General features: G+C 34.6%; 1 protein-coding gene across 2 annotated transcripts; it reads right to left on the reverse strand.

The window, feature by feature from the left end:
• Positions 1-9,856: 9,856 nt before the first annotated feature.
• LOC149772594 (uncharacterized) lies at positions 9,857-51,509 on the reverse strand. 2 transcript variants are annotated; one of them, XM_089947604.1, is made up of 8 exons: positions 51,253-51,509; positions 34,232-34,841; positions 33,161-33,373; positions 29,275-29,479; positions 27,927-28,115; positions 17,707-17,851; positions 14,207-14,306; positions 9,857-11,710 (listed from the first exon to the last, which is right to left on the reverse strand). In XM_089947604.1, exons 2-8 carry the CDS (start codon positions 34,833-34,835, stop codon positions 11,502-11,504), a joined length of 1,665 nt encoding a protein of 554 aa, XP_089803730.1. In that variant the 5' UTR covers positions 34,836-34,841; positions 51,253-51,509; the 3' UTR covers positions 9,857-11,501. The 2 variants fall into 2 exon arrangements, with proteins under 2 accessions (XP_089803730.1, XP_089803729.1); XM_089947603.1 differs by lacking the exon at positions 51,253-51,509 and adding an exon at positions 39,191-39,325.
• Positions 51,510-72,089: the final 20,580 nt, after the last annotated feature.

Genomic DNA, 72,089 nt, shown 5'->3' on the forward strand with positions numbered 1-72,089 from the left:
TGCTAAAAGTCATACGAAAGCATAATTCACAGGCGAAAGTGGCAACAAAACTTACTCTTTTGGTCGTTGATTTGATGAGAGTCATACGAAAGTGTGTAAGTGCTAATGATGTTTGCTATATCTGCAAAGGTAAATGGGTATTTGTCTCCAAAATACCTGCTTCGTCTAAGAAAGAGAGAAAAAAGTCAAGATACCTAATATCGTTGTCAGGAGAAAGGACACTGGAATTCAGAGTGCCCTACGAGAAAAGAGAAGAAACAAAAACAAGACGAAACAGAGAAGAGGGATTCAGAAGAAGAAGAAATTGAAGATGATGAAGAACTTGCGCCAGTAAAGACATGGAAATGGAAAAATTGACAATGTGAGCCGATGCGTTGGCCCTGATGTGAAATTTCATACTACCTTCTAAAAGAGAATAGACCAGAAAGAAAACGTAAGTGTCTCTTGGTCTTGACATTGTATAATAAGGATGGCGTGTTTTGGTTTTTACTCACACTTTATGAAATTGTGCTCTTTCACCTCTCTCTATCCCTCTGGATCATGTTTTAGTTAGAATTGAAATGGAAGGATGTTTTCCTTCACGCACGCTCTTTAGGCATGCAGGTCCGTAAACAATAGTCAGTCTATTCATCCATCATTTTGTGTCTTGATGTTTCCTAAAGCACACACTGATGCCATAAAATAACGGGTTAAATGGGTTTTGTAGTGTTGGAAGTGGGGGTGGGGTGGGGTGTAGGTGTTTGGCAGAGTTGGTCATTGCAGGTGAGGGCTTAGGTGCTTTCAAAAAACTTTTTCTTCTTCACTCTGTGTTGATGGAATATAATGGGTTATTTTCTTCACTCTCTGTTGATAGTATATATATATAAAGGGTTATTTCTTCCCTCCGTGTGGATAGTGTATAATGGTTTTCTTCTTCCCTCTGTGGTGTGCGTGTGTGCGTGTGTGTGTGTGTGTGTGTTAGCGTAAGTTGTGTAGATCGTATATTTGGTTGTTTTTTTGTTTTTTTCTTCCTCCCGAGTGTGGATAGTATATTTGGGGTTTGTTTTTTCCTCTTCCCTCTGTGTGTGTGTGTGAGTGTGTCTGCGCGCGTATGTTGTGTGTGTGTGTGTGTGTGTGTGTGTGTGTGTGTTGGTCTCTGTTTGTCCCTATAAAACTCACTTTATCCCTATCAGATACACTCTACCTACCTACCTACAGTAGCGCGTATTCAGGTCAGCCACTTGCAACACTGTTGCCATTTATCCCCTAGTGTTCAGTACAGTGACGTCACTGACGCTGGAAATTTTGAGACTATAAATATCGGCTTGGGGATTTCCACATTTTGTAGCTATACATATATACTAGAATTCATAAACAGGAACGTCACTCAAGCTGAGGCTATAAGAAGATAGTGGGATTTTCCAAAGGAAAAACCCACAAGTTGGAGCTATAAATAGATAGTGGGATTTCATAGGAATTTCAGCTGATTATAGATACATAGGTATTTATCCACGATCGTCACAGAAGTTGATATTGTAAGTAGTTACTAATTTTATCCATTTTAGTCTAAACCATTGTAACTTAATTTTCGGGGATATGTTTATTTTCCTTTAAATTCTGGGACAATTTCGTCATTTTAACGTTACTTTTAGTCACATCCATTTTGTCGTTGAGCATTTCCTTGATTATAGCTATTTATAGCATCATTACAATTATGCAAATTTTTGAACACCTCAGCAAGATTTCAGGTCTTGGTAACGCTTTATATATAAATCCCACGCTTGTACTAGTGTTTGTATGTTTCTGTCTCTGTTGTGTTTGACCCTCTACCATCATTGTCCCTAGATAGTCCCACCATGTTCAATTCCCCTTGACGCTATACAGATCCACCATGTTCAATTTCCATATGTTAAATTCCCTTGAGGCTATATCCCCCAGGGGTTTCCGTAATGTTAAATTTCCCATTGTCCCTAGACAGTCCCACGATCTATTCCCCATGTTAAATTTCCCATTGTCCCTAGACAAGCCCAAACTCTATTCCCCCATGTTAAATTCCCCTTGTACGTAGAGTGACCCACAATTTTTCGCCATGTTCAATTCCCCTTGTACGTAGAGTGGCCCAGGGGTCCCTGTAATGCTAATTCCCATTGTACGTAGGGTGGCCCCATTTACTACTATTGTAATCACGCCCTCTATCTCAATTTTGATTTGATATCGCTATGCAACGGTCCAATCAAACTTAGCGGACAATATCCCGCTCGCTGTCTGTCATTTTGGGGACGGATAAGAGCACGTCCCGTTCACCCCTTAGGCTTTAATTTTTAACATAAGTGTGATAACGGCAAGCATTTGTTAAGCGACACGACCGGTCGCCGTTGCCGTCTCAAGTTTCCAGTCCCTGGCTGGTCATGGTAACTTACGTAATAGTTCAACATGAACCCCGCGGCAATCTTTAGATATCAAACACAAGGCCGCGGTAATATTCCCAAGACAGGTAGATTATAACTTATGCATGACTTTAGCTGGATGCTTAGCAAACGTGACTATATATATATATATATATATATATATATATATATATATATATATATATATATATATATATATATATATATATATATATATATATATATATCGAATTAAGCATGCGCATTATTATTATTATTATTATTATTATTATTATTATTATTATTATTTCTGGACGAAACGATATATTGTGATTCTTTAATATATCATTCCAACTCTACAAGAAAGAATGTATGTTGTAAACAAGCAAGGGAATTTGAATTATCATCAGACGTAAGGATCCATACAAATGAAACATAATTACGAGTCATGGAGTCAGTTCTTTAATTTCAATAAAAACTCTCTCTCTCTCTCTCTCTCTCTCTCTCTCTCTCTCTCTGATGGAAGCACAAAGAAATAAAGCACATAAATACATAATTTCCTCCACGTCAAAACAGCACCGTACCCCTATAACTATTATAATCCAGGAAAAAAAATGATACGTGTGTTATATTAATTTGCTTGTTCCGTAAATTGAACGTTTTTAGAAATATGCCCCCAAGAAGAAAGACTGCACGAACAATGAAACCGTCTTTCCGGTGAAAATTCGTACAATGCGTACACATAAACTCACATTTGAGAGTAAACAATTATATTTTTTTCCTTCACATCGTTCCTTATTACTTCGGAAAAATGTAGATTTCCCGTGAAATAAGAGTTTCGGAGAAGTGGAATGGGATTGGGCATTATATAGCGGATTTATGTACTTATCATAAGTTTTTACTGCACTGGACCTAAATAGTAAAGTTTTCTACTGTTAATACTTCATCTTGTAGTATCTTCTTTAAACTTTGCTATGAAACAATTATTTTGTTCCAACCCCATGTTAGTGAGCAATACGTTTCCAAATAGCAGACCAAATAGTTTCAATAAGTTATTTCATTCTTTATTAATTTATTTGAGATGAACAAGTGCGGTAATTAAAAAGAGATTCAACTAACAGCTAATTTATGCAACGATAAACACAAAATACATTTTCTTCAAATTGAGATTGTTCAGCATCTTTGTTATAATGCTTGGCTTTGAGACAATGAGTAGGCATTGTGGATCAAACAAGTCCTAATATTATTCGTAGATGAAGTGACACGTTTCCCGCTATTACGAGCAATGATAATTTGACGTACTGACGAGCTCCGAAGGTTAACGGTCAATCACGATGTCTGTTGAGAAGTAACTCGATATGTACAAGAAAGAAATAGCACAGCTTATAGGTATGTTATGTATGTTATATTAAAGTGTATGCCTGCTGCAAGTCTTGAAAGAGTTCGTGCATTTTAGATTTAAATAATTGTATGTCGGATCTGAATAACCTAAATGAGCTCAACGTTTCTTTACAGAGTTTGACGTCTGAACTTATGCAAAGTGACGTCATTTGTATCTTGCTTTGGAGAAATTTCAATTGTCTAATCTGCTGAAGACAGTATTCTTGTAACTCTGATTAAACGGCAAGGACTTCTGCAAACTTCAAGAATTATCCATCTTGGATTTAAAACAAAAAAAAAAAAGAATTCCCAGATGTGCAATATTAACATTATAGAGTTTTTGTTACACCCGTTGTATCATATAGACCACTATAAAAAGTCAAAATATTGTCAGAAATATCATAAGCAAGAAGACACAAAATCTTACGTTTAGGAAACGTTTTGAGTAATTGAACCACTGTTGTGTACTATTGGACATGTATGAAAATAAACTATTTATATCAACACACCACCACCACCACCCACCACGGAGTAATCTGAGCATGCACATTGAAAGTAGAAGACGTTTAAAACCATCACACTTTGAATTAAAATGTAATCCTGATTGAAACCAAATATAGATAATCATGATTATCGAACGCAAATGTAGAGACTCAGGAGTGTAAGAGTTACCTCCCCCATGATAGCGATCAGTGTGTGTGTGTGTGTGTGTGTGTGTGTGTATGATGGAGAAGGAGGGATCCTCCCTTGCTTTCCAATCGATGTCATTTAAATTAAACTATGCCCATGACGTGATAAAATCAGAGGAGACAGACACCTTCAAAACGTATCCCATATGAGTGGTAGAGTAGAAATCAGCCTCTTAACGGTTAAGATAAATAATGTTGTTTCCACAGTTCGAACTAGGAGATATTTGTTCTTAATATAAGATCTGAAGTAACATTTTGAACGTTCACGCCGACACTCGCATAATAAATTAACCATACATGTATATCGATAAAAAGTCAGGGATTCGTGTTTCTAACTCTAAAACGTTTTCACACCTGGTTATGTTATACTCTCGGAATCGGATTGTTTGAATCTCTTTGGTATCTTCCAATTCCATGTGCATATTTACAATATTACACTCGTAAACATTTTTTATAGCTTTATTCCATTTCTAGGTCTCCTGATAACATTCAGGAAATTCTTTTGATTATTTCACATGTAGAAGGAGTATTCATTTAAAACAAATAAGCATAAAGAAACAAGTAACACTAATACAACGCTCAGAAGGAGGAGTTATTTGTATTGTATTATTTTTCATGAGATGTCACGTTGCTGTCCAGACAATGTATGATCTGTCATTAAATCTGAACCGCGAGACTATTTGCATATGATTATCACTGCGTTCACTCCTGACACAATGAAACATTAATCAATTGTATCTTCATGCTAATAGCGAGTTAGCAATTTTCATTACGATACATTGTAACTTTCGGAATGCGTAAAATCTGACATATTTATTACCATATACCAGGACAATATATACATTGACACCTTCAAGAAATAGCATACCAATTATGACAGAAAATGTCGATTAAAATATAAGTCCCAATTGCCATATAATTTTCCCGCAGTAATTGAATTATCTTCAAACATATTCCGTATGAAAACTTCATCATATCGTCATAAAACATATAGCATATATGTTCAGGTTTTATATTCTCTGATAATTACAATTTTTATAAATGAAACGGATTGTCTGCAATATGATTGGCTGTAAACGGTCACGTTATACTGATCTGGATTTTTTTACACGTCGATAAATTATGGGACTACTTTCGGTTTTTGTACTGTTTGCAATATAAATAAACATTGCAGACACGTCATTGTGAAACGCTTGTTTCACCTTTTCAAATTTTTATTCAGTAAATAAATATAAATTATGCCCTTTGTATACCTTTTCAAATATTCTTTGATTGAAATTGATAGTTTACAATTTGGCGTTCGTCTGCTACATAGTCACGCAAAATGGCCGATTACGGTGATTTTTTCACTGCAATTTTTAGCGGAGTTTTATTGAAGGATCAGATAAAAAGGAGAAAAAAGAAATAATACCAGCGACTGAAGCAGATGAAGGTGGATCTGATGATAATGCGATGGATGTTACAAACGCTGAAAATAAAACAGAACAACAGAGATTGATATTCCCTCACACAGCACCATATGAACTCAGTCACCCTAGCCATACAACAACAACAACAATAATAGCGTGAGAACTGGGCCAGTCATTTTTGAGGCCGCTTAGAGATATAAACCAAGATTCAGGAAATTATCTGAGTCAGATTTAAAAGCTATCGAAATAAATAAATACTGAGGCTACTAAACGAAACACAAAATGGGGCATTTGGCGTTTTCAATGGTATTTTTTGTAACGTTGGTGGCATGGTGAATATGACCACTTACACAAAAATAAAAATAAATATTTATGAGACCAATATTCAAAGACTGAAAAAAGGTTTTAAATGGTAAAACTGCTATCTCCACTAATGTGACTTAACATCCATGACAAATGTATCTAATAATCCATAAAGGTGATTGTTTGCTAATTTAATTTAAATTACTTTGGATGTGTAGTCATTAATTCCTTCCAGCACTCCAGCACTCAACTATGCAACCAAACAAAAGATATGGCCGGTTTTGCGAGCAACTCTACATTTAACAACTGCACATTTAATTTCACATTAGATAACTGAAAGGGTCTTGCTAAGTATTAACGCTGATGAAAAAGATATAAAATGTTATTCCTGTATAGAACATACTAAAATTAAGAAAGAATGCTATTTTGTATATGAAAAGAAATGTGCTGACATCACGGGTAGCCATTGCCCAAGACGTAAAGTATGAAGTTGCGGAATAAACGTAGCTGTTACAGTAGTTATATTTCATTAGACATTATTAGATCATTGAACGGGTCTTCACAAGTATCAACGCTGTTGAGAATGATTTATAATGTTATTCCTGTATACAATTTATTCAATTGTTACCTTTGTGTCATTAAGGGATAGCATCATATTTCCATGCTGTTCATTGATAAAATCCATTATGATTTAAGGTTTGATTGGAAATTTAATCTAGCACACTTGTTTATTCCATCAGCTGTTATTATGTAAGGTCATGGTCATCTGGCGTAGCAGATGGGACTGACTAAAATTGAACAAGAATGTTGTAAATGAACTAAATGTGTTGAAACCATCGGTAGCCATTGCCTAAGATGTAAAGTATGAAGTTTCAGAATAAACGTAACTTTGACAGTAGTCAATATGTTCGTGTGATTCTGTACAGGCTATGCATTAACAAGCTATGTGAAGCAGTAAATGAAAGGAAAGCACGCGCTACTTAATTGGAATGCATTGTTCATGGAATAAGTTGATTTGCCGAAAGAAAGGTCGAAATTGGAATTATAAGGATTAAATGATCATGGTTGGGTATTTATTGATGTGTAAATTTTACCTATTCGGACTTTATTTACTTTGTGAGTGATTAGGTAAAATTTACACATCGATAAGTACCCAACCATGATCATTTAATCCTATATTATATAACTGACTTAGATATAATCTCCATCCTTAATGTGCATGTTGTGATACAAATGAAATCATTATGCATACATTATCATAGAATGCTGTATGCATACATTATCATATAATGCTGTATGCATACATGCATTGGATATGCATGCGCTATAAGGTTTAACTTTACATTTTAGGTAGATATAGCTGAACACACGATAATTGCAATTGTTTTTGTTGGTAAACGAGGATTTCTAATGGTCAGAGACGTAACTGTGTGATCAGGCTCAACTGCATTTATTTCTATAAATAATGTGCAAGGAACCACTTTTACCGTAACTTGGATTCATACGACGAAACGTTTTCAAATATGGATCTACCTATTAAAACAAAACAAAATGAAAATAAAATAAAACATATATTACAAGAATTTAGATAACGCATTCTGTGAGTTAATGTACTGCGTGATTCAGGAACTGTTGGGTTATACCATGAAATGTATCGTTGTTTAAGCTGTCCGCGGACTAATGGTACAGTTTACTAAAATCTCTTTGCGCGATATTTGCTGTGTGGCTCAGCAACTGTAGATTATAGAACGATAAGGGGAGAAGGCACGACATTAAATTGTTAACTGCAGATAAGGTTTTGGTCTGGCATGGCGTGATACACAAACATTATAAAGTGCTTGAGTTAGATATTTACAATGAAAGTTTGAGGCCCTAAGCACGATTTTATATCAGGCTTATGACATAACGAACTGCATAATGGGGCAAACACGTGTTCATTATTTTAAAATTATTTTTATATGTTTGATAGATGACAGAAAATGAAATAAAAATGAAATGGAAGAGAATGTTTCAAAAATTCATACCGCATACACTCACTTATAAGTTGACTCCCACTGCTAGCAACATAGACCCCAATCTGCCGTCGTACAATGTACAGACAGATCAACTTCTATCTTGTATGTTCTAAGATTACTCCTTACAAACAAAATAGACAAATATCTGCCGCTCATGATGCGACGACAGATCTGAGTCTATGCAGATTGCACTTAGACCCGACTTTATAGACAGTAAATAAACAAATTGCATTCTAACAAGTGTTATCATAATGCACATTTTAATTTTGGCAATAATATAAAACGTATTGACTTTACTTTAGCCAAATACATTCTTTAATGAGATTAAGTATACGTTATTGACCACTAGTTATGTCCTATATCAGTAATAAATAGTAAGAAAAGATTTTTAAATATCTGTATTTGTTTAATTACTTTCAGAGCGTGGTCGGTCTAAAATGTCCCTACGAACGCATTATACGTTATTTTATGGACCTATAGCTACTCTGGGGAAAGCAGTACGTTGTATTGCTGTTAGGTGCGTATGAGTGTTCAATCAGAATTAAGAGCTATATTATGATAAACCTTGATGATTGAAGCGGGTCTAATGTAGTATTGAAATATACCGTCTATATTCACTTATAAGTTGAATCCAAATGTTTACACAGATCTGGCAGCACATAATGCGCTGTCATATACTGGTAGGAGTAATGAGTGCAAGAAACAACATCGACACTAATCTGCCAGCGCAGTGTGCGAAGGCAGATTAGAGTCAATGTTGTTCACGGTTGTTGTTGTTTTGTGTTCAACGCCGTCTGTCAGCGCATGATAGGCTATAGGATTACGAGGCGAGCAGATTCCACGCCTTCTCGAATAAGAGAATAGCACACATCCAGCCAAAAGGATAAAACATAGTCCGGTATAGTGGCATGCGTGTTTAGCATGAAAATATATATTTATATCGTGTGATTTTCGTTAGCCCGTCCAAGGATACGTCAGTCTAAGCACAGCAATGTGTCGAAATCATCTGAATAAATAATTAAGCGTTCTTGCCTTTTATCATTTATTTCCTCTCCATATTTTCTCCACATCACATCTTTGTAACACGTGCCGCATTTAAGTCTTACACCGATGGTAAGAGTATTAATCTTTACATGGTATTTAAAATAATTTCAAACGGACTTGATTGTACCCGTATTACCCTATACATTGCATTCCAAATGTCAGGAGGCCTTCATTGTATCCGCATTGCCTTATGCATTGTACTTAAAATAATGTCACGAGTGTATCCGCCTTAACCTTTACTTTGTACTTACAATAATGTCGGGAGGCCTTCATTTTATTGTAACTAATCTTTTTATGGTTTTTAAATAATGTCGGAAGCCGTTGATTGTATCAGTATTAACCTTTACATCGTTTTTAAAATTTATGTCAGAAGCCCTTGATTGTATAAGTAGTAACCTTTTCATGGTACTTTAACTAATGTCAGCAGGCCTTGACTGTATTAGTATTACCCTTTACTTGGTACGTAGAATAATACCAGGTGGCTTTGACTGTAACAGTATTAACCTTTACATGGTTTTTAAAATAATGTCAGAAGCCCTTGATTGTATTAGTAGTAATCTTTTCATGGTACTTTAACTAATGTCAGGAGCCCTTGATCGTATAAGTATTACCCTTTTCTTGGTACGTAGAATAATGTCAGGAAGCCTTGATTGTATCAGTATTACGCTTTATTTGGTACGTAGAATAATGTGGCCTTGATTGTAACAGTATTAACTTTAACTTGGTAAGTAGAATAATGTCAGGTGGCTTTAATTGTAACAGTATTACCCTTTACTTGGTACGTAGAATAATGTATGGAGGACTTGAATGTATCAGTATTACCCTTTATTTGGTACGTAGAATAATGTCAGCAGGTCTTGATTGTCTCAGTATTACACTTTGTTGGTACGTAAAATAATGTCAGGTTGCTTTGACTGTAACATTATTAACCTTTACCTGGTATTTAAAATAATGTCAGGAGGCCTTGATTGTATCATTATTAACATTGCTATGCAAACATCAAATTGGCAGTTTCATTTGCATTATGTATCAGGAAGGACCGTGGCTCATTGGTAAGCATCTAGTTATTGTGACTTAAGTAGGTCGGCCTCTTCTGAAAGCCTAAAAAGAAGAGACATTTGTTTTTTATTGCTGAGGTATGATACAACCTGTCATGTGCTGATCAGTAGTTAAACAAGGATCAACCGATCAGGTAAGCATTTAAAAATAATGGGACTCACATGTGGATAGGCATTTGTATCCTCGACAGCATGTAAGTATGGTCATATAAGTTGGGGTTATATCAAGATGAATTCCAATCGTTTTGTTAAAATTGTTTTTTCCCAGTATTCTATCTACTTACATTTATCTATGAAACATACTTCTATTTTTGTAATATACACGTTAATAATTTTAGTGCCATGGTTAAAAACTATTGTTAGCTCATAGTATTAAATGCTGGTAATCAATACATGAAGTGTGAAAACTAAGTCTGTTCACAAAATGTATCCTAATGAAATATATTTAGTTCATACGCACTGCCAACCGCATTGAACCTCATCGGATGCCGCATAATGCACTGATAGTCAGGGTTCATGTTGCTTGTTATACCGATTAGTCCTATAATTAACTGAATAGACTCAAATCTACCAGCTATGTATGCAAATTATGCGACAGCAGATGTAGGTCTGTGAAATTCTCCTTGGAAATTAATTATAAACTGATACATACAATGGCAGGTTCTATATATATCTGGAGGGGGGGGAATGGGGTGTGTAATAGTGTTAACTTATTTCGAAGTAATAGTTTATTAGACAGTTTTATGATTAGTTGTAACATTACCTTTAATCCGCTAATTCTCCTACTTCCAACCAAATAGCAGACTTTAACTAAAGTTAGTATAAGTCTCTGTCCATGCCGCAGGACATAAACGTCCATAGCTTAAATTAAAAAGGTGAATTAACCCTGTAACTCTTGCTCTCTGTGCCCAAAAGATGCGGTGTGCTAACCAATATATATATATATATATATATATATATATATATATATATATATATATATATATCCTAATTAAGTAAATCAACAAAATTATACAGGAATATGTCGACTGTAGAGTGAACACTTGTGTAATTTCTGCTAAGGCGATGTTAAGATTGACTTGCAAAAACAATGACAAATGAAGGAACTGTACACATGTTATATAGCCTCTAAACAATGCCTTACGGTACAGTAATCTTCGAATATATCATGAAATTGGACAAAACTATGCCAAATATAGAAACCAGATTATCACTGTCTATTACACACTTAAGTAGATCATCTGTAAGGAGACGAAAATACAAGTCCAAACAAAATTAGATTCACACAAGGAAAAATGAGTGATCCACCATTTCCTTTGGATTTAGCTTCCTTCGACGGATAGTCATAATCATAAACATCACCATTGTCGAGATCTTCCTCAGAAGAATTCTTCGTTACCTCATCCCATTTCTCCTTCATCTGTTTCAGGTTATAACGAAGTCCGGCTGAGGAAACAAAGAAAGATTTTTTTCTTGTAAATGTATATTTATGTTCAATTTTATTTGCCGTTTCTTTTTTGTTCTTTTTGTTTATTTATTTATTTATTTATTTATTTATTTATTTATATATTGTTGTTAACTTTAAATGTCTGTGTTGTCTGAGACGAAAATAAATTAATTCTTTACGTGTTTGGCGCTCGAACGTTCCATGCATTTGTTCAACCGGTTCTCTGAGATTCTATTTTGTATTGAAGAAATAAAAAAATGAAAACAGCATCGGGGAATATTTGTTTAATTTGTAATTCCGGGCTAATAACTGGCAAGTGAAATGAAACTTTTTTCCTTATTTGTTGCACTCGAAACATATTGATATTCAATGTTTATAAAATTTTAAGTTTTCTAACACTCTTCATATATCCAAATTCTTTATTATTTTCCATATATTTTGTATTCTGAAAAATTATTAAGAATAATATGTTTCTCGTGCCTTAGCTAGGGGCAGCAAATATTTTAATTTTAACTTTTTCTCGTTCATGTTAGTTTACTATATTAAGATATAATCAATGTAATGTCTTCAATGCACCGGGACAAGACGGTAATGGAAAGGGATGTCTCAAAACCACCAGGACAAGACGATAATGGAAGGGGATGTCTCAAAACCACCGGGACAAGAAGGTAATGAAGTGTAATGTCTCCAAAGTACTGGGACACAAAGGTACGGATTATTATTGTTTCAAAAGCGCCGAGACAAGAACGTAATGAAATGTGATGTCTCTAAAGCACCGGAACAAGAATTTATTATAAGCTCATTTTTTTCCCCGTTAACTTTACATTGTCAGAATCGTTCAGTATTACCGAATACTGAACCTGCGCGCTAATACACATATAGCATTCACGTGCATAAATGAACTACTTTATACTGTAAACAAACAATGGACGCAGATGCCATCACTTTTGATTTCTAAAAAAATCATGTACACTCGCGTAAGAAGTGATTTACGTTGTGGTTGTATAAATTTGTTTCTGAATGAACTAAAACAGATGTTTCGTGGACTGCCACATACCAGCTGCTTTGGCACATTACGCGTTGATACAATGTTTCGGATTTAGGCTAGTTACAGACGCAAGAAAGGGTCCTTACAAATAACATACAAGTGACAAGTCATATACTGCCTTCTTTAGCTGGTGATAAGAATGGCCAAAAAAAAAATATACTTACAGTTTTACATCCTGAATTTCCTCAAAATGTACTTTCTTAGTTCTGCGAATCCGAATTACATTAGCCATGTCAAAGGTTCTCAATCTTGATTACATATTTCGAAATTGTACTGTAATTTCGACTATATTCCAAGTGCAATTACATCCTCCTTACTGCACTCAAAATAAAATAAGCATTACATTCCATAGCGTCTTTTTGATAATTGCAATTGAAAGACTTCATATTTTTCCCACATTATGATTTCAAACATTCAATGACAGAATCAGAAACACATTTGCAGATGTCAACACGCTTCTCCCTAACTTCTTCAATCCCGTGTATTTCATGTGGAATTGTCACATACAAATCCAGTCCATAATCACGAAATTTCGTAGAATAAAAAAATGCCAAAATCTATTCATTCCAGATCAAATGGAAAAGTTGTTGCAATGCACATTCATTCACAATATGACTCCAAATTTCAATTTTAACTAGACACGCCATTTTCTTTTGAAAGTTATGTCGAGCGCGCAACAAAGTTCAAATTTATCTGGGTGTAATTATGTGCACAGTAACAATGTTGTTGTTGTGTAATGATGAATATGCGCTTGTGTATTTAGTTTGGAATAAGGCATGCATTCATCTACGTTGTTTCTTGAAGTGTATTTTGTTTATATGATTAAGCCTTATGTAGAATTAAAACAATGAGCGTATAATAAAAAGGTTACTGCATTTGTATGGAAAAATATGAACTCGTTTTGTCGGATGGATATACTGCACTCCCAAGGTCATGTAGTATTCCATCGAAAACACTCGTTCATATTTTCCATACAAATGCAGTAACCTATAAGTACTGAATTGTAATGCCTAAAACTAACCGGCACAAGAAGGTACTAAAGTGTTATTTCTTAAAGTAACCGGACAAGAAGGTACAAAATTGTAATGCCTCAAAAGCACTGGGACACAAAGGTGCGGATGTGTAATGTCTCAAAAGTACCCAATCAAGAATGTATTGAAGTGAAATGTCTGGAAAGCACCGAGAGAGGAAGGTACTAAAGTGCACTGAGTACTCTGCGCAATATGTATAATATAGTAATTATATGATACGGGTCGTACATCATGAAAGAATATGTCACTAATAATACAAATTTAGACTAAAGTAGTTTTGTATGTCTAAGACTCACGGTAAGCGACTTGGATAAAAATGAATTTGTTTCCAGTTAAGTAATTATTTCACTGGATTGTATGTATGTATGTATGTATGTATGCATGCACGCATGTATGACGAACAAAAATATACGAACTTTTTGGCTGCATTCCTGGTGTAAAGATCCTTAAATTTGACGGCGGATTCGACTCAAATTCTTTGATTACCATGAAATTGCTTCCATCCCGCTTATTGACCTAAAAGGTAGAAAATTAGTGCTACAATGTCTACTTATTTAAATAATATTTTATTACACTTATTGTCTTGTACATCTTCTGTGCCTCAGAGTTTTACCTACCTGAGAAAGGCAATTACAGGAATTTTAGCTTAAAAGCTTCAGTTAAATGCCGTGGAGGATACACATAGCTGTAGATTTAAAATCCCCTGCAGCACAATTTGTGATCTCTAACCACGTGATGTACAAACTGTTTCTTCATCGTTTCATATTCCAAACTGCGAATGGAAGGGAGAAATAGGATCGACCAGATTTGAATAGTTGTCATGTCAACAAATGTGTTTTTGGTTTAATTAAGTTATAGATGTTTGCTAGAGTATACTTCTCTCTCTCTCTCTCTCCTAATATATATATATATATATATATATATATATATATATATATATATATATATATATATATATATATATATATATATATGCGCAGCATTACCTACATATTGGTATACGTTTTTATACTTTTATACCGCAATTTGTACCTTGGTTGTTTCCGTCAGTAAAAATTTCAAAAGATAAAAGAAACATTTTGTTGATTGCATTTTTACTAGTGTATTGTAATGTATTAAATGAATATTTTCCTTTGTAAGACCGAAAATCACCCTAAGATTTTCAGGAGAGCAATTGTTTTCTGTCTGAAATTTACTTGATTTCTCTAATCCGCTAAATATGTTCTGGTTTGTTGAGTCAGTCGGTTTTATGTTTATTGGGTTCTTTCTGATAAACATATTTCACCGAGTGTTAGCAGCCTACTCCAAGTTTCCCTTCCTATTATACCAGTAGTGAAGCTATTTAAGTGTAGGCACACGAAAAATCAGTCCAGCAGCAGCAACACTTAATTTTGGGCACCTTCTTAAGTTGCTTGATGGGAATTCTGGGCTACCTCAGCCACGAACTATTGCTTAGGCAGTGCTACACCACTGCGTCAATGTCAACACTTCTATTTTTTATCAACATGCTCTATAATGTCGGCATAATGTCTTTTACAGTGTGCATGCTGTAGTCAAAGCCTAATCATCCCACTTTAGTTTAAGGTTTAAGATTACAGCGTATCCTACAGTTAACATATACATAGCGATTTCATCTGCTCTAAGCTACTAACCGTTTCATTTTTGGGAAAGGAGGGCTGTAATTTTCCTTTCAGCCGATATACTTTGTTTAATATTATCTCAAGGTGATTTTTAAACAAGATCAAATTATATCAGTTATATAATATGATGTTTCAATGTCAGTTAATTTTTCAGCTATTCGAGAGATAGAGAGAAATATAAAATAAAAAGAATTCCGATGCAATGGCCTGCGATAGTTAGTTTTCGATCCCTAATATACATAACGTATACATAATACGATATATATATATATATATATATATATATATATATATATATATATATATATATATATATATATATATATATATATATACTCGGCTTTTACTAGTAAAAGACATGAAATTACAGTGCTGGTTATACTAAAAGAGCACCGAACTATTGAAATATAATACAATGAAACTTCCCTAATAAGGACACTCAGAAGTCTGGACTCCATTTTAGACTGGGCACATAATTAAGTCCCATAAAGGTCGTTATAATCAAACCCCGGCACACTAGCCATTGCCATAAAAAAAAAAAAAAAATGTTCTCTCCAACAGTACCCTCTTTCGCTAAGTTTCACTATAAACAGATAATTTGATTTTATATGTAATCATATGAACAGGAATATGTTTGAACATCGCTTTCTGTAGAAGTCAAATGATTTTCTTATCTTTTGCATAAAACAGCAACAGTGCAGAAATGACAAATTTTGTAGGAAAAAAAGAGTTACGCTTGAGTACCAAAGACGTGAATTGGGATCATTTTATGTAGTGGTTGCATGCGATTTATGTTTTTGTCATTAACAAAACACGAGATACAGTCTAAAGTATATGATTTAAATGCTGTTGTTGTTTCAATTAGTCTGCAGGAAGTATGCAGTATTTTTACTAATAAAAACACGTGTCTTTCTTAGCATTTAACTCCCACATAGGAAAACGCTAAATCACTTTGCTCCTAATATTCGAAGTTCTAGATATAAACTTGTTGCATTAAGTTCAAACTCTGGCAACTGGAAAAAAAAAGAATACTTTCTTATTATACTTGGAAAAAGTGGCGTCTCTAGGGGTTGCGGCGGGGTGGGTGGGTGCGGAGCGCACCGGCTGACACCATCAGAAGGGATGACACCAAAATGACTGACTGTAAAACAGATTGTGCAGTGCCATTACATTCAGTGATATACGGGAATTACGAATTATGAGTAAATTAGTGAAAAAAAAACATTACTAAGGATTCTATATGGTCTGTTACGGAAGGAGGTCAGTGGGGGTGACACCATGAGTTACCGTACTGGGTGACACCAACACTATTCACGCCACTCCTTGGAAGGTATGGGAATTTGTTCGCGACTTGTGTTTGATCATAAATACTGCTTCATTGATCCTTTGTTATGTTCGTCGTCTTAAGAACCATTCATCATCAGAGAAATTAGCAAAATATTTTAGATAGATCTTTGTTTCTCTACTCGCAAATGTGATACAGAGAGAGAGAGAGAGGGGGTGTGGAGGTGGGGACTAACAAGGTAAATACAGAGATTATAATAGGTAAATTAGGATAAGACCCAAGAATAATGCTCCAAAATGATACAGAATAAAAAGTGCATGGATATAACATATTTAAACCCACCCACCCACCCAACATCTGCTTTACAACTCTCTAATTTAATTATAAGCACAGCGAAGCTTCTACCTCATTTTAAACCCTTAAAACTCTTTCCATAAAAGAGTTTCCTTTCAAAGATAAGCAACGACAACACTCAGCTTTTCTCTACTAATACAATTTCCTTATTAACCACAAGGAAACAAAATGCAATTCCAAACCTATCACGCTTTTAGTTAAGGTCCATTTGCCAAATAACAAATTACAGAATACTGATCTTATAAGATCGGTGACGAATATGGTTACAGTTCGTCAGGTTGATCAAGATACTCATCCCCTATAAATATTTTAGATGTTACTATCAGACAGTTTGTTATATTGTTATCTAAAACTAAATTACACGAAATAACATGTGATCAGTATAAACGCAGTTTGGGTTTATAGTCTGATAACAACGTACAACTTGCGTTATCAAATGTTTAGGTACACTGAGGTGTAAATGTAAACCAGTGGGACCAGCTGAGTGAACGACCTTTGTCAAGGCAAAATTCTCTTGAAATTTGATCTTATTTTATTCCCCCTTTTAGTTGCAATAAAAGCCTCCATATTTGTGTGGATGCTGTGGTTTTCGTGGAGCGCTTTACGTAAAAACGTAACAGATATTGAAAGTCATTACCTGTAAGATAGAGCTCGTGACACTGTCAGTCCAAATCACGTGTTCTCCATATATGGCAATACTTTCTGGTTCGGCAAGGTACTCGCCCTTTCGCAAAAGCCTGTGATCCTTTCCATCATAGGTCACGGAGTGCATGGACTCGGATCTTTTAAAACATAAAAGACATTGTTTTAAAGTTTGAAACAAAGTAAAGAAAAGAAAGCTGAAGAAAATTATTATCGATGAAATACCGAACCTTGTTATAATCGTTTATTTCGTTATGTGTGACATACTGTATAATGAAAGCTATTATTAACACTTTTTCCCCCTGAATTTCGCTGCTGCATTTAAAATATCTGGGCGTTACCGTAGTTGAGATTTTCACACATGACTGTGGATAAAGCACAAGTGTACCGAATTATTTCCATCCATTTGAATCTGCAATTTTGAAATTTCTACTTAAATTATACAGCCTGCATTTCAATGTTTCTTCATTACGGAAGATTTAGACACAATCCTTACTCTCCCTCCACCCGTGATATATATGTTTTCAAACAATAATAATAATAATAATAATAATAATAATAATAATAATAATACTTTATTGTGTTGATGAAAACCTACTGTAAAATAATAGTTTTATGTGACACTTTCAAGAAAGAAAATGACACTCAAAATACATGTAGTGCATACTAACGTGAAAAAAATGTTATCACTGGAACCAAACAGACACTTTTTCTCATTATTCTTTAAGGATAATTAGACTTCCGGCTTCATGAAACCCCTTTCCAAGTTCTTTAGCGTATTTCACGTCTTGGTGCCACGGTATATATAAGAAAACTGTTTTGCCAGCTTTCCCGACATTGATTAATCCTGTATGTCTTGTATCGAGGCTATTAATAACTTCAACAGGTGTTTCTTGCATTCTGTGGTAATCTTAAATCTTTAAGGGCAATAAAAAACATCGAGGCGCCTTTTTGCATTCTCCGTGGAATTTGACATAAAACATGAAGGTGATAGAATGCTTCTTCATAGAATTCTTGTAACAATAAAAGGTAACTAAAGCGATTTTAAGTGTCTTACCTTATCAATATATATATATATATATATATATATATATATATATATATATATATATATATATATATATATATATCATGAGTGCATGAATATACAAATATACCAGTATCAGTAAGTGTATCAATATATAAAATAAGCCCATGAATATAAAAATGTAGCGATATAAATAAGTGTATCAATATATAAAAAAGTGTATCATTATTAAATAAGCGCATCAGTATACAAATGTACCAATATAAAAAAAGTGTATCAATCTATGAAATAAGTGTATGAATATAAAACAAACGTGTCAATTTAAAAACAGGTGTAAAAATCTAAAATAAGTGTACGATGTGCTAATTATTTTACCTTTTATTCACAATTTAAATAATCAACTCTTAAACATTGTGACATACCATGTCAGTGTAAATCGTCCATACATGTGGCCAATGTAGAACTTTAAGTTGGGCATTTTCTTCTTAAAAAGAAGCGCTTTTTTATCGTCGGCAAAGCAGTTACTGTTATACTTGTTTTATTTAGGACTGTTTTTCATTTGCATGACATTGTCATTCTTAACATATTACCGATTTTATACACCTTTACTAATAAAGATAGTCTTCGTTGTTAACACTTGACGGGGAACATATTTATTTTACTAATAGCATCACTTTTTTTGTTAACACATTACCGATAGTTTACTTTACTAATAACGTCAGTCTCTTAGCTAACAAGCCTAAATTGTATATAACCTTCATTCATACCGTCAATCTCCCTGTTAACGCGATGCTGATTGAATGTTTCTTTTACTAAAAATGCATATCTCCCTGCTTACGCGTTGCCGATTGTACATTTCCTTTACTAATAACTTCAATCTCCTTGCTAACACGTCGATTTTACAACTCTTTAACTAATAACGTTTCTCTCCCTGATAACGGATTGCCGATTGTAAATTTCCTTTACTAATAACGTCTGTCTCCCTGCTAATGCATTGCCGATTTTACAACTCCTTTGCTAATGACGTGTGTCTTCTTGCTAACACATTGCCGATTGTAAATTTCCTTTACCAATAACGTCTGTCTCCCTGCTAACACATTGCCCATTATACATCTCCATTACCAATAACGTCTGTCTCCCTGCTAACACGTTTCCGATTGTACGTCGCCTTTACTAATAACGTCTGTCTCCCTTCTAACGCATTGCCGATTGTACAATTCCTTTACTAAAACTTTCATCTCCCTGCTAGCACATTGCATACTGTACAAGTCCTTCATTAAGAGAGTCAATCGCCCTGTTGCCACATTGCTCATTGAGCATCTAAATAACTAGCAAGGTCTGTCTCCCTATTAACACGTTGTCGATTCTGCAAGCCCTTTACTAATAACGTCTGTCTTACTTATCACACATTGTCGATTGTACATCTCCTTTACTAATTACGTCAGTGTCCCTGTTAACACGCTGCTGATTGTAAATTTCCTTTACTGATAACATGTCACCCAGCTAACACTTTGCCCATTGTACCACTCCTTTACTAATAAAGTCTGTATCCCTATTAACACGTTGCCGAGTGTACATCTCCTTGTCTCTGTCCCTATTAACACGTTGCCGAGTGTACATCTCCTTGTCTCTGTCCCTATTAACACGTTGCCGAGTGTACATCTCCTTGTCTCTGTCCCTATTAACACGTTGCCGAGTGTACATCTCCTTGTCTCTGTCCCTATTACATCCTTGTCGATTCTACATCTTCATTAATAACATCAGTCTTCCTGTTTATACATTGTTGATTGTACCACGATGAAGAAACTGAACTATTGACATCCTATTCATTCATTCATTCATTCATTCATTTATTCATTAATTCATTCATTCATTCATTCATTCATTCATTCATTCATTCATTCATTCAAGCCTCCTAAAATGCAAATGTAAAACAAATTAAAGACACCGAATTTGCTTAAACCTACACTATTAGCATTATATAAACTTCCAATTGGAACGAAATAATGATTATAATATGAACTAACATAATTAAAATCTCACTGAGGAGGAATTTTTAATATCGATGCAGAATGTAAACTGAACGAAATTCTTGTCTTTTATACAGGTAATTTAAAGGTAAGCTATTAACTTTTATGTTTTCTGGTCTAAACTTAGCATGCTTTACATAAAATGTGTATACAAAACTTCACCGTAGAAAATTGTGTTTATCAACATCTAGCCTACATACCATTTCAACATGGGATATATCCAGAAAAATCTTGATAAATCGCGATCAAAGATATCCGACCTACATAATTTTATAGAAACAGTTGAAAGTTTGGGGCTTAAATTAATATACTTCTTGGTTTATGTTTAATTATAACATTCATAGTGATGAAAAGATTGAAATGGTATGGCAAAGGAATGTTGATAGTTTGTCAAGTCAGCGATTTTTAACCTTGTTGTGGATAACATCTGCCTGACTTAATAATTTGAGATACCAGAATTACAGATTGGGAATTAAAGTAAAAACAATAAATTGAATGAATATATATATATATATATATATATATATATATATATATATATATATATATATATATATATATGCAACAGCACTCAAACCGAACTTAAACAAGAAACCCAAGTGGGCCTATCGTTCATCTAATGCCATCTACAAAACATATCACAAGTCAACGGAAGATGGCAAAATAATCTAAGATGGTATGATTCTTCCTGTCATTTAAAGCATGTTTTAAAATTATTTAAGCAGTCTTAAAAGATCAGGATGATTTCTACTAACCTAACATATGTCATTCCACTATACTTTTTTTGCGAAAACTGGTCATCTTTCTTTACAGATTGTTGGAGAAAAAGAAATTTAAACATGGTTTTTCTTTTGCCCTTTATAGCCGCAAGGGCAATCTTAAGTTATGCACATACATCATTTGTGCCTTGCAGTTATGTTTTATGTCCCTTCTAATAAACTATATGAGATGATGTAATAACAAGTCATTTTAAATTTTTTCTTATTTTGATAACTCTTGTCAGATTTTTTTTTAAATGCCGCATTATTATTTTGCATATCAGCATCATTTGTAAAATTGAAGAGAAAAAAAAAAACGCTTGTTGACAAAATGATTCTTGCGAATTTGGTAAACGTCTACAAACATAATTTTTAAAAAAAACTTTCGTATTTTCTGTTAAATTAATAATGGCGGCCATATTGGTCAGTGGAACGTGCTTACTCGTATAAGTATGAAAAGTATTCATATCATTTGGTTATGGGGAGCATGTTTAAATAGGTGGTTATGGAGAGCATGTTTAAATATCTGGTTATGGGGAACATGTTTAAATAGGTATCTATATTTAGTAACGATAACCATGTTTGACAGCTGATCCGCGCCATTTGTTAAAAAATTAAACTGAAAACTATTAACGCCAGGTTGTTTTCTGTAATATAAGTCGAATTCTATTTAATAACTTTTGTGACGTACTTTCAATGTGTTTTATCTTTTATTTTCAGTAATGGCGAACAAATTTCATGGCATATAATTAGGCGTATAAGTTTGCACAAGACACGATTATCATTCCTCTTGATCCGATTGACAACCATACATGACGAAAAACACAACGGGGAACCTAAGGCATGCTATGTTACTTCTTTACCTGACAATATAGCTATTATATATTTCGAAAGAAATGGTTGTTATTGTTTAACATACACTTTCCACGAGTATACTCATTGGTGCATGTGACACAGTAAAAAGGATTTACGACCTCACCTTAATAGTTACATCAATAGCAACTCACTCCTCCCAAACAACTAATTCCCGACAAGCTTTCCTCTTAATAAATTCCAGTTCAAATAAACACATCACTTGTTTGGAAAACTGGCTTCAATGAAGATTAAACATTTGCAAATATATATCATTGACATTGTATGTCTGTTTTCAAATTTGTGACTGTGGTATTGCACAATACGAATTAACATTACAAATATTATGTGAGATTCATCACTTCAGTTCCCGATGTTCTACACGCCCAACATTTTACAAATAGACATTTTGAAAATTGGGGAAGAATGTGTAAGTAAATTTTGGTACACGCATACAATGAGGATTAATTATTGGGTTCATTATGACTTGGACTATATTCTGTTGCTATGCGCATATAAAGTACCGGGTACATTTCAGAACGGTCTGGTATGTATGCTCATCTGGGTTTCTAACCAACTTAAATTCGATAACTATTAAACCTTGAGAAAAACAATAGCTTAGATATTTTGAGCAAGTAAACGGTTTCAGTTGGAACGATAATTAATAGCAGACGACGCTAGATGCTGAAATTCCTGTGCAAATCAGACATGTTTCTGCAATTCAAAGTGGGTCATTTTCTCCAAGGTAAAAGGGATCTGACTGGTATTAGGTTGTCACTTAAAAGTCGTTTACACTGATACAGAGGATCAATTAGTAAATATATAACACTGTACCAAGCCAGTTTTACTACATTGCCTTGGAGAAAATTACCAATAATGACTTGCACAAATGGACGATTTATACAGGAATTTTCCGCATCTACCGTTGTCTGCCGTATATTATAATTCTAATTGATATTTACATTCGCTTACCTGAACAGTACAATTAGATTTTATGATGTCTAGGTTTGTAGTTAACATTCTCAGTTCAGTAAAGAATGTAGTTTTTTCTTCAGAAAACTCGACGAGTATACCTACCTATTAGAAAACTCGATGAGTATACCTATTCGACTTTGCGGACACTGACTTTAAACTGTTGTCGTTTGGACGTGCAATATACATAGTGAATTATTAATGTTCTTCCGAAAACAAACGTCGATATTAGATTAGATCGTACATTATTTCCGACAGTGTACACATTGTTAGGTCTATCCAACAATGCCACATGTGCTGATGTTTGATGACCATCTGTAAGGTCTAACAGAGACGGTCTCATTTGTTCTACGTTTAGAGTCATCTGTTACGTTCAAAAACTTGTACAAAGTATAGGGTGTAGCAGACAAGGTCGCTTTTGTTAAGCTTCGATGGCCATCTATAAAACTGAAGAAAGTGTACAAAGAATCGGGTCTAGCAATTTCTCGTGTGTTAACGTTTGAAGGCCATCTGTTCCTGAAAATACACAAAGTAAAAGCTAAGTACAACAATGTCCCATTTGTTAAGGTTTGAGGGACATCTGTTCACGAAAGTATACAAGTTAAGGCCAAACAATGATCCCCACCCTTTGTAAGCTTTCAAGGCAATATGTAGAGTATGCAAAGGAAATCGTGCTCGATCACAACATAACATGTCATGAACTATCCTGACATGCGCACTAGGAACATGTTTTCCAAGCCAATAAGATAGTGGGTAAGGATGAAATGCCATTTTTTCGCAAAGACTGACACACACACACACACACACAGATATATATATATATATATATATATATATATATATATATATATATATATATATATATATATATATATATATATATATATATATTGAAACTTATTTGAAGTAGACAAGTTTCAACATAAAAATAGGTTCATCCAAGATCATACCACGTACTTAACGGCAAATTACCATAGCCAGCGAACACAGACCCCAAAATAAACCTTTATCAGAAACCGTTAGGGATTAAATGCATGGAACATAAAGCTTTTAAATCAAATGTCGGTCGAAGAAAAAGGTTTATAAATAAAGGATCTATTCGAGATAAACCTCTTTTATATAGGGTCTATCCAAGATGTATATCGGACACCTTGAACAGAATTTTACTGTAAAATTTTAATTTCAGAGAGTGTCATTTAAATATATCCAGGGCTACACGAACTTTAATCTCATAATTCTAATGTCAGATTTTCATTCAAAACATTTTAAGCGAACACGAAATTTAATATTACAATTCTAATTTCAGAGAATATCTTTCAAACATTTTCAAAGGTTACATAAAATTTAAACTTTCCTCCATATTTTTTTTTTACATAATATTGATATGATAGAGTTGTATTTCTAAATGCGATCATGGATTTTTTCTAAAGAATTCATCATAGATCACCATGCCGTCAACATCTGGCTGTGTGAGGCAAGTCTAAGAAAATTGCGCTTCCATAAAGAGATGGAAGAAAGTGGAAACCAAACTTAATTTGTACATGGAAGTTGGTTTTGAGAAGTTATTTCAGAGAGTGTACAAAGCAATCACACTTGGAGAAAGGTGCCGTAGTTCGTAAGGTTGAAGCTGTATTACTTACTAAAGAAAATTTAATTCCTTCTTAATAATATCATACAGTTTCCAAACTTATGTACCGAGAACATATTCCGAAGGTTCATAAAGATCCTGAAACAATGATAAGATGGCATATCATCTAAGGTACTTACGCCTAAAGCATTCGGCAGGATATATATATATATATATATATATATATATATATATATATATATATATATATATATATATATATATATATCAGATCGGTTTGTTTTTTATGAGGATTCATACAAGTTCGTACCTGTTAGAAGTGTAAACACACATTACGGCAACTATCAGTGCCAGACTATATAACGTTATGTTTAACTTTGGATATGAATTATCTGAAAAGAGTCTCCGGATCTCCATCACTTGAGTGAAGTTCGTCAAGGAAAAAAGTATATATATATATATATATATATATATATATATATATATATATATATATATATATATATATATATATATATATATAAACACACACACAACATCACGCGCGCACTCACACACAACGCTTTATTGCAATTTAATTTCAGGCAATGTGGAACTTGATGCGGATTTCAGCATACCACCCACCACAAAGCTATACTAAAATCAATTCAAAATACACTAAATTGGTGCAATAAGTATTTCGGAGGTAGGGGTCTTCCTAATAGATGTACACAGCTTTTGCATCGGAATTAGTGAAGATTGCTTTTACCTTTCTGTAGAATATACAGCAATTGTCGTAATTGCATTTTTGTGTCTTTATGGCGGCTACGACATGCACAATGCATCCTAGTGTGATGGAATGCATTATAATACATTCATGGGCTCACTGTACATATATGACTATAAGATCTATATTCTCTTCCACGGGGTCAAAAAGGATACTGGAACTACATGGAACGTGTACAATAGCAGAAAATAGATAGTTCTTTATTTTAGTGAATTGCGTGCAGCCAGCAACTTGGTCATTAGTGGAACTTATTTTCGCACAACGAAAAATATGAATCTTTATGATGAGTATCATTGGATTTAAACACAGAAAATAAACTGACCACGTTTGTAGTAGTCATATGTTTCTAAGATCTTTGCTTGATGTCAGGGTAAATTAACTACTACTTCAAATCATCACCTATCGGAAAATTAGACGACAATCTACATCTATATAGCAAGGATCATTAATAGATCGGTCACTCAGCACTAGAAGAAAATGTACAAAGTACAGTAGTAAATCAGATATTCAGCAACTGTAGGATACGCACAATGTACAGTAGTAGATCAGATATTCAGCAACTGTAGGATAAGTACAAAGTACAGTAGTATATCGGATATTCAGCAACTGTAGAATAAGTACAAAGTATAGTAATAGACTGGATATTCAGCAACTGTAGGATAAGTACAAAGTACAGTAGTAGATCGGATATTCGGCAACTGTAGGATAAGTACAAAGTACAGTAGTAGATCGGATATTCAGCAACTGTAGGATAAGTACAAAGTACAGTAGTAGATAGGATATTCAGCAACTGTAGGATAAGTACAAAGTATAGTAGTATATCGAATATTCAGCAACTGTAGGATACGTATAAAGTACAGTAGTAGATCGGATATTCAGCAACTGTAGGATAAGTACAAAGCACAGTAGTAGACCGGATATTCAGCAACAGTACAAGCGCAATATATAGTCGTATATCGGATATTCAGCAACTGTAGGATACGTACAAAGTATAGTAGTAGACCGGATATTCAGCAACTGTAGGATACGTACAAAGTATAGTAGTAGACCGGATATTCAGCAACTGTAGGATAAGTACAATGTACAATAGTAGACCGGATATTCAGCAACTATATGATACGTACAAAGTATAATAGTAGATCGGATATTGAGCAACTGTAGGATAAATACAAAGTATAGTAGTAGATCGGATATTCAGCAACTGTAGGATAAGTACAATGTACAAAAGTAGACCGGATATTCAGTAACTATAGGATACGTACAAAGTACAGTAGTAACAGGTGTGTGTGTGTGTGTGATTTGGATTTATAACGTAGCTTTAACTATTTTTCAGTCATATCGATGCGATGTTTGCAATCTGACAGGTTTTTTTTTTTCTTCTGATGTCTTGCACTGGGGCATCATGCGGCAGACACGTTGCATGATGTCCCACCCAGTCACACTGTCCTGACACCAAGTCGACCAGTCTTAACACTAACCTTTTAATCTGAGCGCCAAGTGAGGCAGCTGTAAGTACCATTTTTGTAAGTCTTTGGCATGACTCGGCCGGAGATCGAACCCACGACCTCCCGCATCCGAGGCGGACGCCAAAGTACAGTAGTAGATCGGAAACTCAGCAACTGTAGGATAAGTAAAAACGTACAGTAGTAAATCGGATATTCAGCAACTGTAGGATAAGTACAATGTATAGTAGATCGGATATTCAGCAACTGTAGGATAAGTACAAAGTATAGTAGTATATCGGATATTCAGCAACAGTAGGATAAGTATAAAGTACAGGAGTTTCTGGTACGTATTACCTTAAAATACCAGCCATCACGAAGTCTGAGAGATATCGTTAACCGACAATAGTTACACATTGAAACTCATGGAAAAGTACATCTGACGATGATTCACATAAGTGATTAAGAAACATTGTTGGGATAAAATAGAAATTTATCAATATCGTAATAAATTCATACCAGCGTTCATCATGCAGAGCGGTACACTGTGGATCACTAACAAAACCATCTAAAGGGGAGACAGGGCTCCGAAAGGATGTCCTCTGTCTTGTTTACCCTGGTAATAGACATGGTCATGTCACAAGCCACTGAAGGACTGAACTAAACCATCACGTAATGCAGGAAAAGCAACAGCAGCAACATATTGTTATGCATATAAACAATATTTCCGAATGTAAACTTTATCCAGGATAAAATATTTCAGCATAAATATCGTTCTACCTGGCGTCGACCCAATAGACCCTTCTGTCGCTTAAGTCTGCCGCTAGAGCACGTGGCCGTCCACAACCTGAGATAAGCGTCTCTGTAATGTTAAGAAGGAGCTGTCGCTCGCCGGTGAAAAGACTGTAACTTTCCAGTGTGTTCCAAGGACTGGATAAGGCTCCCTTGGCGTCGATCCAAAAGATTTTTCTATAATGTGCAAGAGGAAAAATAGATAGAACCTACCTAGTATAGATTGTAAAGATTTTTTAAATATAGATTGGCGTCGAAAGAAACTTGCACATTTACTTTTGAAATGCATTTCTCTCTCTCTCTCTCTCTCTCTCTCTCACACACACACGCACACACACACACACACACACACACACACACACACAAACACATTTATTTTGTCTAACTTCTGCAATGGTGTGATTAAATCGGGTTTTGGAAATATTAGGACACACACACATGCACTACTTTCAAGGGTAGTCAAATAGCATCACCTGTGGCTGAATGCACACACAATTCCCAAATAATCCATATATCTATCGATCGATTAATTGAATTCGTTTGAGAATTAATACAGGGATGGCTAAATTGTAAACCACATACAATAACACAAGCGTAAGTTTATGTAAGAAGCATTAGTTTTAAATTTAAAAAAATAAATACAGCTTGTGTATTTTTCATTTACTGTTTGTTCCTGGAACTGTGATCGCAAGATAAAATATGAATATGAAAGTTGTGTGGGTACCGATTTTCGTGGTTTTGCAAATAATGATGTTATCGTCGCGTTTAAATGCACGGACATGCCTTGGATATAAGGATGTTGCATTATATAAACATGCTGATACAGTTACGTTACGTCTCAAAATTCGTGGGTTGTGGTCCTTAGAAAGCAAGTAATCTCTGAAAACTGATACTCAACAAATTAAAGTTATATAACCGCATTATCTGATACATCGGGATATTTTTATGCAAAGCAGCTGTTTTGTTTCGATGCATGATACGGAAGACGCGCATTGATTCAATTCTAAAAATTAGGATGTAATGACTGATAAGATGACCTTCAATTAAAATAAAATAGTTTTATTTTTTCAACAATGTTCAGCTTTGTTCAAAACTTCTCGTTTTATCTCATAAAGCCTGTTTTTCTTTAGAGACCAGACAAACTGAATGTGGTTTTCATTCCTTATACACCTTTATTTCTAATACAGCGGTTCCCAAAGTAGAAAAGTTATAATTGAACAAGTTTAATTACAGTGAATGCATTTTCAGTTTTAAAATGTAAGTTCTAATCTAATTTATAAAAAAGCCTAACAATAGATCATGTTCTGTTTTGTCATGTAATATTTATGTTACATACCCTTCTAACGGGTCCACTGCTATAGCTTTAGGATTAACCATATTCTCCGAAACTACGGTTGTGACTCTTTTACCGTCGATAGTCGCAGTACGTATCTGTGGCGGGTAGAGTTCCGTCCAGTACAGAACTTCCAATATCCAATCCACAACGAGGTCTTCAACATTTCCTGGAGTTATGCGGATCAGCTCACGGATCTCGCGAAGTTCTAGAAAGAAATCAACATTTATTGCCATTGATAAAATTGATCCAATAAAAGATAAGTATCAATCACAATCTCGCTTTGAAAAAACTTGATAAATTCGACCATTTCTCGGTAAATTTGATCATTCTCCAAACATATGAAGAATAGAGTTTATCTCTATTAATCACATTTTAGATGATAATTAGTAATTTAACTCTAATAGTATATATTTTCCATAAAGATTTAAAAATGGGCATATTGAAGAAATCATTGAGTTCCGCTTTATATGAGTAGTTACGGTAATTATATTTAAAAGCACCGATAATACAGTAAATAAGTAGGATCGATTTCCTAGCAGACATGCGGTTACTTTTTTTCTATGTAATTTATGCTTCACTCCTCTAGCTCCAGTGTGAATTTGAGAAATATGAATCTTTTTTCTTTCTGGTTTGCATTTAGACGTTTGAAGGAAAACGTGCCGAAGCATTACATGAGTTAGAATCACCACAAAATATAATATCAGATATAGATCCTTATTTAGACTTCTACTTATTGTGAAAGTAAAGTTTTATGAGTAACAAAATCCGATCTTGGAGTCATGTAACAATATCCATTCAGATGCTTGAAGCCGGGTAATAATACCCGTTCAGGTGATTGAAGTCCGGTAACAATACCCATGCAGGTGTTTAAAGCTCTGTAACAATACCAATTCAAGTGTTTGAAGCCCGGTAACAATTCCCGTTCAGGTGATTGAAGTCCGGTAACAATACCCATGCAGGTGTTTAAAGCCATGTAACAATACCAATTCAAGTGTTTGAAGCCCGGTAACAATACCCATTCATGTGTATGAAGCCCGGTAATAATACCCATTCAGGTGTTTGAAGTACTGTAACAATACCAATTCAGGTTTCTGAAGCCCGGTTACAATACCAATTCAAGTGTTTGAAGCCCGGAAACAATACCCGTTCAGGTGACTGAAGCCCGGTAGTAATACCCATGCAGGTGTTTAAAGTCCTGTAACAATACCAGTTCAAGTGATTGAAGCCTGGTAACAATACCCATTCAGGTGTTTGATAATACCCATTCAGGTGTCTGAAGTCCTGTAACAATACGAATTCAGGTTTCTGAAGCCCGGTAACAATACCAATTCATGTGTTTGAAGCCCGGTAACAATACCCATTCAGGTTTTTAAAGTCCTGTAACAATACCAGTTAAGGTGTTTAAAGCCCGGTAACAATACCCAGTCAGGTATTTTAAGTCATGTTACAATACCCATTCAGGTGTTTGACGCCCGGGAACAATACCCATTCAGGTGTTGGAAGCCTAGTAACAATACCTATTCAGGTGTGTGAAGTCCAGTAACAACACCCATTCAGGTGTTTGAAGTCCTTATACAATACCCATTCAATTATTTATCGACCACGACAGCTGTTGACTGGCTAATATTACATTTTCTTAAATCTGAATAGGAAATGATGATTTACCGTCCACACGTTTGCATTTCTCGTGTGGGGGCCCCGAGTGGCCGAGTGGTCTAAAGCGCTCTCCATTACGGATCACTGCCATCTCACCTCTGTCTGCGTGGGTTCAAGTCTAGGATTCGGCCAATGTGGGTATGTGAGAAAGCTTGCCAGTAGCTTCTCGTGGGTAGGTAGTTCGTCACAAGGGTTTCCCGGGTTTCCCGGGTTCTTCCTCCACCATTAATACTGGCCGCCATACATAGCATATCGTGTGCTGAAAAATGGCGTTAAACCCTACAACAACAACAACAACATTTCTCGTGCGAGTGTTAAATTTTGAGTATGCATCGAAGCAGTTTTACAGTTTAAGCGCAGTACGTTAGAGACTCAAAACTGAAAGATCAGTGCTAGCTGGTTGTAGTAGCGTAATTGTATAACAGAAAGGAAACGAAGCGTAGTGCAGGAAGAACTCGTTTGCTCTGCACATTGTTGGACCCGGGTTTATTTCCCGGTTCCATCATATACATAAAGCAACACTTTCTTTCACTACCGCATCACAACACATTAACAAATTAAGCCTAAACTATAAAATATTATATTCTACTCTTTTGATTTTGTTTTGAATAATAACTGAAACGTATGTGCTCATATACAAAACGATCAAATAGGCAGCGCTGTATCGTGTTATTTTTGTGGGTTTTTAAGAAAAAGAGAGAAATATAAATCTGCTCAATTTTTAATCTCAATGTGTTTCATTTTAGGTATATGTTCCAAACGATTTTGACAGTAATACATGACCACAACGTTGAAAACAAAATGTTCTTGTCATCTTGGTTAAAGAAAACACGGATTAGAATTTATTACTTTGAAAATAGTACACACAATTATTCCTGGATTATTTTCAGACGTGATGGAATACAGTGTTTTATCATTCAGACTTCCTGCTTGGTCAGATGTATGGAAAACTATTAACAATAGCAATCAAACAGTACTTATCGCTGATATATACAATATCAAATTGCAACACCTGCAAATAGTTGCAGTTAAACCGTGGAGTTTTTTGTGGCACTTTACGAAATTATAAAATATCAGCAGATGGGTTTGTGCTAAGAAACTCGTTAATGGAAACGAGCGTTCTACGACACTCTGAGAGACACACAAGTCCGGACAATGCTGTACACCCACCAGTATTTGACTTGCTAAAACGTTCACTTAAAATTTTTCACTTTTAACGTACGTGCCACCTAAAAGCCATTAATATGCCTCACCACGTTTATGTTTGTATTACTGTGTATATACAGTACATTAGAAACAGCTTTTATCAGCTAAAAGAAGTGAATTTGTGAATGCAAATGTTATCTATTACTCAGTAACCCCAGTAACAAAAATCAAGGGTTTCAATCTAATCACTGTGGGTGTAAACTTTGGCACTAAAAATAATTTGCATTTTTTCTTTGTTCATTGAGTCCAATGCAAATTATTATTTGCTTTTTCAAAAGTATTATACCCTTGATTAACCACTGGCTGTGCTAAGTTACGAAACCTTGGAATTGCATTGCCATATGACCACGTTATAGATCTAGCACCTCTAGCTCCTTTAATAAGTAAAATGTGTACGTTACACTCCAGTTCTCTCTAACTTAAATCTCATCTTGCGAACATTGTCACAGATTTTGTCTTCTGTAGAAACGAGTTTACTGAACAGAAAATACTTGACCATATCCATCCGATTTTACAATGTTAGAAACGTATTTACTAATGTTAAGATATAGCGTAGAATAGCATGCCTTTGCCAGCCGTGAAAATAATAATAACTAATTCATATTAATTAATTAATTAATTAATTTAATATCTCCTCGCACGAAACAGTGACATTCTAATCCCGAGATATATTACATTAAGTCATACCTGTTTTTGATGAACATAAATAACGAATCTGTATACCAATTTAAAAAGCGTGAATACAAGACCATTGCTGAACGATCATTATACACCCACATTCCAAATGACTCTTCAAGTCTTCTTTGGCTGAAATCTAAAACAGAACACAAAGACCCTCTGAACAATAGGAAACACATATCAGTATAATTTGTTTATTAATGGTCGTCTGACAATATACCTTGCAAACTGTCGCAGCTGCATGAAGCTGATGATTGTCCTCATCGTTCGGATAGAAATTTAAGAATTGATAGAAGCATGAACAAAATGAAGCAGTCAGTTAGATAAAATGTTCTATCGCACTTACTATCAAGCTCCAGCTTTCCTCTGTAAATGTGGCCTTCCAGATTACTGGCCCAAAATATGTAATGTTTGCTGTAATGAAAATCAACCGCAGCCGACATTCTAGCAGCGACACCGGAAAAAGCGTTGATCGTGTCGATTTCTTTGTAGGAAGTGACGTCAAGAATTTGTACCCTATGACCGCTTGTGACAAGGAATAAAATATTAATCGGGTAACCTGAAAAAATAATTAAATAAAAAATGACAATTTCTGATTAATCTTGATTAAACAAAATATCAGTAATAACAAATTATTTTTTAAACAACTCAGAATAAACCATCATCAAATGAGTCACAGTGTCCATATGTGGTCTATGTCTAGCCATGTCAAGTCCGTTAGCGTGAAACAGAGCAGTCTCATAGAAACATGTATATATTTAACATCGAAACATGGTTAGAAAGAAAGACAGACAAAAGAAGTTTAAAAAATACTTCAAAACACAGTCGAATTCCTCTGATGAAAAGCAAGAAACATTAATCTAACGCATGTCATCGTGATAGATTTTACAAGGCTCTCATCACTCGACGAGGTGGGCAAGAAGATGAAAACATCAAGATGCCATGTGTTTTAACTGACAGCAATCTTCTTTGATAAACGGCAAAGATATATTACTTATGAACCATGCTTAAGTAGAGTTCAAGAAGTCCGTGACTGCGTCGAGAACTGAACCATCATCTGTAACCTACAAATTACCACCGCCAACTGTTTATATAGACGCTTTGGAATATATTTATCTATTTAAAGTATGCGTTTGTCAGATAGCAGCAATTATGCGCGCGGCTGGTGGCAAAACAGCGTGAAGAAGTTTGTTAGTAAGAATGGACTTGTTTGAAGCATCATTTACTTGATACTTTTGATTAATTTTTGGAGCGCTTTAAAATGGAGAGATATTCAAATAATTAAAAACAGTTTTGTTAATTAAAAGCTTGAATTAAGTAGTCACACTGAATAATAATAAGCTTGTAGTATCCGACAAACACGCTGTTCATACTGCGTCACAAACAAGCTAATAAATATGTGAAACATCCTGCTTACCCTTCGGAACCTCAACAGGTGTATCACCCTCAAAAGTGTCACTTCGGGTACGGGGAGTTGTTCGCCTTATGAACTTCGTTACAGGCTCAGAAACCACTGGTCCGATATCGGGCGAATATGAGGTTTCACCGCTGTTATCCGACCTTGAACTTTGAATACACAGCCTATCACTGGTGCTGGTTTCCGGAAATCGTTTGCAGTTCAAATTATCCGGCCAAGAAAAGCCAAACTCTTTCATCAAAGGAACGCAGGCAGATGCCACCTGGTCACAAAGATGGCGGCAAGGGGGGATGGCGTAATCTATTGTTGCCGTGCACGGAGGAATATACACAAGGCACAAAAAGTCATCAAGCTGATCGCTACATCCATATGTTATTAAAGGACTAAACTGTGTAAGAATTGCATTAGCTTCGTCTATATTCTCGTTTCCAATCATATTGGGAAAAAGCGTTTCGTTGTATGGCATACTCTGGCAGATGGGGGCTCTGTTAGGAACACAACGTTTCGGATAGTCGTACTGACCATCGTAAAACGTTTCAGACATCACTAGAGATACTATACAGAGTAAAAGCACTGTGCCTAATTCCAATCGCATATATTCCATAGCTGTCTGCAAAGTAATGAAAAGAAATTATATATATATATAGTTACGACTATATAAAATAAGAAATTGGAATGAATGAGAAGTGACCAGCTTAGAAAAATTCAATAATTTACTTTTGCATGTATCTATGCATTTATAATAATTTAAGCATTGTAGTATATATGTATCACTGCATGCATACTAATTCACACATAGTAGCTTACATAAACATGTATCAATGCATGCATACTAATTCACGCATAGTAGCTTACATAAACAGGTATCAATGCATGCATACTAATTCACGCTCAGTAGCTTACATAAACATGTATCAATGCGTGCATACTAATTCACGAATAGTAGCTTATATATACACGAATCAATGTGTGCATGCTAATTAAACATAGTAGCTTACATATGCATGTATCAATGCGTGGACACTAATTCACACATAATGCTTATATATACAGTTATCAATGCGTGGATATTAGTTGAAGCATAGTAGCTTATATATACAAGTTTTAAAAGCGTGCATACTAGTTCAAGCAAACACTCCGGTGGCCTAGTAGTTAGAGCGTCCGCCTTAAATGTGGGAGGTCCTAGGTTCGATCATACCAAAGACTTACAAAATGGGTACTAACAGCTACCTAAGAGGTTAGTGTCAGGACTGATCGGCCTGGTGTCAGGATAATGTGACTGGATGGGATATCATGCTACATGACTACGACATGATGACCCAGTGCTAGGCGTCACTATAAACTGCCATACTGCAGACATCGTAGCGATATGACTGAAAAGTTGTTAAAGCTACTTTAAAAGTCCAAATCACACGCAAATAAATACACACACACACACACACACACACACACACGCACTAGTTCAAGCACAGTAGTTTGCATATACATGTAACAATGCGTGCACACTAATTCAAGCTTACATATACATGTATCAATGCGCGCATACTAATTCAAGCATACAAGCTCACGTCTGTCTATGCGTGTATACTAAAATCATAAATTTATTTGTGAAATGTCTTAATGCATAAATAGGCTTTATAACCGCATATCTTTTCTCATTGCCCCTCACTGAAAGCCTTCAATCTTAAGTCTGAATCAAATTTAGTGGTACTAAAGCCCAATCTCACTATAACGCAAGTGGTATTTTCCAAACGTTTTCCTAACTGTATTTTTCGTACACAATAATATATTGTTTCAAAATGTATGCCCAGCAGATCCACATGAGAGTTTGCGTAGGGTGAAGAGGGCATAAAGAGGCGCTCTTAAAAGTGAGCGCGAAACAACCCGATTGTTTTTTTACTACTCCATGAAAACACTGAAATTGCAGTAGATTCCAGGGGTCTCACCCCACTGATCACAATCAGAGATTCAGTTCTACAAACGCATCGCCTGCTTGCTTACGCTTACTTCAACTAAAAGAAACGTCAAGAACACTATATATATATATATATATATATATATATATATATATATATATATATATATATATATATATATATATATATATATATATTGTAAAGCGTTGGTATAAATCAATTTGATATATCAATACAATTGGTTTATCAAATTGTAATCCGCCCTTGGCGCATTAATACGTTTATGTAAATAATTTTTCAGCATAAGTAAGCTGTTGGCGAATATAGTCTGTAAATCTGTGATGAATGTCCACTGATTAATCATTAGATCTGTAAGTAAATAGTGATACAAATAATAACCCTACTCTTCGAAATGAATTAAGCATCGAAATCCTACCTGCTTCCCCCCCCCCCCTCTTTCTCTCTTTGGATCGTCGTAGTAAGATAACAGTTAAAATCCGTTATAAAACGAGCGTGGCTTATTTTTATCGGCTTCTTGCGACGATGTCATCTGCACCGATGAATGATGAAAGACTAGTTCAACGAAGCAGCGGAAAGGGGATAGTTAGAAACTGAGGATAGAAACAGTTGTATGCTTGGCAGCAATATTAATTAAACTATAATAATGACTTAGATGACTTGTAAATACATTTAAATGTTTGTATTACTTATTTCTGGTTCCTCGTTTCGCTTAATTTATACTAATAACTCATTTAAATATGCTAGCCGGTATGTGAAAACCAGTGCGTTCAATGTTACACTAGACTTTAACCATGTTGTGTTTAAAGTACTCTACTTTATTTAAACCATCTTTCGTTTTTAAATCACAAGTCTATCTGATATTTGTTTCATCACTATGAATGAAAATAGGAGTTCAAAAACTGAAACAAGCTAGCTATCAATTTGCCAAAGAGATTGCAATTTTTCTCATACGTTTAAGAACAACATTTTGCAGCGGACAAACTGGAGACGGCTGTGCAGAGTTCATTACACAATAGCTTGCAGTCAACCTTAACTGCGTTGGAAATACAAGTATGTGTATTGTATGTGATATAAATAAATATATGTATAGAGTATGTTCGCTGTACCTTTGATACGCCATTCGTTGCACACGTTTTTCATTAAAAGTAATATCTGCAAAAAGCCTCGTTTCCTTTAAACAAAAAATGTATTCATCTCGTGGTGTATCAATGCTCTCTACCCCCATATATATATATATATATATATATATATATATATATATATATATATATATATATATATATATATATATATATATTCATACACACCTTATAGAGATACATTTCTCTGTATATATCGTTTCATTTATAACTAAATAACCGCTGATTGTTAAGCCATTCTTAAGTGAATCCAGTTGACAAATATCAAGGACGGGAAGCTGTTTTCTATTACCCTGTGACGGATCATGCCATGTAAAATATGTATGAAATTAAAAAAAAGTATGCTATGCAGCAATTAATAATCTCTCCGAAATCGTAGGCCAAGTTGAGTATGCTGTTCTTTACGGAATATGGTGTGTTTTAATTTAAAATGTAGAAGATACAAATTCCAAACGGTTTACCTAGTAATAGCGTAATACAAACACTTCGACATGATTTATCCGTACGTCATAATTAAGGAGAGGACTAATGTCCCTCAAACCACTTAATTATTACAAAACATGTTCAAATCATGTGTTAAGTCATTATGTAAAATTATTTACAAGGCATCTGCTTTTCAGTTCATGTAATTTGGATAATAACCTGATTGGTTTGAAATCCGGATGTGTCACGCTAAGTTATGCGAACAGTTTATTATCATTCCATCGTATAATATACCTTTCCCATTTACCGGCAAAGATGTGAAACGGTAAAACGTGAATGCCGCAGGTAGTTCTTAAACAACAAAATCCATTGGCTAAATTATAAACATGTTAGCTGTAATAACATTATGATCTCTTGAGCAGTCAAGCGATGGGAGATGAATATACAGACGATTATTGTTAAAAAATATGATTTTTTAACGGACATTGATTTAGACGGACAACTGAAAATAGCGGAATGATTTTCGTATTTGCATATGGACTTAAATCTCGACTGCACTTGCCTTGTTCCGTGGGCATAAGCATCCATTGCTTTGATCTAGTTTGAAAAGCAATGATTTAATGACATAGGCTGTATACACAGTATATTAGCTGGTAATGAAACGCCAATCTCTACTTAAATATCGTGAGACTACGTGCTACCAGTTGCAAAGTTTACTTGCTGAAACTGCTAAAGAAAACATATGTATGTATTCATGCATACATACGTACGTACGTGCATACATACATACATACATACAGACATACATACATAGACACACACACACACAATTTATACACATCCATATCTGTCCCTCATATCTGCCATGTTTTGGTTTGTTTTCTTGTAAATAGATTCGATGCTTAACTACAAATAACGCCTCTTCAAAGGAACATGCGCATCCCTTTTATTGTCTTTAGCCCCCTCCCCCAATTACCTTCCACAAAAACAATGGTATTTTTAATTAGGTGCAATTAAATGTTTTAAAATTATAGGCCTATGCCTGGAATGGAATATTCAATTAAGTTCAATTTAAGTTCTTTAAATGATTTGTGTGGACAAGAGTTCTAGACTCTCGGGATTCATTATTCTTCATTTTTGAGATAAATATTCATTTTCGAGATAAATATTCATTTGTGAGATAAATATATGCTGTTCATAGTGCTAATGTATTTGCGGCAAATCCTGTTATGTACATAGTAATGCAAAGGATCCATCGAATTTCATTTCAAAATATAACTAATATAGAATACTAGCATATTAATGAAAACAGTTAACGTGAGGCAGTGTGTGTGTGTGTGTGTGTGTGTGTGTGTGTGTGTGTGTGTGTGTTGTAGACATGTCCTTAATTTGATATAAAGTCACCAAAACTAACCTGTTCCTTATGACAAAATAAAAATCACATTTGATGGAGAACTTACCTCAGAACTGTCGGCCAAGCGGATACACAATACGTCAGAACTGACAGTCAATCGGATACGCATTACCTTAGGACTGACAGCCAAGTGGATACGCATGTGAACACTTGAATTTATGTCCAGAACTGATATAGGTTGTTATGGAATAGATATCTCTAAAATATCTCAGCCATGGCACAGCGGGTAACCTCGCGTGCCTCGAATGCATAAACAGACAAGCCTTCGATAAATGCAGATATTTTTTTTACTTATGTAGATAGAAAACATGCACAAAAATGTAACATTATATGCTTTAAGTACAATACAGTAATATTCCGATTAATCCACTTGGTCCAGCGTGGGACAATAATATCAAAATTGTAAATTAATCGACTTAGTCCAGCTTTGGACAATTTCGTCGAAATTGTAAATAATAATCGACTTGGCCCAGCGTGGGAAAACTTCATCGAAATTGCAAATTAATCGACTTGGTACAGACTGTGACAATTTCATCGAAGTTGCAAATTAATCGTCTACGAATTTTGTGATCACGTTTGACATATACGTCATTTCCATTGTATGACACGTCAGTATATCTGGCAAATAACCCTGCTTTTGGTAATGACTCATGCCGCCGGCAAATTAATCGATTTGTAGATGACTGATTGTGAATGGTATCCGATTCTTAAACACTGGTGAAATATTTGTAAACATTTTACTTCTCTAATTTGACTTTTATCGATGGATGTCTAAAATTATTTTGCTTGCTGCTTTTGATAGAACCTGTCATGAGATGATGATCATTCTTTGCTGAGGAAGAAAGCATGGTGTCTTGTTGTGATTTAGTCTCAGTTCATGACAAATGTTTTTGATCAACTAATTGTAAAAAAAATATGCATACCCTTTTCATTGCCTATGTCCGTGTGTGTGGGTGTGGGTGTGTGTGTATCTGTTTCCATTTTATGGAGCACCCTTCAAAACAATGTTGTGTTGAAAATTGTTATAAATGTAAATTACACATTGTATTTTAGATAAAGTGAATTTTTATGTCGGTCTGCACACAAATAAATATTGTGTGTACAAGACGTAAATATCACAAACACCAAGAATGGTTACAGATATGATTTTATGGTGACACCGTATGCAAAGGTGACATTTCAAGTCAAATTTAAATACCACTTTTGACATTAAATAAGGAGTCTATAACCCACCAAAACAGTACCTTTGTAAAACGTTTTCTGCTTCTCGCAGCTTAAACATAGAAACAGAGACCGTCCGTCCGTTTCGAAAACGTCTGAACGGATAGATAGGTAGATAGATAGGTAGAAAGATAGTAAAAAAAATATATATATATATATATATATATATATATATATATATATATATATATATATATATATATATATATATATATATATATATATCGTCATAGTGAAATGTCTTGGGAGAAAATCACATGCACCGTCGCACAGAGTAAATATAAAGCAGACAGAGAGAAGACACGGAACTTAGTCGATCGCAGAATCTCCGCAGAAGAGCTGATATGTAACAGAAGCCCCTTGTACAAATACAATATCTGGTTATTTAAATCACTATAACATTTTCCTTTGAGGCTGTAACTACTTAAAATTAATGCTCTGAATTTGTGACCTTTACGGGTGCATTGTCAACAATAATTTTGTGTATAGGTGTGTGCTAGTGTATGGGCGGTTGTTGTGCGCATAATTGATTATATTTTGCATGATATGTGTGTGATTTGGATTTTAAAGTAGCTTTAAAAACATTTTAATCATATCGCTACGATGTCTGCGATGGGACAATTTATAATGATGTCTAGCACTGGCGCATCGCCCAGTAGAAATGTAACATCATGTCCCACCCAGTCGCATTATCCTGACATCAGGTCGACCAGACCTTATTCTATCCTCTTAATGCTGAGTGCCTAGCAAGGCAGCTGCTAGTACCATTGTTTTTAGTCTTTGTTATAACTCGGTCATGATTCGAACCCGCGACCTCCCGCATCAGATGCGGACGCTCTAATCACCAAAGCCACCGAAGTGATCGCCGCTTTATATGTATCAGAGAAAGAATACGATCCAAATGTCTGATTCGCAACAAGATGGGTTAATTAAATTGTGTATTATGCGGACATTTACTCTTGGATATGCCTTCTCATAAACTTGTGTACAGACGCGGATATTTGCCTCCTGGCAGATTTTATGTGTAGAATAGCCAGCTTTCCTTCAATTTACAGAGAGCTGACATTTATCTACTCCACCCACCTACTGAAATTAATTAGTCATTTCAAAGGCTTTCTACATATTAAATATATGGGATAATTTTATATAAGTACTTCATAACAAATAACAAATGTATAAAAAACAGGTTTACTGGAAACTTGTGATATTTTTAATTAATTGACTAACACGGAATTTCAGAATTCAAAACCTAATACAATATCTGACTGCAGGAATCGCATTGCATCCATCTGTTGTAAGAGAGAGAGAGAGAGAGAGAGAGAGAGAGAGAATCCTCCATTTTGTTCATTGTTCATTACTTCCTTCAAACACGTCTTTGTAGAATTGCCAATGAACACTTAAAGTTCCAAAACGTGTAATAATATAATTAACGAATCAGTACTAAATATAACCTTTCTTTCTTTCCTATTTTTTTTCTTCTTCTTCATGTGCCAAAGATGCAGAGCCTATTGCCATCCAATAAAACTAACAGAGGGAAGGAACAATTATCCGCTCTATGAAAATCGTATCGAACAACAAATAATGTACATTAAAGTTATCAGAGACGTCCTCTTTTGAGTAACAATGAACGGTGAAGGTGGATGAGTAAGGGGGTTCTGTAGGTATTTTTTTCGCATTCCTTGAATATTTTGTATTCATTTATTTTCAACCTCTTTGTTTATACCTTTCCTTCATTAACTTGTAAGCGAATTTCCATCCAGTTTATCAATATTCCAATGTGCATTGATCAAAGCAATGTACACATATTTTGTTACAGTCAAACGCATATAAGCGTAGAGAAGCTTGGAGGGTGGTTATTTTCATAAACAGTCGTAATTTGAAACTACTCCTTGTTTTATTACAACAGTCCATAATACAGGTGCATAACATATACTTTACATACTCTGGACATAAGATGTAATTCGAAACACTCGGTATGTAATGTTTAAACAAATAGCACATAAACCCGCAAAAGTTTAGTTTAAATCAGATAAATTTTACAGGCTTTCTGATATAAGATTGGCAACATTACAGTAGATAGTAATTCTATCTCAATATTCGGTCCCCTGTCAGATCTAATGAAAGAGTACCTAGGTACAGTTTCTTGGATTTGGTACCGATCCCATACCCCATGCCAAGATCAAAGCAACTATAAAACTAAATTATGCGCCGGTAGGGGCTCATACGCGAACACAAGAATATACCGGAATTCCGCGTTGATTGTTTTTGCAGACCTGCGCATTTTTTACCCCGGCATCCAAGAGCTGTTTGTTTAATTCGTTGATACCGCCAGAAAATGCGATGAAGCTTATGATAAAAGACAATTATACCACTATCGGTAGAAAGAAGTATACCTTTATATTCATATAATAGTTTCCTTGCTGAAATAAGATAAGTTTTGTTTCTTTGTCATCATGATCGAGTTGGAATACAACAACATATATCTTAGATAACGTATGGATTAGACAGTGTGGATTAATACAGAGTACATATGATTATCAAGGCACACTGCGCATTACTTAATATTTCTTTAGTGAAAATTTCAATTTTGGATGCCTTTTTAATATAATGGGCTTTATGGCCACCACACGTTAATCGATTTTGTTGTATTTACATCTTCGTGTATATTTTATTCACAATAATGTGCATACGTGTCTAAGAAATGACTATGTTACTATGTTAATGAGACGGTGTGATTGATGTATGTCATATACCTTTTTACTTGTGCAGGTATGAATGTGTGTTGCTTTGGTAATGTATATATATATATATATATATATATAGTGGTTAATATCCAATACTTTGAACTTCTTTGAATAAACATCACCCTTTCATTGTGAGCAAGTTAGATAAATTTGGGTTGACTGTTTATGAAAAGATCTCTTCCTTTCTTTAATAACAAAATTTTGCATCATTTTGTACAAAACAAATCAACACTGTGCAACACCTTTAAATACATGTACTTTGACATCTCCATACCTCTGTAATGAACTCCATTTCATTTCATACTACCAGGCTAAATTAAAAGGTCACGAACTGTTTTTATTATTTGACTCCGGATGTGGTGAAGACAAGATAATTGTTAAATTGCCTAAGTTTTTTTTAATCTTGACGACAAAAACAAATGAGCTTAGATATTTCGGAACGAACCTGAATATATACCTTCAAATGGATAGAATAAAGGTCAAACGACAATTAATCACATGTAAATGTAATATACATAATACGTACATGTATTTACCACTCATAGAGATAGAATGAAGAAAAGAGAAATATTGGCACACAGTTGGATAACCTCAATACTTAAGGGATAATTAGTTGTACAGTAAGGTACGGTATATTAAAATCTGTTTTGCAAAAAGAAGCAAGAACAATATACCTTTTGAATATCAAGCATCATATGTGAAAACTGTTTTTCTTCTGACAGTTGCATTTTCAATCAGGAAACAGATATGCTGGACTTTTTATCTTGGGAAAAGGCTTCCACATGGTTGGCGCCTTGTCTAGAGTTAGGCTATACTGCACTTGACGCAATTAGACAAGGATTTCTGACAAATAAGTAGCAGTTACTTTCTCTGCAAGCCAAAACGTTGAACTATAAAGGCAGAGTTATGTTATAAAAAGAACATATCCATTAATAAATGGAAACAAAAACATATTTCTTTAAACTTTAAGGTGGTAATATATATATATATATATATATATATATATATATATATATATATATATATATATATATATATATATATTGTTTGCTTATAGATGGAGAGAAACAATACATATACATCCATCCATCCATCCATCTATTAATCCATGCATGCATACATACATACATACATACATACATACATACATACATACATACATACATACATACATACTTATGGATTAGGAGAAATAAGAGAGAAAAAGCAAATACTTGCACACATACGTACATACATACATACATACATACATACATACATACATAGTTATGCGGTTAGGATGGCGCTAGAAATTACAGTTAGACATAAATATATACAGAAAGCCGTTCTGTTTGTAAATTTATAAATTATTTTAGTGAGGTCGGTTATTGTTTTTTCATACGTATTTAGACACAACCATACTGTATTCCCATGTCTTCTGTACTCGAAAGCGTACAAAATCTTTCAGCACATAATTAGTGGTGCAGGTCTTAAACCCGGCACTAATGCAAAATGACTGATTTATTTGTCATCATAATGAACACGTAACAACCCATTTGGCAAATTATGCAAAAACAGACCCGTCTTAAGGTTGGATTTAGGCGGTTTACACTGCTTTCCACTTGTATTTCGAGTCTTTCTGACTGCTCCATTTCGGTATTTGTACAGGACATCAACACTTGAAGGTTACAGTGTACGAAGGCATGTAGAGCAATGATCCTTGCCCAAGGACCGATGTCAGTTAGTTAAACGCGAAACTTTGCTTTGTACGAGGCACGTGCTTTATAGTCCATGAAATCTATCACGTTGTTTACACCCACCCATCCATACATGCATACAAACGTTATTTTCTTTAGTCCCTGTTGACCTTTCTCCAAGTATGTTAAATGTGTGTATATGTATGTATGTATTAATATATATATATATATATATATATATATATATATATATATATATATATATATATATATATATATATATATATATATATATATATATATATATATATATATTACTTTATTTTATTTTCCTCGCCTTGATTTTAGGAAGAAAAGTAAGGTTCAGTGAAGTTTTGCACCGACGTTTTCATTGAATCATAGAGTGTTTCATCAACAACCCGACTATAGTAATTTATTCTAGCAAAAATACATCAGATGTATCCTACTGATTGATTTCCCTTTCTTCGGGTAAAGAAAAAAAAATCCTGCTGCAAATAACACAATATTCTTCTCGAAAATAGAATGTTTGCGAGTAGGACATAACCTAGAACGTTTCCTGAACACACATACCAAAAATTAACATATCTGAACTATATAATGTTAACTGAAGACAGCTTTTTGACCTGTTTTGAAATGAATCAGTACTTGAATTATATATTAATATACACAGTGACACAGTAGTTCGTCACGTAACTTAGAATATTTGGACATTATACACATTTCTTTGAAATTAATTTCAGAATAATGCTTCAAACATGTCATACTGCATGCATTGATCATGTCTTATTGCATGTGTAGAACATGCCTTATTGCATGTATCAAACATGTCCTATTGCATGTATCAAACTTTTCATATTGCATGTATCAAGCATATCCTATTGCATGTATCAAACATGTCCTATTGCATGTATCAAACATGTCATATTGCATGTATCAAGCATGTCCTATTACATGTATCAAACATGTCCTATTGCATGTATCAAACATGTCATATTGCATGTATCAAACATGTTCTATTACATGTATCAAACATGTCCTATTGCATGTATCAAACTTTTCATATTGCATGTATCAAGCATATCCTATTGCATGTATCAAACTTTTCATATTGCATGTATCAAACATGTCCTATTGCATGTATCAAACTTTTCAAATTGCATGTATCAAGCATATCCTATTGCATGTATCAAACATGTCCTATTGCATGTATCAAACTTTTCATATTGCATGTATCAAGCATATCCTATTGCATGTATCAAACATGTCATATTGCTTGAATCAATCATGTCATATTGCAAGTATCAAACATGTCATGTTGTAAGTATCACACATGTCCTATTGCATGTATCAAACATGTCCTATTGCATTTATCAAACTTTTCATACTGCATGTATCAAGCAAGTCCTATTGCATGTATCAAGCATGTCCTATTGCTTGTATCAAACATGTCGTGTTGTAAGTATCACACATGTCCTATTGCATGTATCAACCATGTCCTATTGTATTTATCAAACATGTCATATTGTATCAAACGAAATAGGTGATGTAAGGATCAGACGTAAGAGTACCTTAGTCCAATTCTATGTCAAGCCTAAAATATTTTCTTCTGTCAAATACCGATATACAAACTTTAACCATATAGTTCAAAGCCCTATGTCTGGCTGATTTAAACATTTGATTTAATCCAACCTTCTATATATCACTGTCTCAGATGTCCATCCTCAAAGGTTTTTTATTTGTTTTAATAAAGCTCAACATTATTGGAAATAAATATTACAATACGAACAATTACAAAATAAGCATCGATCACAAAACCGGTTGAGGATTATAAAATCCTAACACATCATGCCGTCACTTGTAACAATATCAGCTTCTGATTTATTTAAATGAAAGGTGACGTTGTTTGTATTGCTATGGTGAATCTCCAAAAGTGACGAAGATGTCCCGAATGATTACATATAAGGACACCACAGGACATAGTGAATCTCCAAAAGTGACGAAGATGTCCCGAATGATTACATATAAGGACATCACAAGACATATAGACACATACAGTATTTTCCATGATGATCATGTACCCTCATCAGCAAGACGAATAGTATGGACTTCAAAAACTTTCCTTTAACCATTTCGATTTCTTGGTTCAAAACAGATTGGCGAGAGATCACATTACACAGTTGTATCTAAATGTATGTACATATCAGAACCTATAGATACAAAGTACATATGACTAATATATTTGTAAAGTTTTTTTAAAATGAACCATATACCCACGTTGGTCGAGATGAAACATAAACTCACGCCGAAAGAGGTAACGTGTTTGAGTGATCTGTAAAGGCCAGCTCCTTAGATAACTTGGTTACCCGGGGCGTTTACAAGGCCATAGTGTGTGAAAGATTAGAGTGCATGGCTGACAAATATTATCAGGGTTTTTTTAATGTCTCTGTTAAGGCCACTTGATCCAAAGTTATGTTTGTTTTTCTTTAAAGTTCATTTTAAAAAACTTCTCTGCTGCCCTTTGGTAATTTACAAATCCCATGTCTGTCCACTCCTTAATGTTGTCTTCCCACGACTGTTTCTGTTTGCCTCTTCTTCTGCACCCTGCATACACGCCCAGACTTTACAGACATGTTAAAACGACTGGATCGACTGGATACGGACGCAGAACATTGCTCGACACGTTTTATAGCGGGTACCAGTGACATGGCCAAATCCAGCGTCATTTGTACAGATTAGAAAATTGAACGTTTATGCTTTCTAAATGAACAATATATGGAATATACCAGTATATGAATAATATACATGACTGAAGTCATACGCTCTTCAAAAAAATTAATGAACATGATTGCAGTGTTTAAAAAGTCTGTAGAAATAGAATATGTACTTGTAATTGCTGTTTAGGCATTCAAGCTTTTGGTATTTTACAAGTTCCAGTTGCGTTTTGGGTTTCCTTGAAGCAGAAATGCAATATCTGAAATACAGTCTTTGCATTTGTTTTCGATTTTGTTTTCTTTTTTAGTTTTGTTGTTGTTGTTGTTGTTGCCTTTTAGCTACATTAACGCACACTGTATTGTTCCGAATCTTTCACATGTCCGCACTACGTATACCCTATATAATATTTCTTCTTTTCTCTTACGGTGGCACTGTTACCATTATCCTGCTAAACACACAACCATTTTTCTTTCACGTCTTGCAGTTGGTGTACATTCAGTTACAATCGAATTTAATCTTTCATAAAAGGGATCCATAACATTTTTCTGTGTTAAAGGACTCTAATTACAATTTGCACATATAGAAGATATTATATTCGACCAGACTCAGATTTGTATTGGTAAAAGCCGTTATGTCTGTCCCACGTTGCCAACTTATTTCTCAGGTAAACCGGGGCACTGAGTGGCCGAGTGGTCGAACGCGCTCTCCGTTACGGATCATTGCCATCTTACCTCTGTCTACGTGATTTCGAGTCTAGGGCTCGGCCAGTGTGGGTATGTGAGAAATCTTGGCCAGTAGCTTCTCGTGGGTCAGTGGTTCTTCCCGGGTTTTTCCCTGGTTCATCCTCCACCATTTATACTGGCCGCCATGTATATCCTATCATGTGGTGTAAAATGTCGTTAAACCCTACAACAACAACAATTCTCTTGTAAACCAACAGATAAAACCTTTTTAGAGCCTCGCAGTGGCACATTCGGTTATATTCTGCATGTGTTTCGTTTACTGAACTTATGATACGATAAGGGACCAAGCCTTTTCCTGACAGGATTACTTTTGAACGACGTAAGCAGTGTTCTCCCAGCACATTCAAATTGCATTTGAGAATTTCCTAATCACAAAGAGGTTCCATTTGGGGTATACTCCAACCATTTTTCAAATTATTTCTGGCAAATTGAAAACCGCAAGAATTAAAACGGCTTATAATTGGTCCAAATGTTGGATAGCAAATTCAGTAGAACGATCCAATTCGGACATATTGATTATGGAAATATCCAGTGGTAGATAGACTGATTTCAGCATACACATATTCTAACCTTATTTCATTAGCAGGTCTAGAACTATATTTGTGATGGTTTTTCATAACTATTAAACATGTGCCTTTCTCTTTGTTCAAACATCATTCGTTTTTAACTCTTGTAAAAATTGTGGAATTTTCACTATTACTAATTTGACTGTTGAATACGCCCTTGTGAAGCTAGGAATTCCATGACTCTTAGAAAATCCATTTCACTCAGCAATTCACGTTGCCGCGGAATTCCAACGTTTTCTGTAGGCAAAATACTCCGACACCACACTCCAGCATAAATGTCAAAATATCTAAAAGGAATAGGAAGTGTAACATGTATATCGGACTAATATTCTAGCATAAACGACGCAGACGCAGATGGCCATATCATATGCACTGGAAAACCCAAACCAATACTGTTCATTTCATGAATGATGTTAAGCGAAAAGTCACCAGGGTTCATTATTATAAAGCAAACCTGGGTCCAAGCCTAGCCCATGAAGTTCGCTCTTTTGTAGAATATATACACGGATAAATACGGTGAAATAATTCTATAGACACGTGATCAACTGTTGAACCGTAATGGGGCATCGTTACAAGCCAAGGGTGATAATAAGCTACGCTTCTTATCATCCACGTCCGCATGTGCAGATATTTCATCGTTTTGCATAAAGATGCATAAACTTACTAAGCGCAAAGTAAATTTGTCTCATCGCTGTGACCCAATATGACCTTTCACCCTGTTTGAAAGAACCATTACACGTTTCTCTTCTGAACACAATCCACTTATCGATCACTAAAAGAAACACATTCACTGAAGTGTAGATGATTGCTGAATTGTGTTCTTGATGACGTAATTTTGTGTATGCCTAATCATTACAAAAGGAAATATTAAACACAGGCAGCTACTGATGATAAAGGAAGGTAGTGGATTATTGCATGTAATTTGCGACGATGAATAACTAGGTTAATATTGCATACCTGATTTATTAAAGCCAGGCAGGGACTGGTGATATGAGCACAGATGCTGTCGTTATATCTACGTATAACTGACAGTCATAGACCCGACCACTGATAGATAAAATCGGTTGCGCATTAGGTTTCAAAGTAAGCGATTCCTCCACAATTCAGTGAACAACCAAATATTCTCGTTAAAAGAGTTAATGATTACATTTCACGTCAATATTGTATAAACTTTGGCTTTCACGTTTCATGTTACTTTCCTTATTATTTATTATCGTTCGACGGTATGGTCAAATTGAGTTCAAATACTTTCATAAGGAAAAAAGAATCAACTATTTCCAAATTAATTAAAGCATGGCAAGACCAGACAAGATAAAAATCTGAACTATAAAAAGGACAGTAGTTTAATTTCTTGCTTATAATTTTATTTAATTCTTTGCAACAATAGGAAGGAACAAACGTATCATACATAAGGTTAAAGTGTATGGATCTAGTGTTAAACAAAACCCCAACGATATTCCAATTCAAAATCTCTGGCGAAAAAAGAATATACATCTGGTTTTTAAAATTGGATCAATTATTATATTTACAGATACATGCATGCTTCATTTACGCTCTATATATGTATACAGAGAGAGAGAGAGAGAGAGAGAGAGAGACATTAGTATGCAGATTCACTTTATCTTGATCAATGATCCCGCAGAATGTTCCTTAAAGCTTAAATTTGAGAAAAATGACAAGGAAATTTGAACAATGTACCACTTAAATAATATGGTGTATCGAATGAAATATGTTGTTTAACCTTAAAATTCTATTTGTTTCCAATATTTTGACTCTGTCTGAAATATTTAGAAACATCATGAATCTTACAACCATTAAATTAATACTTAAAACATCGAGTACTCGGTAATTTGGATGTCACTAGAAGACTTTTGATGTTCATAATTAGTTGTAACCTGTAGACAAAGTGCATGATACAAACGCTTCAGGAAATTTTTGTTGCAAATCAGTCCAGTTGTTTCAAGTTTCTAGGAGACTTTGATGCAGTGGCCCAATGTCTATTGAACTGAATAATGAAATGAATCAGGTATTTACAGTACCGAGATCATTACGAATCAGACTTTTACAATAGTAGTATCCTTACCAATTAGACATTTATAGTATCAAAATCCTTACGAGGCATACATTTACTTACATCATTTCACCTTCTCTGACAGTACAAAGGTGACACGTAATCAAACCTGCATGCAAACACAAAATCTGTAATTTAAAAATAAAATTTAACAGTGCTTGCGTGCAGTTGCATAATTATTTTGCAAGTAATCTGTATTTTACAATGCGCGTATGTAACTAATTTGCCAGTTCAAAGTTCATGAGATCTATCTTTAAAAACAGAGTTATAACATGAAGTATAATCTCCTTGCACTATTTCGTCTTTTTTCAAATTCAAAGAATCAAAGTAGAAGATCAAACGCTGCAAACTTACCTCTGGATTTTGGCTTATATGGTTCTCTTAGATAAAATATTCCCGAGGAATGTTGGGTCACGTAAATATCTGCATTTCACATAAGCAGTAGAATCATAAATAAAATGGACACCACACTCGCAGCCTCTTAAAATTGATAGGCCTTCATTTTACCAAATTAGCTTGGTAAAACCGGCAGCGAGACGGGAGCCTAGAATAAAAGCCACGCAGCTGAGATCCTGAGGTATCGAGAAGCTCTGTGTGATAGAGCAACTCTAAAGCGAAGTGTACTTGGAAAGAACAAGTTTGCTATGATGCAACTGCACCCATATGCTGGGTTTCAAAATGCCGTAGTCACGAAGAAATGTATAATTCAAGGTCAAATGGTATTAATATTGCGAAGAAAATTAGCAATAAGTTCCACTCCTGATCTCCCTCATTAAACCATACAATAGACTTTAAAAAAATGTGGAAGAGAGAACATAGAAAAAGCTCGCAAAATATAGATAGATAGATAGATCGATCGATATATATATATATATATATATATATATATATATATATATATATATATATATATATATATATATATATATATATATATAGATGGATAGATACCGAACACAAACGTTTAGAACAGACACTCATTTCATGAGATTATTAAGAAATGTTGTTGAGAGAAAGCGCGAAAAAGTGGACAACGGGTCTATGGGATAGAATACCTAGTGAGGCGTTAGGGTGATACCCTAAGAAACTCTTGCGTTTTAAGCGTTTCTAGGGTATACTTTTATCCATCTAGCAGCAACGGAAACTTGCTAAACATATCCTCCACTTCCACGACTCTCTACTTCCCTGCAATATGTACTAGTGTATACCTTATTATAAACTTTAATGTGTTACATGTACTAAACTTACATACATTGGCAGGGTCATCTGTTCTATTGAATAATAGCATACATACTTTTGCAAATTCCCCAAAACCTGTGAACACATGCATGTCATCATAGATTCGGTTTAAAAGAAATTTCTGAGTGAATAGTTGTTTATAAGATTTCTCCATCCATTTTCTATTTGTCAAGTGAGTCTCTTAAATCTAATTTGAATATAATTTTAAATTTAGATCAATACGATTCAGTCTCGCATATAACCTATAAGATTATAATGAAAGGTGGACCACACAAGCAAATCTGATAGCGTAAGGTAAACATATGCATGCAGCAGCGAATGAATTCTGATACATTGATACATGTACTATTATCCCAAGATGTTGACAAGGAAACGGTTTTACGTTTGTTTTCTGTTGTTTCTTTTTTTTTTGGTTGTGGGGTTTGTGGCGTGGGGGAAGGGTATTTTTTCAATAAGAATTACAGCCCATAATGAGGAAGGGATACAAGGATTCAAACACTGACGGATGGATACAGTGTCATTCTTACAAATGATTGGCTAGTTAAAGAGATAATATTATATGTCAACTATAGGGGGTTTCACGGTTGGTATCTCCCCTTGAAAACACCAGAGGGCATATCGGTGCAACTCACTTCCGGATAGTTCAGTCAGTTAAGATGGCAGATGTAGATCAAGAAAATGTGACAGACCGCTCACATTATACAAGCAGGATTGATATCTCACTATCTTAAAAAGAAATTCTATCAATATTTGATCAATTATTTTTACATCTTTTATTTATTTATTTTTCTCTAACTTGCGCTGCTCTCAGCTTTCAAAATAAATATTATCTGCCCATTTCAGAACTTCATTATCTTTCAATTACTACCTTATGCTCTAGTTTGTATTATTTGATTGTGTGAAAGTGTATCGCTGCGCAATAAGTTCTTGCAATTTATCTCGCTTGAAGAATAATGAAAATATGTTTATTTTATACAGCTTCAATCATAGCAGTTTATAGAGGTTGAACGACAACGAGAAAAACTCTAACTTCTTAAGATTCTTTTATTATTGCTTTAGACTGTTGCTTTTCTATTAATTGTTCATTATATTTTTCGTGAAATAACTTGTTTTTTTTTTCAAAATTCACAAATGTCAACCACGCTTGAACAGACAGGCGTACGTACGAGTCTCCTTGATGATTATTTTAATTTTATTTCCTTGAACGGTTGGAAATTTTAGAGTATATAGTATGGAGAAATATTGATGTTATTATACACACTATGCATGTATAGGACATTTGTGGCTCTCACCTATCTGCCTGTCTGTCTGTATGCATGTATGTCTCCTTTCATCTGGTGCATGGGTATGTATATCCTCGAATGACTGTGGGTTCGCATACGTATATTACATAAACATACTTCTGGTTAAAAACGAGTATAGAATGATGCTAAGTTAGAAAGAGTGACTGATAGATAAAGACAACAAATATGAATAGTTGTGAGTATCCATTTATTATTGACTTGTAGAGTATGTTCTTACAAGCAGTCTCTTTTTTAAATCATACTGTTTGCAATTTTACATCCGGTCACGTGGATCAATGTTGATTTAAAAGGCGAACCAAAGTAATATGACGGAATCTGTGAAATAATTGGATCTTTAAAACTTACATATTTGATGCAAGGAAAGTTAAACAGAATTAAACTAATTTTAAGAAGGCTGTTCTAGATGAATTTGCTGGTAACAATCAAAAATGTTGTCTACAGACCCCGGAAAATTTGCATGTACCGTCCGATACTTGATGTTTCAAAAGTCAATTATTGGGCATGTTAATTAATCTGAATATTGTACGATATTTACACCCAAATAAGAATAAATATTCCGTCTGCATTAATTACACTCATTAATTGTTATGATAGATAATGTAATTATTGCTTTGTTAAGTTCCTTTGAATACATTAAAATACTGTATTCCATTTTTATAATTAAAAAAATTCTGGTTTAAAATATTCAGTATTACAAATCAGCTGACGTATCGAATTCGTGTTATAATTTTCTTATCGAACTTGTGTTATAACTTTCTTAACTCGTGTTATAAACGAACTATTAGCCTTGCGAAAGTAACTGAGAAAAAGGATATATCAACATATGAAAAATGCAAATTGTTGAGATTGTTTTCGTTAAAGTTATATAGCCAAAAATGTGCAATAAATGTTTAAAATTGGAGAGCAAAGTGAAATGTTCCTACAAATGTATCTGAAATTATGGATAATGAATCTATATTATCAGGTATGGGCAGTGTATTTAATTTAATTATTTGATATCATTTAAGTATGGAAAGTAAATATTATTTAATTATCTGATATAATGTAAGTATGGATACTGAATCTAATTATCTGATTTAATGTCTATAATTATTCTCCTAATATGAGCAGAAGATGTTTGACATATATAATTGATTCATTAGTTTAACTATAATGATCTGTGTAGTACAGCTAAGATACCTTCCTTTGTTGACTATGTTTCGCTAAACGGTGAACTATCCGGAACTCGAATTTTGTGTGGGCATGCGCATTGGATCTAAGGGAGGTAATTTTAGGCGCTACGATCATTAACTCCGTTGCAACCGTGAAACCCCCATACAAACGTGGATGTGTGCTTAGACGTAAGGGGATTATTGTTTGGTTTATTGTTATGTATATTTGATTTAATTTATATTTGATTTAGTTTAATTGTCTGTTTGTTAGTTTTACCTTTTTATATTCCATTTCATGCTATTGTAATGTAATTTTATTTGCTGGATTTGACATTTTCAAGAAATTCAGTTTGTCCTGAGTGTTTTTCGTAAACACCTAATAATAGAAAATTTGCATCTAACGCTGACTTAGTTCTTGACCTTGATGCAGAATCAGCAAGAGTGGAAGTCACATCTTTTATTTAATTCTTTCCCAGAGTAAACATCATTGGTTTTAGTGAAGGCCATACTGGGACTACAAGATGTTGGGCATATAAAATACTTCTAATTTGTTCTAGAAACATGATCACGTGACCCTCATAAGGAATCTGTTTTGCGTCATAAATTAGTGTGCAACTGTTTCCTATGAGAATTTGGGCAGTCAGGCTTTAAACCATTGACACTTAAAGGTGTTTTGTTGTGACCAGTTTGAGTTGCATTTTTACAATTTTTCTTCAAATTATTTTCATTCTAAGAGATTATTTTCCCCTTGAAATACTTGTGCTCTACATTGATTCATGGACAAGGACAGTTATCGAATTTTACACAGAATTCAAACACTGGAATAATATTTTCTTTGATTCAACAAATAACTGTTGACACATCAGGATGACGCTGACCACAGCATACGTCATCGCCTTCCATTTTGGATTTCATCGGGATTCGAACTCAATTTCATTAGGACCTATTTATTATTAGGACTTCTATTTTTTAATTCTTGGATTATTCTTGGATTATGTTTGGATTTGATTCGTAAAACTGTAAGTTCTTTTTTATTTGCACCTTCTTTTAGTCTTTGGAAATAAGTTATTTGTTAAATTTTACAAAGCTTTTCGTGTTCACTCTTTTCTTGTTGAATTTTGTAAGACCAGAAACGTAGCAAAGAAAATAGGGACTCCTCTGGGATATATCAATTGTGGCTAAAATATTTCAGAAACTTTTATTTTGCAATTTGAATTCCCCATGTTTTTTAATTTTTTTAAAATCCCAAGTCTATTTTTACATTTTAGAAACCTTTAGCAAATACAGCAAGCTTTTATACAATGTCATCAAAAGTGGAAATCTTTCTTTCCAATCCCACTCAGGAACAGTTAGATCCTTTGAAAAAAAATGAACTGATTCAACTTGCCATAAAATATGATCTTTCTGAGGTAAAAGCTTCCTTAACGAAGCAAGAAATAAAAAATATTTTGGTGGAGTATTTGGTAGAAAAGAATGTTTTGGATACAAATGCCTTGGTTTTGATCAGTAAGTCTGTATCAGACTCTGACATAAAAGTAAAGGAATTAAAATTAAAATGCAAGATAAAATTAGAGTTAAGGAAGGCGGAACTTCAGAAGGATAAAGAAGAAAAGCAAATGCAGTTGCAATTGGAGAAAGAGAAAGAACAAATGTTTTTACAGAAAGAAGAAAAACAAATGCAGGTGCAGTTACAGAAAGAAAATATAATTAGATAAGGAAGGAAGAGAGAGAGAGAGAGAGAGAGAGAGAGAGACAAATGCAGTTAAAAAAGAAGAAACGAAGTTACTGGAGAGAGAGAGAGAATCAAATACAGTTACAATTGGAGAAGGAGGAGAGAGCAATAGATGCAAAGAGATAAGGAAGAAAGGGAATTTCAAATTCGTTTAAATGAATTAGCGTCGGCAAAAGGAAAACACTCCTCTACTCGTGATGTTGTCAGAAATATAAAGTTAGTACACCTTTTTGGGGAAACAGAAATAGACAGATAGTTTCGGTATGTTGAAAAAATTGCGGAAAGTTTGAAGTTGCGAAGAGAATACTGGACTATATAATTCAATGTATCCTCACTGGTAAAGCTCGTGATTTACACATTTCACTGGCACTAGAGCAGAGTGCTGACTATGATGTAGATAAGGACTATATTTTGATGGGTTATAAGTTAGTCCCTGAGGTTTATCGGCAAAAAGTCAGAAACTATAAGAAGAAGCTGGACAAACTCATGTCGAATTTGTAAGAGAAAAAGAACAGGTATTTGATAAATGGTATATAGCCAAGAGCATTGATCAGGATTATGAAAGTCTGGGACAAAATGCATTATTTGAAGGGTTCAAGAACTGTGTTTATATTGACATTAAGACTTATCTTGATGAGCATAGGGTAGAAACCTTTGAACATGCTGATCATGCCGCTGACGAGTATTCTTTAGCTCATAAAGTTTCTTATGTAAATAAGACTTCCACTCAGCAGTCTTCTGCCAAAAAAGTATTTCACCCTAACACAAGCCCTTCTAATTCTTAATGTGGCACAGAGTTTAAAAATCAAGCTTCAGATAAGCTTGATAAAAAAAATAATTTTTGTCTCTTCCTACGTGTATTTATTGTAAGAAGAAAGAACACGTTATTTCCTATTGATGCAAATTGAAAACTAAGCATAAGAATCAGGACAGACCTATTCCAAATGCTCTTATTTCTAAGAGGTCAAGGTCACAATCATGCATAGAAAGCAATACGTTTGCTGGGTCTAATAAACAACAGCTTGATTTTATTATGGAGAATTATTAACCATTCATGTCGAAGGGTTCTATATCACTCTTTGCTGATTTGGCCAATCCCATCCCTATTAAAATTGTAAAGGACTCAAGGGCTTCCAGAGTATTTTATTGTCAAGTGCTCTGCCTTATTATGAGAAGTCTTCTTCTAACGAGGGTGTTCTTATTCAGGGAGTAGAATGCGGCTTTCTTCATTGTTATATATTTGTCATCAGACTTAGTTTCAGGACCCGTGACAGTCGTAACAGTGTATACTTTACCCGTTGAGGGCCTCCATTTATTATTAGGCAACGACCTAGCTGATGATAAAGTTGTCGTTAATCCACTTGTAACTGTCAAACCTTGTTTGGATCAGAAAGTCGTTGGTATTGGAAAAGAATTTCCTGCTTTATACACAGCTTGTACATTTACCAGAGCTATGGCAAAAGAAGGCTCTTGATAAGGAAAGCATTCCTTTAACTGACACATGTATTGGTCAGGCTTTCGATGAGGTCACTTTCACTCTTTGTGTTTGAATCAATCAAACTGTATCGATCGCAATGACCCTCTTTTAACTACTCATTCGCTTTATTCTAATCAGGGTGACAAACGACAATCACTTGTCGTCGAACAGGAAAAGGATCCTAAGATTTCCTGTTTGTTTCAAAGGGCCATTAGTGAAACTGAAGCCACTGAAGTACCCGTCTGTTATGTCATTAAAATGGAATTTTTATGAGAAAATGGAGATCTCCCGAGGTACCTTCTGGTGACGAGCGGTCAGTAAGCTATCAAATTGTACCTCCAAAATCTTACAGACTGGTCCCGAGGTACCTTCTGGTGACGAGCGGTCAGTTAGCTATCAAATTGTACCTCCAAAATATTACAGACTGGAAATACTTAGTCTGGCCTATGAAAATCCTTTGGCTGGTCATTTAAGGATTAATAAGACTTCAAGATCTTGACTCACTACTATTGGCCAAAAAATGAAAGTGATGTTTGTAAATAATGTAGATCTTCTCATGCTTATCACATGGTAGAAAAACTCAATCAGAAGATACCTAAGGCTCATCTGCAACATATTCCTGCATTTGACGAACCATTTAGCAGAATTATGGTAGAATGTGTTGGTCCTTTATCTAAGACCAAGTCAGGTAACCAGTACTTGAAGACCATAATGTGTGCGTCAACAAGGTTTTCAGAGGCAATTCCTTTGAGGAATATTAAATATAAAACAATACTAAAAGCTTTAATAAAGTTTGTTTACTCTATTTGACCTTCCAAAATCTGTCCAATATGATCAAGGGTCAACTTTATTGTCTGGAATATTCCCGCAAGTTATGTTCGAATTAGGCATCCAGCAATTAAAATATTCTGTATATCACCCTGAGAGCCGCGGGGCCCTCGGAAGATTGATCAGACTTTGCAAAAAATATGATTCGATTACATTGTTTTGATACGGGTAAAGATTGGGTTGAAAGCATTCATTTACTATTGTTTGCAGTTAGGGAATCAGTTCAAGAGTCCGAATTCAGACCCTTGGAACTGGTTTTTGGACACACTGTGCGTGGACCATTGAAGTTGTTGAAATATAAATTTCTTTTTTATGAAGATACCGACATTAATATTCTTGATTATATTTCCAATTTTCATTATAAATTGTCAAAGGCTTGTGAGGTTGCAAAAGCCAATCTGCACCCTGCTCAGTCAAAAATGAAGTTAAGGTATGATAAAAACTCAAAGAAAATGAGTTTTCAGCCTGGTGATAGAGTCCTGGCTCTCCTGCCAATGCTACAAAATCCTCTTCAAGCCAAGTATAATGGTCCCAACACAGTTGAAAGAAAGTAAATGATATAAATTACATCATAATTACTCCTGGGAGGCGAAAACAACAAACACTTTGCCACATAAAAAATTTAAAGGAGCATATTGAGAGAGATAGCCAGGTTAAACATGCAATTAATTAAGTTTTACCTGCCCCACTTAGTGAGGATTTAAGTGAAGGAATATCATCGGATTCTACTGATGTTGGAGTGAAAAATCTTCAAAAATCAGAAATTATGAATAATTTGGACCAGGAACGGTCACATTTGAAAGAGCAAGAAAGAGATGAACTTAAACAGTTATTATTTGAACATGAGAACTTATTTCCAGATGTTCCTACAAGAACCAACACAATTTTCTATGAAGTTGAAATTGTAAGTTCCAAACATGTGAAAAAACACCCGTACAGGATGAACCCTATCAAACAAGAATTCTTGAAAAAAGAAATTCAATATTTGCTGGAGAATGATTTTATAGAGCCCAGTAAAATTGACTGGAGTTCACCATGCATATTTGTTCTAAAACCAGATAAAACTGCCCTGATTATAGGAAGGTGAACTGTGTGACTAAAACAGATTCATTTCCATTACCAAGAATCGATAACTGTGTTGATAAAATCGAAAATGCCAAGTATGTCACCAAATTTTACCTTCTGAAAAGATTTTGGTAAATTCCACTGACGGAAAAAGCAAACAGAATTTCGGCATTCGTGACTCCAGATGGACTTTGTCAATATAAAGATTAAATTGTTGCCGTTTTGGATGAAATGTTCGCCAGGTACTTTTCAACGTCTAATGAATATGATTATATCTGGTCTAGATAATTCTGATGCTTACATCGATGATTCATCATCTACAACAACACCTGGAAAGAACATTTAGCGACAATGGAAGTTCTTTAACATACTTGGACAAGTTAAACCTATAGATGCTAAGGTCGAAGTTATCTCTAAATTCCCTGAGCCTGTTAGTATAAGCAACTGATGTGTCTTTTCGGTAATGCTGAATACTATCGGAAATTTTGTTCCCATTTTCTATAGTTGCTGAACCCTGACATTTGTATTGAGCAAGAAAAACAAATTTTCATTGGACTGAAAATGTCAAGAGGCTTTGATGAGTTAAATGTCATACTCAAAAGCGCGCCATTTCTTTTAGCTCCACATTTCAGCCAATCATTAGAATTGTATGTTGATGCAAGTGATGTTGTGGTTGGAGCAGTAATGAATCAATCGATATTGGTATTACAACATTTTGAAGTCTACATTAGTTCAGCTCATTTTTCGATTATTGTGCTTAGCGGTCACAAACTCCTTACCTTAGCCATCAAACACTATATAAGGTGGAGTTTGGTGCTACAGGAATATAATATTGACATTAGGCACATCAAAGGAAAAGAAAATTAAATAGCCGATGCACTTTTCCTTATATATAAATATATTATTTTATGTATATTTTGCATAAATCATAAGAGTTATTATGTTTTTTTAAACCTCATGTATAATTAATCTATGGTAAAAAGAAAGCTTTATTATATAAATCTCTATTTCTTTATAGTGAGAAGTGTTATGTATATTTGACTTAATTTAATTGTTTGTTTGTTAGTTTTAATTTTTTTTATTCCATTACATGATATTATAACGTAATTTATTTACTGGATCTGACATTTACCACAAATTTATTTTCCAAATTCAGTTTGACCTGACTGTTTTTCGTAAACACCTAATAATATAAATTTTGTATCCAATGCTGACCTAGTTCCTGACCGTGATGCGTAAGTACCGAAAAGTAACAATGTGTGTGTGTGTGTGTGTTTGTGTATATATATATATATATATATATATATACCTAGTTCTGTTTTTTGTTGGTCTCAACAAATCTGTAATGTTATTCTTCCATGACTTTGTCATTCTATCTTTCATTCTGAGCCTCATTTGCGTAAATAAAGTTGAATTGATAGATCCTTGTTCTGAATTATGGAGAAAGGCAATCACGACAGTGCCAGGTAAGTTACTTCATTAACGAAAATGCTAGCTGTTGCATAATGTTATAGTATACATTCATGTTAAAATCAATTAGGAGTAACATGTTTTGAAAAATCCTGCCAGCCTTTGTTTTATATTGTAACTCAATAGGTCCTTTTCGTGTTTCAATCCCATTTGTAAAACACTGTTCCTTTCTAAATAGTATGTACACGAGTCAATTTCAGTAACGCTGAGTTTCAGATTGTCGTTCATGTCTAATGACCAGGCAGCAGCTTGTTACTTACATGTACTCCAATGCAACATAAAGGCCATGACTTCGATCGCTTGCGAGTGAAAAACAACAAAAAAAAAACAAAAAACAAAACATTATTTTAAGACGGGTAACCTTGAACTAATGAAAAATTGTTGACTGGGTATTTTCCAAAATGAATAAGTGAATTTTGGTGATTAGTCCTAACATTGAACAGAATTCATCAAGAACTCTGTGATACGCAAACAAATGATACACTTTATCCAAATCTTGACCGAAACTTTTTCATAATGTGAGATAGACATGGAAAAATGATTGGAGTGAACAAGCCCATCGACGGATGAATTGCATTTGCTTCGTAAACAAGTTTGAACAGAACTCATCGTTAGTCTTAGAAAGTATAAACAAATAAAAAACGTTAACGAAAACCCTGAACTAATTTAGATATGATTTTGGCCTCTAATCATGTTGCAAAGTGGACATTAACTGTCTTAGGATTGTAATAAATAATTCTGCTTATGCGGAAACTCCATTCAGTTGTTTATGAAATAAAAGCAAACGAAAGGCTTTACCCGAATCCTTAACCTAGATATCGGTACGTACAATCCTGACGAAGAGTGCACCAAAGTCATGTGAACTTGATCCAATTCCAACATCACTGCTGCTTGAGTGCTTAGATCCAGTATTGCCTTCACTAACTGATGTTATTAATACCTCTCTCTCATCCGGGGAATTTCCATCATTTTTCAAAACTGCCATTGTAAAACCTCTGATGAAGAAACCAACACTAGACCATAGCGATTTAAAGAACTACCGCCCAGTTTCTAATCTCCCATTCATATCAAAAATCTTAGAAAAGGTTGTTCTATCCCAGCTTGTATCCCATCTGAATCCAAACAGTCTTTTTAGCAATGTACAATCTGCATATCGCCTTTGCCACAGTACTGATTCAAGTAGTTAATGACATTCTCTCTGCCTTGGATAGCGGAAAGATTACAGTCCTCACCCTCCTTGATTTGTCTGCAGCAATTGACACAAAAGACCATGATATATTACTTCACCGTCTCCAGCATGTAGTTGGCATTTATGATACAGCCTTACTGTGGTTCAAGTCCTACTTGGTCAAAGGGACACAAATTGTATCTGCAAATGGAATACACTTCAGCCCAGTTGATCTATGTTGTGGTGTTCCACAGGGGTCTGTTCTTGCACCTGGTCTCTTCATTCTATACACTCAGACGCTCTCAAGTGTCATAAATCATCATCCAGTGTCTCATCAATTGTACGCTGATGACACCCAAATATACAAATCTAGCCACCCAACTGAAGTCGATGCTACCATCCAAGGTGTAGAGAGGTGCATTTCTGATGTGAAATCATGGATGACCTGTAACAAGCTGCAGATGAATGATGATAAAGGCCATTCTGATCGCAACACAAAGACTTTCTCATTCACATCCTTTACCTCAAACACTAAATATCAGCAACACCAACATTAAATTCACACAATCAGTACGAAACCTAGATGTTACTCTGGACAGTACTTTCACATTGCACCAACATGTCATGAACATATTCAAGGCTGCATATCTTGAGCTGAGACGCATCAGCTCAATTCGCAAATATCTTTCAGCTGATGCCACTAAAATACTTGTGTGTTCATTAGTACTTTCAAGACTGGACTATTGTAACTCAATTCTGTCTGGTTCATCTCAATATCTGCTCCAGAAACTTCAAAAAGTTCAAAACACAGCTGCTCTGATCATACTTAGAGTACCACGATCAGAGTACACATCCCTGCTGCTCTGTACACTACACTGGCTATCCATTCGATCCAAATTCAAACGCAAAATTTGTTCTCTGTGCTACGTTTCATTGTCGGACTCTAGTCCAACATACCTATCCGACCTAACCCATGTGTACACACCAGCAAGATACTTACGCTTCTCTTCTGACAATCGCATACTCATTATTCCCACTATGAAAACAAAGTCACATGGACAGCGTTCTTTTGCATACCAGGGCCCAGCAACGTGGAATGAATTGCCCACTGAACTTAGACACAAAGACACAGTGATCCCATTCAAGAGTGCTCTCACAACTCACTTATTTCGGCTGCAAGAATAAACTTAAAGACCTAATAATGTTTCCTACCTTAAATATTCTCAGCATGTTTTTATTTTTATTTATGTTTTCTAATTTCATGGTGTTTCTTTTTTTTTGCAATCATATCATTATATGTTTTCTTCTCTTATAGGTGTTGTCTAATGTTGTAAAGCGCTTAGAGCTACTAAAAATTAGGCACTATACAAAGTCCTCATAATTATTATTATCATATACCGTATTTATGGATATGACCCCAGTATGAATGGGCTACACAAGCATGATAAAAGATGAAATTTCTTTGATTCTTAATATTTAAACTCAAATGTGTGGAGAATCCTACAAAGGTTTGGGAAACATAGGCAATCTAAACACCTTAACCAAACCCATAACGAAAACGTTTACTTGTCCATACACCTGAAGTCAATGGAAAATGTGTATCTAGCAGCATCAATTGACCTAGCTTAACAATTATTAATTTCTGGTATTATTAAAAACCATTAAATGGGTTAGAAAATATAAGCAAATGTTAAAGTAAAATGTATATTGCTGTCACGCTCACCACAAGGTCAAACAAACTAGTGGGTATATCACAGATTCAATTGTCTTTATTTCATAATGATTCGTGTCAATGGTGATGAAGGTCCATCTTGGGATTTGACTAACATATGTAACCACAATTTTTATGTATTCTCTTGGTTGATTAATATGCCATGAAGATCACTGATATTTTCGAATTAAAGAACTACAGATATCAATTATGTCATTTACATGAACTGAAGAAGGTAAATGTTTGGGCATATATTTCCTTTTTGTTCTCCTATAATTTGGGTGTGTTACTCTGCATATTCGTCTAAGTTCCTAGAACTAACAATCTTTATATCCCCTTCGCCCGTGCTCCCCATCCGCTTCAACCACTTTACTTTACACATATGATCAAAAACAGGTAAAGTATCATAACGGTCTCCCAAGTGTTATATTTCGCCTATACTCTAATGTGAATTGTGTCACTGACAATAAATGTTCCCCTGGTAATTCCGGAACAACAGAATGGTCCGAAAATGTCACTGTTATGAGTTGATTCATAATATTGAGAGAGGCAGATGATCACACATGGAAATCATAATTTATATGTGCATACTTGTCATTCAGTTGGCGTTATTAATATCAATTTGTATTGTACTATGAACATTATTTTGAAAGCATCGATATTCGTATATAAAGTCACTTAGAAGCACTTTAACAATATTCCGATAAACCACCGAAAACCTACTCTGATTATTGGACCGGGACATCTCTTATATCGTTTACGCTATATCAGGTTGACCAACCGTACTATACCAACGTTTTCGAACACCCTGTGGTTTGGGGTGCCCATAATTCTTGAAGATGGCCAGTTCCTTACAAGCATCACTTTTTATGTCATGTCTATAACGTTACTGGATGAACATCTTTCTTTACATGTGTTTAGCACTGAGTTTAAAGAAATATAATTCTCTTTCTTGAAATGGCATTCCTCATAATTTTGTCATTTAAAGCTTTTGATTACTTAACACGATGCAAAAGATGGCATGGTGTTCAACCATAATCGATGTTCACCCAAACAAGTTTGGCTGATGTAATTTGCCCATGAAGAGTTAAAGCAAATTTGAAAATCTTTGTGCAACCGATAGATAAATCTGCAACAGTTTAATCATTTTTTGTACACAGTAAAATGATCATGCGCGGCATTTTGATCAGTTCATTTTTATACACAGTGACATGGGAAGGTGGCAGATCTGGCAGTTGAATCTTCCAAATGTGTTCATGAGCGACATATCTGACAGTTAACTCATACACAAAGAGATCATGTGCGATGGTTTTGACAGCTGAATTTTATACATGGTGAGATCATCAGCGGCAGATCTAACATCTGGAGCTTCACCGACATTGGAATCTCCTGTTTCTATTTGGGTAAGACGTTTGCTTAAAATGATAGCATTTATATAACATACGTCAAAGTCAATTGATATTCAGTCCAACGGTTTATTTGGTCGATTGGAAACAACATCATTTACCTAGCTTATATAATATGCAGCTCCATTTATATCAACTAGTTATTCGCTTATGTTACATATGTTGCAAACGGAAGATGTTTCAGTTTGTCTGAATGGCAAGCAGGATGCTTTGATGGCGTTAGAAGCATGTTCCTGGTCATTGCCTTTTTCAACAGTCTAAAAAAAACTACATGAAAGAATTAATTGGTTTATTTTTTTCTCCATATTAGTTTTACACTGGACTGGGCCAGTTTTCTAAAACTCAGATTTATTTTAAAACATGGATCTATATTGATAAATATAATGGATACAGATGTACACATTCATGCATCACTTGATAGCAGATATCTGTATTTATCTAACATCTAAGTTAAAGAACGGACTTCGTCAAACCAATTAATATGATTGAAGGTGCATTTGAGTGGTCATGCATATGCTAACTGGGACGTGCATTATGTTTCAACTTGTTTGTCATCAGAATCACTGTTCCCTTTATTATTATATTCCTAAGATATTGATCATTTTCCTGTATGACTAAGGCAGCATTTGCCAAAGTGATTCATAAACATTTATTTCGTTGAGAATATTGAGAAGAAAACAAATCGAATTTTAATTAATATTAAATGCGTCTTCCATATTCGTTGTGGTACGTTGGTCGTATCACCATTGGTAACACGAAATTCCCCTTCCGTAGACACGGAGATCAGTTCCATGGATGGACATTGGTAACCATTTATTTCCCTTCCACAGCCCTGTTGGTCTGTTGACCAGATATACATAGGTAACACTAAATTTCCATTACACCATCCTGGAGGCCAGATGGACTAATATACATTAGTAACATTAATTCTCCTTCCTCGGCCCTGCAAGTGGCAGGATTAATCCACACCGATAATACTAAATGCCCCTTCCACAGCCCTGCGAGCCAGTTGGATGGATCGGCATTGAACATTCTAAGTGCCCCTTCAACAGTCATGTAAACCAGTTGGATGGCTCGAAATTGACCATGCTAGATGCCCCTTCCACAGTTGTGATCGACATTGATAATACTAAATGTACCTTCCATGTCCATGTAGACAAGTTAGATGGATGAACTGACACTGGTAAGACTAAACACCCATCCATTTTACTGGAGCCAAATAGTTTTAAAAAAAACGTTCAAGATATAGTCCTTATTATCTCCAAGTTTTCATTCATGCTTATAGTACATTGTCACACTGCCCATCTGTCCTTCTGTAGGTCTATTAATTACCATACCCAATCAATGGCAACATGACAATTCTAAATCAGGAATGGCAATTTTAACTCTGATACCAGAGATTCGTCGGAGGCATGTAAAGGTCGACATTGTAATTGCAATATAATTAACGTTTCAGATATTTACTTCCTATATGGGGGCCCCGAGTGGCCAAGTGGTCTCAAGCGCTCTCCGTTACAGATCACTGCCATCTCACCTCTGTCTGCGTGGGTTCGAGTCTAGGATTCGGCCAATGTGGGTATGTGAGAAAGCTTGCCAGTAGCTTCTCGTGGGTCGGTGGTTCTTCCCGGGGTTTTCCCGGGTTCTTCCTCCACCATTAATACTGACCGCCATGTATAGCCTATCATGTGCTGAAAAATGGCGTTAAACCCCACAACAACAACAACAACAACTTCCTATATGAAGAGGAGCATGTTTATTCAGCGCTCTACCAGGAGAACAAACAAATCATAAATAAGCAAATTAATGGGTTAATAAATAATGACAATTATTTGCATGAATTGGCCATGATAAAAAGCAGGAGATGCAGTGCTTGGAACTCTTGGTGTTTTGTCATTGGTGGGTTTCTTATTTCCACATGTGATCAGAAGTGTAAATAAATTACTTGTAGGGCCAGAGGTGCGTAAACTACTGGAAATTTTAAACTAAGCCAACTAATGTAATCCTTTGTAGCAGTCTAGTTTGTTCTGCCTTGGTCAGTAATTATTTTTGACGTACTTAATATAACTTTTGTCCTCACGACGTATTTGCCAGGCGTGATCTGTTCATCCGGGTATCTGATTGCATTATTAAATATGACATGTACAGGCTGCTTCATTCTGACAGCTAGACTATCGTCATCGTATGTTTCTATCTCGATAATTTCATCGCCTTGTCTTTTTCCGCTACCGAGTCTTATGGTAATGCTACTGCTTTTTTCCCAGCCATTTGAAGTACCAGCCTTTACTGCATTCGTGTTAACGATAGGGCGGCTTAATCAAACTTTAAATGATTGCTTTTTTCTGTAAATTACTGCTACATTCATCCTTTGTAACCATTTTTATAAACAAATCATTCGGTAATAGACATATATTTTCAACACAATAGGCATAGAGCCATTTCACATTTGAATATGTTATGTCTTGTTGTAATTTGATCATAACGATTTCATTCCAGACGGAACAATACTGCCATAAAATCATTTGCTTCAAAACTTTTTATCAGCATCTTATAAAGTCAAAAAGGCTGTAATGTTTCTTCAATTTACAGCTTACTTATATGATGCATATTATCATACAACTTTATACAGTAACTTGACCATCATCTCAATGAACATTATTAATTTTTGTCCGTGATTGTAGATTGCACTTTAAGATACTGGTTATTTATAAATAACATGTTAACATAACTTTCTGAGTTCATAATGTTCTAGAGACAAACGTCTTTACAATTCAGTGAATCTTTCTTATTGGAAATGACTCATATCTAAGGAATTCTATAACATTCTATTGCGTCTTGTATCAAGTGAAGTTTTATATACATGGGGATTGGTAAACAATTATTCATTCATATATCATATCAGTCTTTGGGAATCTGATTCATGTAAAGAGTTATGTTCCGTTCTAATTATATAGGAATTATTTAAATTATTTATTGGAATTGCTAATGTGCTCATTGACTGGACTTCAGTACTGTAGTAGACTTTAACAATTCTATATTATTTCATCTCATTCGGAACATTATATAATTCTGTACTTTTGATAGGGCATTTCGATTATTTAGGATTTAATTCACAATACTCTGATAGACTTTACTTACATCATTTGCTTTACTTCTTTATATTAATTAGCTTAAAACATATAATCATAGTACTATTATACAACGTCATGTCCAACCTATTGCCTTGGTTTTTATATGACTTCATGTCGACTCTAGTGTCTTGTCGTTTATACGACTTTATGTCGAGGACAGTGTCTAGTCGTTATACGACTTCATGTCCAGCCTATGGTACGGTCATTATGCGACTTCATGTTCAACATATTGCCTTGTCTTTAATAGACTTCATGTCCTTCATATTGCATTGTCGTTACATGACTTTATGCCCAGCATACTGCCTTGTCTGTATACGACTTCGTGTCGAGCCTAGTGCCTTGTCGTTGTTCGACGTCATGAGCGTCCTAGTGCCTTGTTGGTGTACGACTTATTGTAGAGCCTATTTTCTTGTCTCTTTGAAGAATAATTCGTGTCGAGTGTATTGCCTTGTCGTTACACGATTTCATGCTTTGTCTGTATATGACTGTACATTCACCTTGTCTTTATAGGACTTCATAATCAGCCTATTGTCTTGTCCGTATAAGACTTCATGTTCAGCTTATTGCCTTGCCTTTATAAGAAGTCATGTTCAGAATAGTGTCATGCCCTTATACGACTTCATATTTCAAACAGCTGCATGATATTTATACGACTCCATATTCAGCCAATTGTCTAGTCTTTATACGACTTCATGTCGAGTCTATTTTCTCATCGTTGAAAGACGTTATGTAACGTCTGATGCCATGTCTTTATCCAACTTCATATTCCATTTATTGTCTTGTCGTTTTAAACTTAATGTCCCCACTGCATGGTATTTAAGACCTTATGTTTACCACATTACATGGACTCTATACAACTGATCACACTTATTCATGTATATTGCTATTCGTTTAATAACTGACGTCTGTAATCCTTAAATATATTTCATTAAAAGCTTTTGAATGCATTCTATAGTCTGCAATTATTTTATTATTGCCATTGAGGTATCTCCATTCATGAATTGGTGAAACTTTTACATTGTTACACTTCAGCGTTGCTATTAATAGGTGAATTAAATCTCTCAACACCACGTGTAAGTATTGGACATTAATACAATAAGTTTCATGTTTGAAGATAAACGTGACATTTGTAGACTATAATCTGTGAAATGACAGCTAGGGTTCACACAACAACGGTTTAAAATCCAAACTGACCCATTCAATTGATTTCATCGTTTCATGTTTCACTGCATTTGGTATCTATTTCATTCGTCATTTATTTTATGATTTCATAGCATTCACAAGTGAGTGGTTCTAAGCGACGAATATAGTTTCAGTGTTTGCAACATATTCTAGACAGCATCGCTTGCAATTTTGTTCAGCCGTGTTATATATATATGTGTGTGTATGTGTCTGTCTGTCTGTGTCCGTTTGTCTGTGTTCGTATGTGTGTGCATTGACCTTTCTGTGAAATGGTATATTACATCCAACTGAGTTGCATGTCAATGATAAGGTGTTGTACTTGTTCATATGTTTTTCATCTGAAGACCGTTTTAAGAAGCTAAGTTTTAGCGAGGGTACTCCTGAATATATTTCTGAGATCAAAAAACCAGATTACCTACCTAAGCTTGAACCTAAAACTGATTATTAAATTTTTAAAAGGTAAATCTAGTAAATTTAAATTGAATTTTCTTTTGTGACTCTGTACAGACTTTATTTATATCTTTTTCACATTCATTTGCAAGTATATAATTTATTTATATACTTTTAAACATTTATATGTCTGTGTACTGTGAGAGGCTTGCAAGATTTCACTTATCTATGCTGAGTAAAAGCTCATTCCTTATCAATTAATTTTGGTTAGTACTGGGGAAATGCTTTAAAACAGAAGGTTTCGTCAAACTGTGAAGATAACAGAAGGTATCATTACGATAAAAGTTTATCTTATAAAAATTGTATAGGCTGCATAGGTGGCGCGAATTCCATATATTTCTGTAGGGAGAAAAGTTTAAATGCCTCTATGATAGCATTAACATAAATGCAATTTTCATTGCCTCTTATTTGGTTCAAAAACTCTCGTCTTCAAGTGTGTAGTATCTTATGCTGTATTTGTTTCTCAGTTTTGGAATCATTTCAATATCTTCGATTTTGTTCATTTCATGTATAATATGAATTAAAACATAATCTCCATTTTATTCGCCTTATCTCCTTTTGATGCTTGCAGTTTTGTTATTTATTGGCCACGTGTTTGGATGTACTTTTGTTTTATTGTTCTAATTGTGTGATGAACTGAACTTCGCATGCCGTATCTGCAGCTTTTTCGTGGTTCATTAGTTTCAACACATTCATCATCCTCTAGAAATTCGTTATCATTAAAAGTTTTCCTACCGCTAATGCTGCTAGGTATGTTCTTCTCGTACCCTTTATACTGATATTGATACACTTTTTGTACCATAAATGCTGCTATTTCTGCATGTTTCATGCCATTAATACTACTATTTACACACATTTTATACCCTTAATACATCTAGTTATCTCGTACCCTTAATTATAATATGTATGTATGTATCGTGTCCTTAATATTGCTATTTATGCAATTGTCATACCTAAATAAACATATTCTCCAAAATACGCGTACTTTTTATAATCATTATGTACCATTTTCCATTTAGGTTGATATTCAATATAAGCATATTTTCTATATCCGCTTATATTTCCGTAGGATATTATTATCCATATTGTCCCTAATCACATGGATGCACATTTTGCAGATTAACACGCTCTATATGCATATATTGATATCAAACTACCTGCATTTTCAGTGTATTATTTTATGAGTACTTGCATTAATTGTTTACAGTCATCTACAAATTCAGATATTGATATCACATTGCCTGCATTTTCAGTGTATAAATGAGCTTGCATTAATTGTTTACAGTCATCTTAAAATTCATAACTAGGAACAAAACACATGACAACGAATTAAACGACAACGATATAACGACCAATTTGTTCCTGATATCCCATACACCAATGCTGAATTTTTCATTTGAAAGGGGGTGAGTATACATATGTACAATTCAATGCTTTTCCATCAGAGTATCCGATGGCATGATTGTACTTTTTTCGTTTCCATTTTTACCTTGGAAGCACTATATTATTTCAATGCATTATAAATAATCAACTTTGCCATTTAATATCCAAGTGATGTTATCTCAAACCTGTTTATATAAAATTTCTACTCGAAATGTAAAAAAGGCTTCCAAATTCCTAATAGGTATCCAAGAGACAGCGTATAACACAATCACGCTATTTATTACGAAGAACTTGCTTACCGTAGCAAGTCCATTTACAGATGCTTAATATAGACTAGTCCGTTTCATAATCTTCCAAGAAAATATCTCAGAATATGGGTAGATACGGTAGCTGTCAGGCTCATCTAATTGCACTAACTTTGAGAGACAGGTTATATATATATATATATATATATATATATATATATATATATATATATATATATATATATATATATA

Source organism: Sinohyriopsis cumingii, unplaced genomic scaffold (assembly GCF_028554795.1).
Source record: "Sinohyriopsis cumingii isolate HCF-2022 unplaced genomic scaffold, ASM2855479v2 utg001348l, whole genome shotgun sequence".
NCBI lineage: Eukaryota > Metazoa > Mollusca > Bivalvia > Unionida > Unionidae > Sinohyriopsis > Sinohyriopsis cumingii.

Coding starts and splice junctions, on each gene's coding strand:
- LOC149772594 (XM_089947603.1), bottom strand. CDS start 39,286: ATGCGTATCCACTTGGCTGTCAGTCCTAAGGTAATGCGTATCCGATTG. Junction 29,480..33,160: donor AGGAAAGCTGGAGCTTGATA/GTAAGTGCGATA, acceptor ATTTCTTTCTAG/AACTTCGCGAGATCCGTGAG. Junction 14,307..17,706: donor TCACGAGCTCTATCTTACAG/GTAATGACTTTC, acceptor TCTACCTTTTAG/GTCAATAAGCGGGATGGAAG.